A 72,089-nucleotide genomic window follows, 5' to 3' on the forward strand; every position below is an offset into this window, starting at 1 on the left:
TCTGCAGAGGCTGGTATGGGTCCGTGAGGTGAAAAGGGGTGCCGTGCTGGACAAATGGACAGACTGCTGTGGGAGGCTTGTTGATGGGTGGGGCCTGCTGCAATGCCTCTGCGCGCCCCACCTCGGCAACGTGCCAGAACACGGTGTGGCCTAGCTGAAGCAGGAGTGCTCGTCGGGCCTACTAGGGCCACTGGACGCCAGAGGATGGGGTGGGAAAACTGCTACCTGGGCACCGGAGGCACCAGAATTCAGGGCAGTGCTGTTCCACGGGCAGCTGCTGCTGGTCAGGGCCCGATGGGGCCCACTCTGACCAGTAGAATAGCCTGGATGGGGCTCTAGATTTGTTGAGACCCGGCCTCCATGCACTGAAGAGTGACAACAAACCCATGGGCCTGCACCTCCCCTTAGGATATGATACTGCTTAAAAAGACCTGCGGCTAGACAGGTATTGTTGATCCTTATTCCCTGGGGGGGGGGGACTAACGCACTGCCACAGTCCCGCACTAAGCTTGATGTCAGGCACGCTCCGGTGCCCCTGGCCACTTGAATGTTAGATCTCCCCCAGGCCATACCCGCTGTGCTCGTTGGAGATGACACAGGAAGACTGCAGAGTTGACCCGACTCCAGAGTGGGACTTAAAAACAGATGACCAGAAGCGCCCTCCTGGTCCTTCACTTGAGAAATACGAAAGACAGTGTTAAGGGTCGCCTACAGAACATCGAGGGCCCATCTAAGTTTCCTGCTCTCACCTGGCACACTAGACCTTGGCTGCTTCCTTCTCTTTGCGGTGTCACTTGTGGTGTTGGAGGACCAGATCGTGTGGGTGCTGTGCACTGCACTGCACCGCTAGGGATCATGAGATGGCGACCGCCCTGATTCTGTTTTGTGTATAGTATGGATCTCCTAGCATGCCATGCAACAAACCCACAAAGGAGACACCCATCTCCTCTCTATAGAACAGGCCTCCCAAGGTAGACCTGGAGAAAACAGAGGGGGCTTTAGACTCCCGAGATGACCCTCCTGCACCAATGAATATCACACAGGATATCCTAACACGCTTCCTCCAAGAAATTCGCAGAGAAATAGGTTTGCTTAAGGACGACCTCAAATCCTGCATAAAAGTTGTGCGCCAAGAAGTAACAGAGATCGGGAGCCGAGTCGACAATCTTGAACAAACAGTAGACACTAGATCAGAGGACCAGGAGCTCATGTGGAGACGTATGACTACATTGGAACAACAGAACATAGAACTGCAATCCAAACAAGAAGATCTTGAGAATGGAAGCCGGCAAAATAACCTTCGCATCAGATGTATACTGAGAGAGACAGAGGGAGCTGACATCATTGCCTTCATGGCAGCCCTCCTCCACTCAATTCATGGAGACACTGGGGCCCGGCTCTCGGCCCTGGATCATGCCCACATGGTGGCTCCCACACCTAGGGGACCCAATGCACTACCCAACAACATAGTGAGGGTCCACTGTTTCACCAAAAAAGAATCAATACTCTTGGTGGCATGCAAGTCGCCCAACCAGACTTTTCAGGGCCTTAACTTTCAACTGCGGGGGACCTCTCTCCCCTTACCCTTCGCCTACGAAAAGACTTTAAACCAATCAGAGATCATCTATGTAGCAGGAAAATCCACTACTAATGGGGATCCCCGTTCGCCCTCATCTTTGACGGGGAGGGGAAGAAACAATATCTGAGATCCCTCACGGAAGCAAAGAAACTCCTCAATCCTGCAGGCACAGAATCTGACGCTGCCCTGGGTGGGGAGGCCTCACCTCCTAGGAAACAACCAAAATCAGCTTGGGAGACCGCGGGGCCCTCACTGCAAAACAAATAGGGCAGATGTGGCATGCCAGAGGACAGCAAAAATCAATATAATCCAACACCTGCAACACATGGACCACACTCCATCACCCCCTTCATCAACTGTGGGCACTGCTTAATCCCTGCTATTTGAGTCTTACGGGGAGAGTTGCCTACCTCACACTCCCTTCTTGCACCCCAAACTTGTGCATTATGGCCGTGGGACAGACAAGGAGTCCGGGGAGCTCTTGCGTCCACGATTCTCTGACACAAGGATTCTGGACTGATGAGGTCTAGCCCTCCTGCTCAACCTTCCCTTGGCAGCGTCAACACCCGGACTCCTGCAATTATTTCTTCTATTCTCATGTACTTGCCACCTACTCTCGTATTGACTATGTCTTCATCACCCCTGCTCTCCTTCCTCTTTTAGATAGCACTGAAATATCTGACATATCAATCTCGGCTCATGCACATGTGGCCCTGTTATGGTAATGCTCCCTTAACCAACCATGTTGCACAATCTAGTTAATGTCAACAACATCTGCACAGGCATAAAATACTATTTTACATGCAACCGAAAATGACCCTCATTGCACACATTATGGGACGGGTTCAAAGGGACCTTAAGAGGGGTAATTACGACAATAGCTTTAGCAGCACAAAGGGAAGCCCGCCTAGTGGAGGACGCCCTGGCACCAGACAGTCACACCATGGAACAACAAGATAAGACATACCCTAAACATCGCAACAAACGCCAGCTAGCCTTATCAAGAGGGCAACTCAGGAAACATAGAACAAATAGAGTAGAACATGCCCTTCTTATGCTTAAGCAGCACTTTTATGAGGGAGACAATAAAACGGGCTCTCTTAGCACGCCAACTCAGCCTATCACAACTTAAAGACCGTATCGACTGAAAACGACATGTGGATGGAGGGTGGATACACGGTAAGGTAAGGTAAACGCCAGGCCTTTCACACTTTTTTCAACAGCTATACGCCAGGGAGGACATCCCCCATGCAGCAACTGACCAATACTGAGCGGCCTGCAACTGGGAATCTCTAACCCCCCCCCAAAGCAGGCGATTGAGATCAATGCCCCTATCACACAGGAAAGGGTCACAAAGGCCTTACAGGCACTACCACTAGATAAATCCCCTGGACCGGATGGTCTCCCGGTCACCTTTTTTAGACTATTCTTGCCTAAACTGGGGGGCTTTCTCTTCTGGCTTTTAATTCTTTTACCCATGACACACGCCTTACACCATTCATGACAATGGCTGCGATTGCTCTAATTCCCAAGCAGCGCAAAGACTCCTCCTATTGCCAATAGTATTGTCGAGTTGCCCTTCTTAAATTAAAACTGATGCAAAGCTCTTCACCAAAATACTGCCCATGTGGTTGGAGAGACTCTTGCCTGGTCTCACAGACCCTGATCAAGTGGGATTTATACGGGATAGACAGGGTGCAGACAATGTACTACATGTCGCTCACCTTATAGAGAAGGCACATAGATACCAACTATCGGCCCTTCTGCTGTCCCTGGATGCAGAAAAGGCCTTTGACAGGGTCATTTGGTATAGGAGGTTGGCATGGTGTGTGGTGGGTAACTATGGTAGCAGGTCCATGTATCCCGTATTAATGTAGTGTAGACAGTGTCTAGACATCAAGCTCTCTAGAGGTAGCTGTGGATGAGTAGCCAAGGCTTATCTAGAAGACATGCAAAGCTCATGCAATACCACTGTAGACACACTTAGTACTTACACACATGAAAAAAACACTCACTGTTACAAAAATAAAGGTACTTTATTTTGGTTACACAAATACCAAAATACCATAGAGGCTATACTCCCCTAGGAGGTAGGTAATTCACAAATTATATACACTAGTATGCAGAAATAGGCATAAAACTGTTAGAAAACAGTACAATTAGTGAAAATCACAATAAAGAGAAATAACCCTAGGGGGAGCACAAACCATTTACTAACAAAAGTAGAATGCGAGAGTCGGTCTCCCACCTAGGTAAGTGGAGTGTGTAGAGGGGATCTGGGAGTACTAGGAAAGCCTAAAGGTAAGTACCACAACTCACCCCAGCGACCAGGAAAGCAGGAGGAAATCACTGTAAATTCCCCAGAACACCCACTTAGAAGAAAAGAAGAAGAATGCAAAGCCCAGAAGAGACTGCAAGACAGCAACAGTGGATTCCTGGACAAGAGGACCTGTGGAAAAAGGGGACCAAGTCCAAGAAGCACAGCAAAGTCCAGGAAGGGCAGGAGCCCCTACCCACCAGACTGAAGGTGCAAGAGGTGAGTCGACAGTGAAGAAGGAGAGTCAGCACTGCACCCAAGAAGACAAAGTCGAGTTCCTGGAGGATGCATTTAATTTCCCACACAGGAAGGAGGATTGCAGTTGGGTTTGCGTCTTCGGATTCCCCCAACAAGCACTGGCACGTGCAAAACTCGAGGTTTGCAGAAAGTGGAGCTGCGGGGACCAGGAAGGACCAGGTGGACTCTCCCAGGAGGGAGAGCCAGAGGGGGCCCGCAGCAACAAAGAGAGCCCACAGAAGCCCAGGCAGCACCCACAGGAGTCCCACAGGACGGGGGCACGACAGTCAAGGAAGAGGCCCACCCAGCACTACGAAAGAGGCTCCCACGTCGCCGGTGAACCACTCAGGGAGCTGTGCGTCACAGCATGGAGTGCTGGGAGCTGGAGCTTCAGGATGCCTCAAGATATCATGGAAAAGATGACAACAAGCCTTGGAAGCTGCAAAGGATGCAGTGCACGGGGGTACTGTCCTGCGTGGGCAGGCAAGAGCTTACCCAGGTTGTACACCTGGAAGAGAGGACCGTCAGGATCACTTCAGCCCACCACCCATGATACAGGATCCAAGCAGCTCAGCAGGTCGTCGTTGCAGTTGGTGCCTGCAAAAGCAGAGGAGTGACTCCTTCACTCCAAGGGAGATTCCTTCTTCCTTCTGATGCAGGTTGAAGTCTTCAGAGTATGAACGACCTGGGAAATTTTGCAGTTGTTGGAAGAAGCCGTGGATACAAAGTTGCAGGAGGCATCTTGCTTTGTTGTTGCAGCTTGTCGGCTCCTGGAGCGTCCAGATGCAGTTTCTTAAGTCAAAAGTTAAACTGAAGGTTTCAGAGGAATCCTGCTGGAGTCTTGCAATCCGAATCTGAGGAACCACCCAAGAGAGAAAACACAAATAGCCCTGAAAAGGAGATTGGTCACTTAGCTGGGTGACCACCTATCAGGAGGGGGCTCTGATGTCACCTGCTGGCACTGGCCACTCAGATACTCCCAGAGTTCCATGCCAATCCTTAATCCAAGATGGAAAACCCAGAGAACCTCTGGAGGACCTCTGAGCACCACCCGGGGGTGGTGATGGACTGGGGAATGATCACTCCCCTTTACTTTGTCCAGTTTTGCACCAGAGCAGGGCCTGGGGATCCCTGAACTGGTCTAGACTGCTTTATGCAAGGAAAGCACCAAATGTGCCCTTCAAAGCATTGTCAGTGGCTTGCGGTGGTTACCCCTCCCAAGCCTGTAACACCTATTTCCAAAGGGAGAGGGTGTAACACCCCTCTCCCAAAGGAAATCCTTTGTTCTGCCTTCCTGGACTTGAGCTTCTCAAGCAGCAGGGGGGCATAAACCTGTCTGAGAGGTGGCAGCAGCTTGGGCTGCCTGGAAACCCTAAGAAGGCTGTAATGGCAATACTGGGGGTCCTCTAAGGAGCCCCCAGAGTGCATAGAATCATACAACCAATGCTTGCAAAAGCATTGGGGTATGATTCCAACATGTTTGATACCAAACATGCCTATGTTCGGAGGTACCATTATGTAGCTGGACATAGGTAATGACCTATGTCAGTACACGCATAAAATGGGGTCCCCGCACTCACGAAGTACAGGAAAATGGGCCTGGAGGTAATGGGGGCACCTCTGCTAATGGAGGGGTGCCCTCACAGACAGGTACTCTGCACCCTGCCCTCTGGGCTATAAGGTCTACCATAGGGGTGACGTATAAGTTACCTGGTGCAGTGAAAAGTGGCAGTTAAAGGGGGCTTGCACCTTTTCACCCAGGCTGCAATGGCAGGTCTGCAGGACACTTTGCTTGGGCTCCCTATGAGAGGCAAAATATATGCTGCAGCCCATAGGGATCCCCTGGAACCTCAATGCCCTGGGTACCTGGGTACCATTTACTAGGGACTTCTAATGGGGCACCAGTATGCCAATTGTGGGATGAAATACAGAGATTTGGGAGAGAGAGCATAATCACTGGGGTCCTGGTTAGCAGGATCCCAGTCAACACAGTCAAACACACTGACATCAGGCAGAAATAGGGGGCAACCATACCAAGAAAGAGGGTACTTTCCTTCAATTGGACTTTCCTTAAATTGGTCCTTCTGAAGATAGGAATGGGTCCTAAACTACTCCCCAACAGCCACAGTCCAAATCAATGGCACCTGCACAGCTCCAATCCAAATAGTAAGGGGCACTAGACAGGGGTGTCTACTATCACCCCTACTCTTTGCTTTAGTGGTGGAACCGCTCAACATTACAGTATGGAAGGCCAAAACAATAGCACAAATACCCTTTGGCGGTAGGAAACACAAAGTCAGCCTCTTTGCAGACCATCTGCTACTAACTCTTACACAGCTACCCACTTCTCTTTCGGCGGTTGTCCAGGCTCTCAACACTTTTGCGACTGTGTCTGTCTTTCAAGTTAATCTCTCCAAATCGTCTGTCTTGAATCTCACTGTCCCAAAGTCAGACGCCTCTCATTTGGAAAGCCTGGCATCCTTCAAGTGTGAAACACATTCAATTTGTTACTTGGGACTCAACCTCATGCCCACCCTTGGTACATGAACAGCAGCGAACTGGCCTCTATTGCGGAGGGGCATATTAGAGGACCTCTGCTGATGGCGACCTCTGTATAGTTCTTGGCTAGGACGCAACAATGTCATAAAAATGAACGTTCTGCTGAGAGTCCTATATGTGTTTTAAACTCTACCCACCCCAGTGCTGCAGGACGATATACTTAGGCTTCAGCAAGACATTAGGACTTTTATTTAGAACAACAAGAAACCCAGAATCTTGAACGGACTTTTGATGCAGCCATGTGATCGAGGAGGTCTAGCGTGCCTCAACCTTCTAGAGTACTAATGGGTGATACACTTACGGTACATATCAGCCTGGACAGCATGAGAAACTGAATGCCACAGGTTCCACATGGACCAATCAGTGGCCTGTAGATCCCTGTGGGATCTAGCTTGGCTTCTGAAAGCTGTAGGCCCCACAGTGCATATTTAGCGATATCCTTAAGAACAGTACTTGATATTTAGGGTAGAATAGCAGTGAGACGAGGTCTCACATCTTTCCCCACCCCAAACACTCCAATTGCCTATAATCCAGCATTCCAGTAGGCCCTCTCCCCACAAGCATTCAGGGCTTGACTGACAAGGACTGTTGGACGCTACGAGACCTTTTATGGGTACCACTATCAAAACCTTTGCCTAATGTAAAGCAGAATATGCCCTACTCAAATCACAGCCACTACAATACTTGCAATTGAGACATTGGGCCCGCCATCCCTCAACATACCAGGCAGCTATTCGCCCACTCACCTTATTTGAAAAAATGGTATGCTCCTACGCAGGGACGAAAGGGCTGATCTCCAACAGAATACTCCAAAGCTCTGTACCGGCGCAAGTGCACCCTTACCAGTCCACATGGTCCACAGAGGTAGCTGAAGAGATACCCTTGCACACAACATCCCCAAATTGTTCTGCAGCCTCTCCCTCTGGGGAATATATACTATGTTGGCGATGCAAAAATGTCCGAGGTGACTTCTGTCACATCTGGTGGTCTTGCTCCTTAATCACCACATTTTGGAAAGAAGTCCTAAGCCATATTAAAAGAGTGATAGGATACCCTCTCCTATATACATACAGTCTGGCGATACTGAGTCTCCGCCCGACTACACTAGCGGCTCTGACACACTTGGACTGAACGCTTATTAGTTACATGCTCCACACAGTAAGACAACTAATTGCTTTAACATGGAAACAGACAACTCCCCTAGCTATCGCACAATGATTCATACGTGTATGGCACACCCTGGCAATGGAGCAAATGTCACATGCTTTAACCCACACTGTGCGAAAATTCCAGAGATTCTGGAGTCCAATACCTTTCCAAACTGGAATGCTGCTGCTTCAATCCACACAGGTAGCAGGCCCTACAATTGTTTGGACCCATACACTAACCTTGCCACAATTCATGGACCAGTTGCCCCCTGGCTCTCGGCCTCTCCACAGGAGTACTATTCACTGTAGACACACACACACCATTTTCTAGAAACCTTCCCTTAAGATCATTCAAAGAAGCACACAAGAGCAGGTACACCATCAGTGCCCCTCCCCCTCACAATCCCCTTTCTCCCTTTCTTCTTCTTGTTTATACCTAGCTATCATGCGAGAGCGACATTAGCATTGTCATGCGATGTGGGTTGCTTTCCTTGCCTGATAGGCCCTGCTTTTTCCTCCAACGTTTAGTATTGTGATCATGCTTGAGAGTTTCTAATGGGAGGCCTGTTTCTTTGACATGATACAAATATGTTATGTCTAAAACTTCACTGTTGCATTGTGATTGTTGTTTAGCCTATTGTGCGAAGTATCAATCGTAAGCTGTTAAATTCTATTAACACTGTTGGGAAACCTAATAAAGAGATGTTTGTAGAAAAAGTACATCTTCCTTAAGACACTGGAACAAAATACTTAAAAGGTACTCAGAATCGCTTTCAGCATAAGGGCGGAAGAATACACACAGAATTAAGGATGATAACAACATTAAATGTTTTTGGTTTAGGGAAAACAATGGAACTGTGTTTAGCCTGGAAGGCCAGGTGTCACTATAATAGAAACAGCATTAGGGAACTATTTAATGCCTGAACTGGTGCATATGCAACTGAAGAAACTGAAACTGCATTCTTAAATTTTCACAAGCATCATAGGAGAAGAGCATAACACCTGTACTCAAAAGGATAAAAAAGGCTAAAACAAATACATTTTCCAAAGGTTAAGGAGGAACAACCAGGGAGTTAGCCCAATTTTGAAAGAGGGGATTTATTGCTCATCTTTCTCACAATATACTCAATATTTGGCAGAGTAAGGATTTCTTGGAGAAAACAAGGAAGGTAAGGTTTTAAATAAGGGAAGTTAGTCCTGCCAGTTTTTCTACTATGTTGCTGGGCATTTCAATTAAAAATACTATAAAATTCTAGAACTTTATTTGAATACACAGACAATACAAAGTAGAAAAATACACCAAGAAATTAAGGGATGAATTTATATATAAATGTCCAGCCACAAAATGGTTTTGAAAAGTTACATTAAAAAATATTACAAGCAGTTGCACAAGTGGGTGTGGTTTGACTTTGGGAGTCTCTTGAAAACACAGATTTATAGCAATATAGGTCTGATGTGGGTCTCCTCAGGGATTCCAGAGCTACTTAAACATCAACTGAGTTCTCTAAGTTAGGAATAGTCATTTGAGGACAACGGAATTAAAAAACTCACACTTAAAAGGACAGCAATATCCTGGACCACTGGAATTATGGAATTGTGCAGCCACACAGATTTTTTCACACTTATGTATTTGCCACATACTCTATCATCTGCTGCATAATCTGGAAATGTTAACAACAAAAAAAAGATTTTGTTTCTAACTCAAATGGTTCAAAAGTTACTAAAAGTGAAACAACATGTCTTGCTGCGCAGCAGAACTCCCTTTGCAAAAATTTACTGGTCACTTTTTTCTTGCTATTTACTATATTTAGGTCTTAAACCAGTGCTAGTGAGGTGCAATTTAAACCCAATGGTTTTACCAAATGTAAAAATCTGAAAAAAATGAAGTAATACTATCATAAAATAGGCCACATTAAGCTGCATAATTTGCCTTTTCTTGCCGCATAATTTAATCAAACCTGCTAAATAGTTTGGCCATTCACTGGAGCATAATTACAGTGGTCCTGCCAATATTCAATGACATCATGAATTAGGTGAAACAGATGAAGCTAACTCAAGTGTACTCTACAAGATATGGGAACAAGGCTTGCCATCAAGGGGGGGACCACACCACCTACATTATATTATCAGGAGTATAGTACAACCCCCTTATTAAGACAAACATCTCTGCATCTTAGTTGCATACTCAGTGGTAATCAGCTCTTTGCAATTGGGGGAAGGTCCTTGGCCATGCAGAGCAATCAAATACCTCCCTCTTCTCCCCTCCAGAACCGTGCTGTACTCACCTCTCTCCTACTCCATTCTTTGTACTGCACTGGGGCTCTTGGACAACTGTCTTATCAAGTGAGGGCACCATGCAGAGCAGCACTCTATCCCTCATATGCGTTGGGTGCACCAGCCATGCCCACAGTGACCACCTTTCATCACCAGGTGGCCTCCTGCAGCCAGAGATAGCCCAACGCCAGAACATAGGGCAACTCATGTGAGTCACCATCTTCTTCCCTGTCCTCACAGGACGCCCAGGACATATTATTTGGGGTCAAGGTCAACAGGTTTTCAGGTCCATTTTGTCCTTGGGACAAGTAGGCATAACCCCCTGCAGCACAAACCCTTTGGCTGACAGTTTAGTGTGCATCATGGATCAGGGTAGGGCATTATAAGCACTTAAGGTAATATTTGTGTTCATAGGTTAATGCTTTTCAAAATTGTATTCATGGTTCATTAATGCAAAACCTTTATTATTAGGGTGAGTGCTCTAAGGAAGTGCCATAAACCTTGGACTGCACCACAGACAGGGATTCCAGTATAAGCAGTGCTTTAAATGGGCCGGTACTGTCCGGTACTGAGTACCAGCACTTTTTTATTTTGAGAGGGTGAGTACCGGCACATCTCAGGAAAAACGTAATACTTTTAATTGGAGAGTACCGGCACTTCTCCGAAACAAGCAGGTACTCTGGCACAGAGTACCGGCACTTTATTTGTTCCATTTCAAGCACTGAGTATAAGAATGTATAGTCACGTTTGCAAAGTTCAACAATATGAGGCTATGCATAATGCTCCCATAATGCTCTCAGATTAGATAAAAATATTTGCAGAATCTTATAAGCAAGACTGATGATTCTTTGCTTTTAAAATAGTCACAAAAATGCAAGTAAAAAATGTTTTGCTAAAGTACTGTGAAATTTTAAATACCATTTATGTGAAGCATCATTTAGTAAAATGTGTTGATGCAAGCCAGTACTTCTAAAAATATTGGGGTAACAAGTTTCAACAGGATTATGGAAAACCTGATAATAAGCGAGCATTGACAAAGCTAAAAGGTCTTACATTGGTGGTCAGACTTTTGCTTTTATCAATGAGTGTCATGTTTTGACATGGTTTTTGTACAGCTTCATAGTTGTGGGAGCTGCTGAGCCCTCACCATTATAACAAACATTAGCAAAAATTTAAATATTTTTATCCTCAAAAAGCACACATTGACACAACATTCCTGTCACTGAATAAAACTACTTTGTGTGTCAATATGCTCCCTGTGAAAGAGTATAATGCTGTCACTCACGGTGAAGCCAGTCAATAGATAAAGAAGGAGATATAATTTTAATTAAAAAAAGCTCTTGGTTAACACCAGACCTAATCGGGGGTCCAATTCTTAAAGAATGTCAGAAAAGTGCATCCATGGTATATGTCCTTGTATTAGTGCAGATTCATGGCTTTCATTAATTCACAAGAATTTACAGAAGTAGGTCAGGAAATCGTACTCCTATAAAATATTTGTGAACTGCATTTTAGCTCATGCGAAAATCTGCTGAGAATTTACAAGTTCACTTTCCCTACAACCATTTTTTTCCCAACCCTGGAAGAAATTTTACTTCTGCCCTTGTCAGGAGTAAATTTCCAACCTGTCTCAGTATTGGAAAAGATTAGAGAGGAGCTGGTGAAAACCCCTGAAATATTCAAGTTAATAGATATGCACATACTCAAAAGGTTAATCCACCTCTGGAACTATTAGTTAATGCTACCTTCAGCCCCAGTATGTAGATCTGCGGAAAGGTGCGAATATAAGGGAACTGCAAGTATTCAAACCGTACTATAGTGTGAGTCCTCGCATAGTCAGAGAGACTATAATCAGAGCGCCTATATAATTAAATTGTTGTCATAATTTGTTGTTACGTGGCACCAAAAGGGACAAGTGAGTTTTTTTACAGGGTGAGTAGATTTATGAAGCAACCTGTCCCACAGACAAGTAGATATTGTATTAATTCCACACCCCTGCATTTCCTCCCAAGCTCGTCCCTAAGTCTCCTTCCCTAGTGTACCTCTCATAGCAGTGTGCCCCTTTCCCAGCCAGCTCACCAAACCAGGTCAGCTCTCTAGCATTCTACTCCAATGTCATCAGCAGGGTCCTGGAGCTCGACAACTTATGCCAAGTATCTTTATACCTTCTTCAAACTACAGTAACATCTTCATCATTAAGGAGAAATCATGTTTTCCCTACACAGAATATATTGGAGTCTGCAAAAGATTGCCAAGATATCAGATTGGTCAGATCAATATAGATGTAAGAAGTGCATTCATATGTTTGTTAGTCGTCCAAGCTAAACTCCTTTCCATTACAGCGTGTGTAGGATCAAACCAACCATACAACACTTAAAAATTAAGGTAAACTGTGCCCTTCTTCTCTTTGGGATATCAGACAATGAATATGTGGGTATAAATCAGGAGCCTTCAATCTTTCCCATAAAGAGAACTACCTCTGATGACTGAACACCATCCCAAGCTACTACCTAATATAGGGATTAAATAAGGGTAGAAAAAGGTGAAGTAACTTAAACACTACCACTAAATAAACCCAATCCGGTCCCAGTAAACAAGCAAAATTCATCCAAAAGAGCTGTATTGCAGAAGGTTTACCTCTAGAATACCCAAGGACACGTTTTGTCCCATTGCTCTTCAGAGAGAAAAAGGAAGGGAGAGAAAAAGAGAAAGCAGAAATAGAGACAAAGAAAGAGAGGAAAAGAAGGACAGAAACCAGAGAGCAATAAGAGAATGAGAGAAGGAGGGAAAAATACAGTGAAGAAAGGGAGGAGAAAGGAAGCAGGAATATTAGACCTATGAGCCTTAGAATGGTCTTCCCCCAAACTTTGTGCCTCATTTCTATTTGTGCTGCATTTATTTTAGTTGGTCTTAGGACTCTGTGCACTTTACTACTGCTAACCAGTGCTAATGTGCTTGTGCTCCTTCCCTAAAACATGGTTAATTGCCTTGTGCCCAATAGGCATATTTAATTTACTTGTAAGTCTCTTGTAGAGTGGTACACCATATACCCAGGGCCTGTAAATTATATGCTACAAGTGGGCCTGCAGCACTTCTTGTGTCACCCACTTAAGTTGCACTTCTAAATCACAAACCCACAAATTGACTTCCGATTTGTGTATACTGCAATGACTGAAAGTAAAAAATGCTCTGTTTTTCAACAGATATGTTTATTTTACTTAAGTGTGCACTTGAATTCTCTTCAGATCCTTGTAATTTAAAACATCTTTAAAAAATACCTAACAGGTTAACAACACGCTGCATACAGAATTTATTATGATTAGAGTTCTGGCATCTCATAAAGTTTACTGTAATTCTGTTGAGCAGGTTTTGCTAGATGCAGCGGAGATTAAATGTTCCTATAAGAATAAAACTGGAAAAGAAAATAGGACAAAGAAAATGTGTTTTTTTTATCCATCTGTGTAGACTTTATTGATCCAGTGAATGTATAAATTTATAAAAAATTATAACATTTTATAGTGGTAGCAGTTTTATCGGTCTCACCTTTGGGACTTATTAGCTTTGCCATTGCTTTTTGGCAATGGTGTATAGCATCAGTGAAAAACAAAATTATTTTTGGCAATGTTGTGCAGCATTGGCAAAAATAAAGAAAAAGAAAAAATTTATCATAACACCACATGCGTATAGCGAATATGCCTCATGACGCTGCTGGTGCCCATGTTTTTCAGTAAGCATGCTAATGCTTCAGCATAAGTGTATGCCTAGTGAATAATGTGGGCTCCATTTTTTTTTTTTTACAGGTCAAAGATGGTGGATGTCACTTGGCACAGTGAATTAAAAATACATTTTGAATTGCTCTAAAGTGCATTCCAGAAAGCGGAGTGGCCTGGAAGCAAATGGAAGTTACTGGTACCCCTAAGGCAGAAGTTCCCAACCTTTTGACTTCTGTGGACCCCCACTTTATCATTACTGGAACCCGGGACCCCCACTGAATTATTACTGGAATCCAGGGACCCCCCCACTGAGTGATTATTGTAAGCTGGGGGCCTCACCCTAAACATTGTCAATGATTTGAACTGCAAAGCAATACACAAAAAATACAGAAACAAGCATTCATCAAACACACACACAAATGATAACACTGTTTATTTAATTTACAAACAAATATAAATTAAACAATAATTTTAATAGGTTGGAGCTTTTCTAACTTCAACTGAAGCCACACATTGCCTACCCTATACTCTGTTTGATGCACCTGCACTGCTTCTACAAATCAATCTGAGGGTATTAATTTAATTTTTAGACTCCAGTTTCAAATTCCTTGACATTTACAGTAAGTTTTAAAATTTTCAAAATGTATGTTTAGCCACTTTATTTGTACAGATGTTATTAATCTGTTAATATTATTTGGTTTTCTAAGCAGTCACAGACACCCTGAGTAGGCTTCTCGGACCCCAGAAGTCCCTGGACCACAAGTTGGGAACCACTGCTCTAAAGAATTTTAAAGAAGTAGAAAAAATAAAAGGAGAGCGAGGAGTGGGCTCACAATGATGAGTGGGGTTAGTGATGCAATAGGCAGTGGGTGAGAGGATAAAATAAAAATAAAGCCAAGGGGAATTAGGGATAAACGAAGGGAAAAGCAGTACACAACTGAGAGAGCACAGAGCACGGGCCAGGAGAGAAGCATGTGAGAGAGACTAGTGCATGAGCGAGAGATAGCAAGACAGCAGTACAAGAGGGACCGGGCAGCACAGAGTGTAGAATGGTGGATATTTGGCAGGAGAGAGGCACACAAAGGAACGAGCTAGAAAAAACATGCACTCTCATGAAATGCATAACGAAAAATAAAAAAGGAATTCTCTAAAAGTGAGCAGTGGAAAGATACAAGTCAGCCAATTAAAAAGATGGTAATGCAGCAATTATCCAGAATAGGGGCAAACACAACAAGAGAATAGAAGAGGAAGGAGAGCTATTGAAGAAGAAGCAAGCCAATGGAAGTGACACTGAAGACGACCAGTGGAATAAATGGACGTGCTCTAAGCCTACTGTAAATTCTTAGTACAGTCCACAAAATGCCTTTCACACCCAGGCAGCTAAAACCTGTCTGGTAACGGAGACACAAAAATTGAGGTAATCATTGTGATTAGTGATATCCTTGATTACCTAGAGCTGTACCTGTGGAATCGAATATTTTATGAATTAGAAAAATACATGTTCAAATGTGATTTAAAAAGATTGTTTAACTTAGAAACCATGATGCAAGGGAGTATGTAAAGAACTAAGGGAACTGTTGATATAGTTTTATGTATGTCCACGATTGAATAATCCTTTTTTTTAGACTTCTCTCACGGGCTCTACTGTGCTCCAGAGATGAGAGTACCAGTTTTTTAGAATGGCGAAGATGCCAATGATGCCATCCCCTGAACGAATTTTTAATCCAATTTACCGAAGGGCCTTTTTTAACATAATAATGTGGTAAAGGACTGGGTTGAACTTCTGAAAGATGTCCAAAGTAGGACAACAGATCCTACGCCCAAGAAAGTAAACAAAAGCATTTAATAATAGTCGGCCATGTGCTCCAGTGTTTAAAACATTGCGAATGACGTCAAATCAACAAAAGAACCGGAATATTATCAGGTCATTCCAAGCTAAACGTAAACATTATTCATGTGCACATCAAGTTGTTATGAAAAAATGTAGGGTTGTGACAGAGGTGTGGGTACATGTATGCACTGATTTTTCTGGAGTTACTTTGGATGAAAACGTGCAACTATGCACGGTCCTAAAGCCGAAAATTGTACATTTTCAGGACAGCTATTGAAAGGTTAAAAATAAATAAATGATTAAAACACGTATCTTGTGGGCTTCCCAACGGCTCAAGGTTCCAGTAGAAGAGGAAGTTCCCGTAATAGGTTGCCAGTCCATAAATCTATGAATTAATGTAGCTGGTCAATGGTCTTGCTCTAGTTAGCCTCGAGGAAACTCAGTAACTAATTCGTATGTAATAACGTACTAATAACGTTCAAAAATAATGTTTTCATACAAGGTAACGTGCAGTATTATTCATCCGAAACTCGAAATGTAGTAAAACAATTTTTGAAAAGGTGTAGAAGCAGGACGGGCACTTTAATCGGAAATTAGTCAAACAAAAATAATTTGAGTTCACAGCAAAAAAAAAACAGCCGACATACAAAATACAGGTGCGATGCGAAACATAAAAAAAAGCACAAAACAAACTACAAGGAAAACATGTTACCAATGATCGTGTGAGCTCTCCGTGTAGCAGAAATAAAAAAAACGGCTTCATTGTAGCTACTCAATAACGGCGCGCTATTAACAACAATAAACACTGATAACTGGAAGCCACCATGAGGCTAGCAGAAAAAAATAATAGTGAAAAAACACATATTTTACAATTGCTGTAATGACTAAATTTAGTATGCAGATGGCTAACGAAATAGGCATGGTTTTACTAAAACGTATATCACAATATGCTATTATGTTATGTATTATCAAGCGCTGCTGGCAACCTAACGCGATACAGAGCACTTTAATTTGAAGTAGTGGTTTTATTATATATACAATACGTGAGCGACTGTGCTCTTGATCGGAGTAATTGTTTACTTGGAAAAACAAATAGCTAAAGGAGCGGGATGGGATATGAATAAATCAGTCGATGTGGCGTGAACAATTACAGAAATACCTTGCGTTGATCAAATACGACACTAGAGGGCACTGCACATTTACAAACACAGGGAGACCCTAAGGCAACGTTTCAACAGTCTCGAGCAACAATAATCTGAATACGAATCACTAGAATGTGTCCCCTCCGAAGTTGCTGCTATCCAGTACTATCACGGCGGTATATAAGCACATTTGTAGCGCAGTGAAGAGATATAATGTATTAACTGGCTGCGTTTAAGAATGATGGCAGAATATAACCGCTGTTTGGTGTAAAGCGTGGGGGGCAGGAGTGAAAAAAATCCCTCGCAGGACTGAGGAATATGGTAGGCTGTCCGCTCTCTTGTCGGCTGGCGCCAGCACCACGCTGCAATTCCCACCTCTTGGCAGAAGAGTTGGTGCCTCCCACTTCTACTGGGACTGCCTCTCATTGTTCCTCTGAGCTCTGAGTCATTGTGCAGACGAGCCGCCCTCAGCCCACGCAGCTCTCGTGTGCAGCCCTTGGGCTGAAAGAGTGTGCCGTGTGTCTCCGGGGAGCTGCGAGAGAAACGAACAAGTGCAGCGCGTGTTCCTGAGCAGATGCACCGTTTTCAAGCTGTGTGCCTCCATGATCGAATTAAATGTGTTACCGGCAGAGGCTAAAGGAGGCGATTACGTTCTCTGAGGGTGTTTGAGGGAAAAATAGTATTTTCTTCCACAAAGAACTCAAGGAGAGGTAAATGTGGGGTGCCGCAAGACGTATCGTCGTGTTTGTTCCTTAGTTTAGTGCGTAGAACGTGATTACTTTGAAGGATATAGGCAAGTGCATTGTGAGGGTGCAGTGAAAGTGTGTCTATATACCAAGAGATCATTCACGTGTATGCCCAAAGCGCAGTGAGTGTGAACAATCCTGGACATAGGGGTGGTGCGTGTGTGTGTGTGCCTACCTCACCAGACAAGATACAACGTTCGTGTGCCACCGGAGCACAGTTTTTGAACATGCTGAGAGACAATGTGTTCTTTGTGGTCTGTGGTACTTTGTATAAACCACTCCAGACGGCCCATTCCCGCAATGATACACAACATTTTTTGTTAATTGTTGGAAAAAACTTTTGGCTGCAGTTTATTGAGGGATTGTTTACAGCATGTCTTTCTTTTATGAGGGCCATAAATCATTAATACGTGTTGTTGTTAAGGGCATGATAATTATCTTGTTACATGCCGTTTGCTCTTTGCTTTAAATCAATCTCCCATGTTGTTCTTCTGCCGTTATTCCTTTTTAAGTAGGAGGGTACTCGTTTTCCCTTTAGGCTTAGCTCGCTACCTTGTTTTAGTCCTTGTGTCCCGCTCGCCGGCTGACCCGGGCTGCGAGTGCTGTGTTTCCGAGTGCCTCCCCTGACTGCCTTACCCTGCCGTGAGGCATTCCAAGGTAAGTAGCCCTGCCACCCCACTGCGTTGGGTGTGGCCTCTGTAGTTCTTTATCCTTCCTTTCTGCCAGGCCGCCCTTTGGGTTACCGCTCACGGGCGGCTCCCCCTTCTGTCTGAGTTACTCGCAGCTGGCGAGCCATAAGGCTGCCCACAGGTTACTCCAAAAAACCTCTGTCCCCTGGCGGGACAGGTGTACCCCATCTGATGCGAAGTATTCCGGCCTCTGCAGGTTGATCAGCCCATGTCTGACGCTCTCCCAGCCATTTTGGATGCAGAATGTTTTGGCTGCTACGTTCAGTTTTTTCCGTGACCTGTCCAATGCGCCTGCTGATATGGCCCCCCTCCAATTCTGCCTGGGAATGATTTCTGACCAGATCAATGTAGCCTTGCCCAATCGTCTAGCTGCTGATGTGAGATTTGCCCTCATGCTTTCCATCAGAACCTTTCTGTCCAGCTGTGCAAGCTCGTTTCCCACCAGGTGAATTACCAGAACGTCAGGGTCAGGATGCTGAGAGGCCAAGAGCTCCTTGAGTCTGTCCATGAAATGTTCCCATCTCATGCCTGGGAAGCTGACCCATTTTATGTTTGTCCGCCGGGGGCGTTGCGTGTTTGTGGGGGCTACCGACCCCCACCAAGACTGGGCTCTATGGATGAAAGAATGTCCGACCACCCATACTGTTCTATGTTCACCTGTGGGTGGAAAAGGACAATGAGGGCATGACTGTTGGGGTTTAGGGCAGGTCTCCTCTATGTTGCTTCCTAATGTAGCCTTTGTAGGCGTTGGAGCTCCATCTCCCGATTGCTTTTATGCCTGGCTCTGGCATGCCGTGGCATGCTGCCGTTGTTGCTGCCCCTATCCTGAAGGAGTGGGTACCAAATTTGTTGCCGTGGAGCCCCACCCTGGTCAGTGCCCTCCTGAGTACTGTTTTGAATTGAAATAAACTCAAGGATTCCCCATTCTCCTGTTTTAGGAGCGCCCCCTGTGTTTCGGGACTGAGCTGTAAGAGCTCCTGTGTGTTGCAGACTGGGCACACTTCGCGGTCGTCCAGGCATTTCAGCTCTATTTTTGCCCCTTTTCCCAGTTGGTCAGTCTTAGTATAATTAGCATGTTTCCTTGGCCTATCCGTATGTCCTGCCTCTGTATTCCTGCATTTGTGTGCCCGGTCTTTGCCAGGGCCACAAGTTCGCTTATCCTGAAGGCCCCAAAAAAACCAGTGTGAAAGCTGCTTTGAAAAGGGTGCGCTCGAAATTGTTGCGGCATATGCCCCCGAGTGCTCCCACCAGTTGCTTTAGGGTGCTAAATTCTATCAGGTGCCTTTGGTCCAGCGCTGGGCCCTCCAACCTGCGCCACCCTTTCATTGCTGCTTTTATGTAATGGGAGTTTGAGGGCTCCCTGCCTGTTGCCAGTTTGCTGAAATGAGCTATTGCTGTCAGGTGTGCTTGCGCCCAGGACTTGGTTTTCTTTTGTGTGAAAGCCCATTGTATGAAACTCTCGACTGCTTTTTGTGACTCCTTGTGGTCTTGAAAGGACTGTAAACCCGTCACCGCTAGCACTCTGTTTGCGTATGTCGCATAACGCCTAGATGTTTTGGGCGCCAGGGTGTGTGCTATTAGGGCGGTTAGGTCCCCTCTACCAATCCCCACAGGCTGGGGGGGAATGGTGTCATCTCCTTCTCTGCTTCCGGGGCCAAGCTCCTGAAGTTCCCCATTTGGAAACGAGAGAGGGCATCTGCTTTAGAGTTCACTGCACCCTGCACATGTCTTGCTCTTATGTCTAAGTTGCTCTCCAGCTGCATAAACACCATGTATCTCAATAGTTTTAAAACGACTGTGCACTGGGATGCCCCTCTGTTAATGGCGTGTCCCACAGCCTGGTTGTCAGACCATAGTGTGAGCTTCATGTTTCTCAGCTGTTCTCTCCAGATTGTCAGGGACACCGTGATGGGGAATAACTCTAATAGTGTGATGTCTTTTGTGAGTCCGCGTGTTGTCCATGACTCAGGCCACTTCATGGCGCACCACTTATCCTTCAATAGTGCCCCGAAACCAATGCTGCCTGCTGCATCAGTGTACAGTTCAATTTGCCTGGCTGACACCCAGCCTTCTCTCCAAATCAGTGTACCATTGAAATCCGCTAAAAATGTCTGCCATGTATGTAGATCCTGTTTCACCCCTGGTGTCAACCTTACGTGGTGGTGTTTTCTCTCCAACCCCTTGGTCAGCTGGGTGAGCCGCCTGGAAAATAACTTGCCCGTGGCAAAATTCAGTTTCCCTATTAACTCTTGTAGTTCCCTGAGGGTGGCCTTCTGCTTCCACAGCAACCCCTTGATGGTGTTCTGTAGGTCTTTGACTTTGTCTAGTGGCATGCTGGATGTGCCTGCTTTGGAATCCAGCTCTATTCCCAGGAACACTAGTTTGGTGGTTGGGCCTGTGGTTTTGTCCTCTGCCAGAGGCACGCCTGGTGACGCGGATAGGGATTGAAACGCGACTAGTAGATCTTGACATTCCGGGCCACTAGGCTGGTCTATGAATAGGAAATCGTCCAGGTAGTGCAGCTTGCCACCCCTTGGGTGTTGTTTGTGTAATGCCCATTCGAGGAAGGTGCTGAATTTCTCAAAGTATGCACAAGAAATGGAGCATCCCATTGGCAGTGCTTTGTCAAAGTAAGTTTTACCCTCGAAATTGAAACCCAGTAGGTGATAACTCTCAGGGTGCACCGGTAACAGCCTAAAGGCTGCCTCGATGTCTGCTTTCGCCATTAGTGCGCCCCTCCCTTTTGTGCACAATAAATCCACTGCATCGTCTACTGATGCGTAACCTACTGCGCAGTGTACTGGGTCGATGCCATCGTTCACTGACTTGCCTTCTGGGTAGGACAGGTGGTGAATGAGCCTAAATTTGCCTGCCTCCTTTTTGGGGACCACTCCTAGTGGAGATATTAGCAGTTCCTGTGGGATGGGGGTGGGAAGCGGGCCCTCTACTCTCCCCAGCTCTATCTCTTTTTCAAATTTTTCTTTTACTACCTCTGGTTACTCGCTTGCTTAGCGTAGGTTCTTTGGTTTTGAGTTGTGTGATTCTAGCATGGATGGTATCTTAAAACCTTGTTCAAATCCTTCACATATTAGTTTTGCATCTTGTTGGTTGCTGTATTCGTTTGCCAGCTGCCTTAACCTGACTGTGTTAATGGGGGATGCTGCCAATTCCACCTCTTCCCCTAGCCAGGCTACAGCGTTGGCGTGCCTATTTCTTCTTATCTTGTTCCCGTTTGAGGCTGCCCCCTCCCCCTCTTTTGCTCTGTGCTGCGGGGTGCCCCCCGCATGCCAAGCATACATGTCTGAATTTGCAGGCTGCACCCCACGTGCACTCGTCCTTCTCGAACTTGTAGCATATTGCCGCAGCTGTCCTCACTGTCTGGGGCCCTTTCCACTGTGTGTATTGCTGCCTCTTTTGGTAGGGCTTTCCCTTATCGTGCCTGCTTTTTTGGAAGCTCCCGCGAAAGGGCTGCTCGCTTTTGTGGGCCCAATTCCTGGCTTCTCTTGCTACCATCCTTTTGAGCATATACCCCGCTACGTCCTCCTCGTCCCATTCCATGTCCGGGTGTGCTTGCATTTTTAACCTGAAACCCTTATCATAGTCTAGCCATGCTTCCCCCGAGAATTGCCTCTGTGCCTCGTGAATTTTTGATTCATAGAGCCACAGATCCTTTGCGCAATGTGGGAATTTCTCAACTATTATACAGGCCATGATTCTAAAAGCATCCAGCCAGTTGTCAAAATTCCTCTCCTTCCTCACTCTTACGTTCTCTCCTCTCCTCTTCCTTTTTGTCCACTGTGGTTAAGTCTAGGCCTTCTACTTGAATTTCTAGCAGAGTGAAAATATCAATGAATTCTCTACGCCATATCCTCTCTTTTACCGCTAGTGGGATAAGACTTGCTAGCCCCGGCGCCCTTGCCACCATGTATGGTCTCCCCAGGGTCCCTCTTTTGTAAGACTCGGGGGCCTGCCCGTCTGCTGATGGGTGGCGCCGCCTGTGTGCATACTTAACGGGCTCTATGTCCCATACTTGGGTTGGCCGTACTGCGGTGCCTGTGGGGGCCGTCTCCTCCCCCCCTGCTGTCAGGTGATAGGCTTCGCTCACTGTTGCTTCTGCCCTAGTTGCCCTTGACTTTTTCCCCTTTGACCCGCTGGGGGGATGGGTCCTCCCTGCCTCCTGTGTCCCCAGGCCCTTTTGCCTCTTGCCCCCCCCCCCTGGTTTTACAAACAATAGAGGTGCCATAGATTTCAGACATTCTTGGACAATTATACTGATTTGCTCACCATTAGTCGTCTTCGCTTTCTTGCTTGGTCCTGGGGTTGCAGCTTCTGTGAGCTCGCCCGCCTCTCTTTTGTCCCCTTTTTTTACACCTCTGCTCATATTTCTCTGTCGCTTTTTTGCCTCGTTAGGTGGTTTTTCGCTTTCTTGTGCCGGGCCGGTTGCTCTGATGTCGTCGCGCTCATCCCGTGTTTTCTTTTCGTCCGATCCCGCACCTCTTATTTGTTTCAGGATCCAGTCCTTACTGCGGGTTGTTGCCGCCTCTCTTGCTGCTTTGATGATTTCTTCTATGTCAAGCTCCACGTTGGCCTCGGTGTTCTCCATGTTGCCTTGTTCCAAAGCCAGCGCACAGGGTCGCGTCGCCCCGACTGGGCTGTCCCCTGATGTCACCTGGTCCTCAACTCGGGTCCCGTCGCCCAGAGGGCTGTCCCCGGTTAGGTCTGTGGGTGTGCTTGCAGCCAGGTCGCGTCGCCTTGCAGGCTGTCCCTGGCTGTCGTCTGCTCCTTGGCTGGCCGGTCTCTTGTGTCTGCTTTGGTCCGGGCAGCCCCTTATAACCCCACTTGTTGCCCTCCGGGTGTTCGCCGTTTAAAAAAAATGCAATTCCCCCATTGGGCCCTTTGCCCTGTTGCTGCCCCCCTTCCTTTCCGCTTCCGCCTAACGTTTAACTTACGATGCGGCCGGAAGGTGGGGGGGGTGTTTGCTTGTCTAGGGGCACTTCCGCCCCCTTGACCCTTTGTTTCTTGCACGCCAAACCCGGCGCGTTTTTTTGCTTGGGGCCACGGTGTGGTTTCCGCTCCGGCCTCCTCGAGCTCCTGGTGGTCGCGGGCCTTCGCCCCGAATGAACTGAAAGACATCAGTATATTCTCGGGAATCGGGCCCCAGCTTCCGGGGTTTGGGGGGGAGGCGAGTCTAGTACTTCAAGCAGCAGTGGTTGAGCTACCATGTCACAATGTGGGTAGAAACGTCCTCAGAGCCAGTATGAGAGCACACATTGCCAATATATCTGAGTTTAATGTGCTAACGTATGCAAACAACATTTTTACTTGTTTGTATCTTAATGCATCAGCACATTATAGCCAGATTTATTTCCTTTGCCAATAATGTCCACTCAGACACTAACCACTGCTGGACCTTTAAGAGTATTCACCACACTTGTGAGCATCACATATCTGCAAGATGGTTGGTACCGAGAGAGTCATGTGCATGTGTACATGTCTGATACTCAGAAAAGTAAGCACTGAAGTCTTATTGGAAACGTCTCTTCTATTACCAAAAACAAGACACATAGCTCCTCATTATGACATTGGCGGTAAGTACCGCTTACCGCCATGCTGACTGCCGCCAACATACTGCTGCCATGGAGGATCACCGCTACCCATATTATGACACACACATAGCAATCCGTCACTATACACCACACACACAAGTCCACCAGCCCAAAGGTCGGTGATAAACTGGCAGTAGCAAAACCCACACCGTTATGCCAACAGAACTACGCCCACAAAATTATGACCCACGAATCACCACGGCATACCATTGGTGCTACATACCGCCACCCTCAAAATACACACACACAAAACTACACCACATTGGACAATTCAGACTACACACACCTGACACCCATTCACACACCACACCTACACCACTATAAAACACACACACATTACCCACAACCCTTTACGAATACAAACAAGTGCCACAAGACAGATAGCAAGACCACAGACAAGACCACAGCCACACATCACCATCACCTATACACCATCCACGCACCTAACATCACACACCCCAACACATCACCCTACACACCCTCACCCACACCACTCACACTGCACACATGGCACCACAGCAACACCCCAGGTTCTAAGAGGAGGAGCTAAGGGTCATGGTGGAGGAAATCATCCGGGTAGAGCCACAGCTATTCAGATCACAGGTGCAGAAGAAATCCATTGCAAGGAAGATGGAGCTATGGCAGAGAATCGTGGACAGGGTCAACGCCTTGGGACAGCACCCAAGAACAAGGGATGACATCAGGAAGAGGTGGAATGACCTATGGGGGAAGGTGCATTCCACAGCAGCAAGACACCAACTAGTTGTACAGAGGACTGGGGGTGGACCCCCACCTCCTTCCCCACAACTAACAACATGGGAGGAGCAAGTCTTGGCAATCATGCATCCTGAGGGCCTGGCAGGAGTAGGAAGAGGACTGGACTCTGGTAAGTCAAATCTTTATTACTATCACCCCCCTACTTGCATGCCATCACATACCCCAACCCTTACCCTCACTCCCATCACTCCACCACCTCCCACACACCAAACCATCACAACTCACACATCCCAATACCAAGCCCTGCATGCAACACCAATGCTTGGGCACCTATCACAGACCTGCATGGATACCTGTCACCACTGTATGCACACTAGAGGGAAACAGATAGCCCACCAAATAACAACTCACACAAGGCAAAGCTGTCAGGGCAAAAACAACCTTAGAGGGCAACACACCCATGCGCAAGATGTCACATGCAGAAACAATAACACTGCATTTACATCCCCACAGGTCCCCCACCCAACGTCACCGGAGAAGAGGTGCCAGTGACATCCATCTCCCCCCCCAGAAGAGGCCCACAGTGTTGACAGCAGCTCTAGATGCCTGGATCTGGATGACCAACCTGGCCCATCAGGGATCTCTTGACAGTTGGTTACCCAGGCACAGTCCCTTACCACAACAGAGCCTCCCCCCTCAGGAAACACCAGCACAGTACCCACCCAGCGGGCCCATACCTCTGTCCCAAGGGCACGTCAATCAGCAGTGTGTCCACCACTACAGGGACCCCAGGCCACCCCACAAACACAGGATGATCAGGGACTTGGGGTCAGCAGGCACACGGTTCAGGGGACAGAGGCACAGGACAACAGGGAAGCTGGGAGGACTGCTGTTCGACAGGTGGAGGACAGGCCCAGGGAACCGACTCTCTAGGAGGCACTCACCAAGATCCTGGGAGCATACCACCATTCTGAGGAGACGATGGGCCAGATACTGGACAAAATGCAGGAGAACCAGCGGCTGCAGGGGGGACAGTACCTGGGGATCAGGGAGGACTTGAAGGACATAAACACCACCCTGGTCACCATTGCAGGGGTGCTGGCAGACGTGGCCAACACTATGAGGGAGGCAGTGGCACACCACCGGGGCCCTAGCACTTGCCAAACCGATGAACAGCCCTCCACCTCTGCTGCCGCTAGTGGACAGGAGGCCCTGCCACAGGACCAACAGGCCACCAGCACCCCTCCCCCTGCAGAAGGAGAACCACTCTGCAAACAGTCCCTGCGATCAAGGCAGAAGCCAGAGACTATTGCCAAGACCCCCGCCACGAATGTCACCCTTGTGTCCCACCCTGTCCACCTTGAACTGCCATTGCTCCCCTTCCTAAGCCCCCTTGGACAATGCACCTGTGATCCACATAGACTGATCTCTATCCTGGACTTTCCTACACCATCAACCGAGCCCATTGCACTTCCCCTCTACTTAATCGCATTTAAATAAACATCCTTTGAAAAAAATACAAGTATGGAGTATGTCCAAAAATGTAACTATGTATTTGTTTAACAAGGTATAAACACTGCAATACAACTGTACAGTAATGCATACATAGGAATGGCCTGTAGTTGGCTGCAGTCAACACACCAGGAGCGATAGTGGGGCACAAATATCTGCAAATAGAGGTTCCAAAGGGTACAGTGAGTGGGCAGAGAAGTTGGAAAATCAGCCTGCCAGTGACAATGTGAAACACAAAACTGTCAATTAAAAGTGAAGTTACACTGTCTTACCTGTGTGTCATTGGAAGTATTGACGAATTATTGCACTTCGGTTGTCCTCATCCTCTGCCTCCTCATCTTCACTGTCCACAGGGTCCACTGCTGCCACACGGCCATCTCCAGCCCCATTCTCTGCAGAAAAGGCTCCTGGCGACATAAGGCAAGGTTGTGCAACATACAGCATGCCACGATGATCTGGCAGACCTTCTTGGGTGAGTTGCACAGGGAACCACCTGTGAGATAGAGGCAACGGAACCTAACCTTTAGGAGGCTGAATGTCCTCTCTATAATTCTTCTTGTTCACCCTTGTGCCTCATTGTAACGGTCCTATGCCCTTGTCCTGGGATTCCTTACAGGGGTCAATAGCCATGAGAGGTTGGGGTAACCAGAGTCACCTGCAAATATCAAGGGACAACTGTTAGCCACACTCTAACCTTAGGGCCCACACCATACCCCAACATCCACTGGCTGGGAACCAGGGCTCGCCTATTAGCCACACCCGGTGCCTCTGGAGTTGAGCAATCACATATGGGATGCTGCTATTCCTCAGGATAAAGGCATCATGCACAGACCCAGGATACTTTGCATTGACATGGGAGATGTACTGGTCCGCCAGGCACACTATCTGCACATTCATGGAGTGAAAGCTCTTTCGATTTCTGAATACCTGTCCATTTCTATCGGGGGGGGAATGCAATATGTGTATCATCAATTGCCCCAATTATGTTGGGGTTATGTCCCATTGCATAGAAATCAGCCTTCACTGTGGCCAAATCGTCCACCTGGGGAAAACGATATAGTTGCATGTGTTTAATCAGGGCAGACATCACTCTGGTCAGCACTATTGAGAACATTGGCTGTGACGTTCCTGCTGCCAAGCCCACTGTCACTTGGAAGGAGCCAGTTGCCAGGAAATGAAGCATTGATAGTACTTGCACAAGAGGGGGGATCCCAGTGGGGTGATGGATAGCAGATATCAGGTCAGGCTCCACTTGGGCGCACACCTCTGTGATTGTGGCCCTGTTCAGTCCATAGGTTAGGATAATGTGCCTATCCTCCATTGTTGCCAAGTCCACCAGGGATCTGTACATGGGGGAAAGTCTTCATCTCCTATTCATCCACAACAGTTGCAATCTATGATGCAAAACGGTGAGCAGCTGGTCAGTATCTCATATTTCCAAACACTACACTTAATTGCATGTTGTGATTGTAACAGTATATTGTTGGATAGGTCCAAATGGTGCTTATGTGTACTGTGACGCAGTTAGGTGCCATGACCTACCCCTACCTGAAATGGAGTCCGCCTGTCCTGAATGGAGGGACATGTGGAAATGTGGTAATTCCGCTGACGTTGTGCGCAGTTGCTTGAGGCGGTCGAGAACCACCGTGCAACTCCTCATTGGTTATCATTGGGCCCTATGGGTTACAGTAGCCAATGGTGATGTACGCCGGCAGTGACGGTACGCACCGCGTGGACCTGACCTCCATTTTCTATCTGGTCACTCACTTGCTACCTGACCTTTAACAGGAGATGACCTACACTGCATGTGCTGCTGTGACCTGTGTCTGGAATCGACCATGGCTTGTGTCACTCGGGAAAGGGCCCCTGCCTTCACCGCAGCAGAGTTGGAGAGACTGGTGGATGGGGTCCTACCCCAGTACCGAATGCTGTATGGGCCTCCAGACCGACAGGTGAGTACACTCTGAGCCCGATGCATGGGGCATGAATGCATGGAGTGCTGCATGTAAAGGCCTTGTGTGGGGGGTTTGTGGAAGGGCCCTGGGCAGCGTGCTGCATGTATGTGTGGCCATGTCTGTGCGTAAGGGGTTGTGAAGGGCTATGGTGGACCATGAGGGTAACAGGCAGGACGGTAGGACTAATATCTTTCCCTGTGTCCATTTCCCTACAGGTCAGCGCCCATCAGAAAAAGGGTATATGGCGTGCCATCGCCAAGGATGTGCGGACCATGGGGGTCTACGGCAGGTGGAATGCCGACTGTCGGAAACGGTGGGAGGACCGGAGACGCTGGGCACGGAAGACGGTGGAGGCCCAGCTGGGGATGGCCTCCTAACGAAGAAGGGGTGCCCGTCGAACCCTGACCCCGATGGCCCACACACTGTCTCTGGCCTATCCGGAGCTGGATGGGCGCTTGGGGGCATCATAGCAGCCACAAGGGAGTGAGTGCAGTGCCCCAATATATTACTTGCGCCTGGTGAGGTGGTATCCAGGTGGGGGATGTGGGCCTATGAGTGCCCCTAGCCCAGGCTGGACATTGCAGGGTAGGTCCCATGTTGGGCAGGATCTGATGTAAACTTCCTCCAACCAAGCTAGTAGGCATCCACTACTGGGCAGGGGTCCGTGGGTCTCAGGTATGCTGCAATTGGCGTTAGGTGGCTGGTGACTAGCATTGTGACTGGTAGTGCATTGCCTAGTGCGTAGGACTGTTCCCTGTGTGTGTGTCGTGTATGCCAACAGTGGTAGTGTTGGCACCATTGACCAAGTGTCCCCTTTGTCTCTTCCCCCCCCCTTTATGTTTTGTCACCCTGTCCTTATGTGCATTAGCATTATCTGGCGGAGGAGCAAAGCACTGGCGATGGAGGGAGCTGCATCCCACAGGGCTCAGGAGGCTGAATCCATCAACAGTGAGGGCACTAGTGGGACGGAGGGCAAGGGGAGCACCACAGCAGAGACTGGAGTGGACAGTTCAGACAGTGATACCTCCTCCGATGGAAGCTTCCTTGTGGTGGCGGACACCTCTGTGCCCACCACAACTACAGGTACAACCGCCACCCCGTACCAGCACCGCCCTCCCAGCAGCACTCAGCAAGTTTCCTGTGCCCGCTCACCCAGGAGGGTAGGCATCTCCTTTGTGCCAGGCACCTCAGGCCCTGCCCCAGTTAGCCCTGCTGCCCTGAGTGAGGAGGCTATTGACCTCCTTCGATCCATCTCTATTGGGCAGTCAGCCATTGTGAATGTCATCCAGGGGCTGGCAGCATAAATGCAACAGAAAAATGCATTCCTGGAGGGCATTCACACTGGCATGGAGGCCCAACACAGATCAATCCAGGCTCTGGCCTCCTCACTGATGGCAGCCATTGTCCCTGTTTCTAGCCTTCCCCCCAACTCTACCCAATCCTATTCCCCTCAACTCCAACCTATCCCATACACACAGGTAGACCAGCATGCACATACGACAACACACAGGAGTGGTTCAGGCAAACACAAGCACCACACATCATCCCACAGGCACTCACACAAACACCATCCAGAATCTGACATACCAACATCCACTGCCTCCACTGTGTCCCCCTCCTCCTCATTGTCCACCTCCCTCCCAGATGTTCTATACTCACACCTGCATGCAGTACATCCTCACCCACTCCCACCATCAGCCACATGCCTATCACTACACGCCCCTCACTGGCAGTCACAACCCCCACATCCATGCACACGTCCCCTGTGTCCTCTCCCATTGTGTCTGTTCCCCCTCCCAAAGTACACAAACGCAAGCACTCAGACACCCAGCAGCCATCCACCTCACAACAACATCCAGCGCATGCACCCAAACAGCAGAATGACACCACCTACAACCACTTCCACATCCTCCACTCCCAAACCTTCACCCTCTTCCCACCCCAGTGTCCCTAAGAAGCTTTTCCTCTCCACTGTTGACCTCTTCTCTACCACTCCCCCCGTCCTTCACATCGGGCCAGGGTGGTCCTGGTGCTGGGAGTCATTTGGAGCCACCACCACCAACCATGGTGGTTCAGCCGTCCGAGGCTGCTGGGGAAGGGCTGCAGCCTCCCCCCCCACCACTGCCAGCGCTGCCACCAGCACCTTCACAAGCACTACCACCAGCATCACTGCCAGCACTGCCACAAGCACTGCCACCAGCACTACTGCCAGCAGCAGCAGCCCCAGTGGGCAGCTGTCCGAGGCTGCAGGGGAAGGGCTGGAGCCTCCCCCCACCACTGCCAGCACTGCCACCAGCACCACTGCCAGCAGCAGCAGCCCCAGTGGGTAGCCATCCAAGGCTGCAGGGGATGGGCTGGAGCCTCCCCCCAACACAGGCAGCACTGCCACCAGCACATCCAACAGCACCACTGCCAGCAGCAGCCGCCCCAGTGGGCAGCCATGCGAGGCTGCAGGGGAAGGGCTGGAGCCTCTCCCCACCACTGCCAGCACCACCACCAGCACAACTTCCACCACTGAGCAGCCATCACCGCCGGCAGGCAGTATGTTGTCCTGCATCCATGGGCTGTTGTGTGGCCTGGCCTCTGCAAATCCTATGGGTGTGACACCCAGGTGAGAGACTGTCACCTTGCACTCCCCAAGATCTGCATCACAGGGCACCATGCCCCCTCCAGAACCAGTGGAAGAAGCCATCCACTCTGCCTATCCTCCCCAGGATGAAGCTCACTGGGCACAGTACCCCCTCCAGAACTAGTGGAGAAGTCATCCACTCACCTCATCCTCCACAGGAAGAAGCACACTAGGCACAATGCCCCCTCCAGAACCAGTGGAAGAAGCCATCCCCTCACCCCATCCTCCACAGGGTGAAGCTTACTGGGCACAATGCCCCGTCCAGAACCAGTGGAAGTAGCCACCCACTTGAGAGACTGTGGCCTTGCACTCCCCAGGACCAAGCAGTGGCCAAATTACCCACTTGAGAGACTGTGGCCTTGCACTCCCCACGACCAAGCAGAGGGCAAACCACCCACTTGAAAGACTGTGACCTTCACTCTCCAGGACCAAGCAGTGGGCAAACCACCCACTTGAGAGGCTGTGGCCTTGCACTCCCCAGGACCAAGCAGTGGGCAAACCACCCACTTGAGAGACTGTGGCCTTGCACTCCCCAGTACAGTGCACAGGGCATGTTGCCCCCTCCAGGACCAGTGGTGTTGTACCATCTTCCGGCTGAGGTGCCCCCCCATTCCCCGTCCCCCTCAGGTGCCTGTGTATTTTCGACCTGATGCCCCTGCAGTGTTCTCTCTGTGTTGTTGCAGGAGTGAGGTGGGGCCTTGGCCTATGTGTTGTGGCCTTGTGGCACACGGACATGGAGGATTGGGCAGTGTCCCTACATTGGTAAATATGTATATACGTTTGGATTTTGATGCATTTATTCATAGTATTTTATCGTATTACACTCACTTTCTTCAAATCATTTTGACCTTGCATTATTCTTGAGGGGTACGGGGTAGATATGTTAAGTTTGATGCTTCTGGTTGTATGTATGGTGTTGGGGGTGTGTGTGTTGCGTGTGTGTGTCACTCTCTTTTTCCTCCCCCTCCCTTGTGTGCTAGGCGGAAGTACTCACTGTGGTCCTCTTCGCCGGCGTTGGTGTTCATAATGTAGCAGAAGGTAGACGAGCATGAGAAAAATTTCAACTCGGGCTCCATGGCATTGTGGTTGTTCCCTAAGTCTCCACAGGTGAGTTCTTTTACTTCTGAGTTCTGTTTCCACCAGGCTTTTGATGTTGTTGGTACTGCCCCAGAAAAGGTGGCGGATAGGCCGCTCATAATAGAATGGGCGGTACATTGACTTCTGCCTGGCTGTTGGCCGTTACGGCCGTGGTGCTTGTTGACTCCGCCCTGGCGGTTGGTGTGTTAAAGTGGCTGTCTGTCTGAGCGGTTTCCGCCGTGGTCATGATTCAATTTTTGTTACAGCCGGCCTGTTGGCAGTATTACCGCCGCTTTATCACCATCCGCCAGGGTTGTAATGAGGGCAATAATAAACAAAAACGGCAATGGAACAAGAAGATGTGTATTGGTATCTCACAATAAAAACAAGAAAGTGCACCCACAGACATCAAGAAGTAGACTTACATGAACCCTCATAAAAGTTTGACACATGCACTAGGATAAAGAACATTATATGGGAATGCTCTCTGAATGTCACAAAATGAGGGGGCTCACAAAGAGTTGAAAAGTAAGGAGCACTCACAGAGAGGAGTAAATGAGATAACTTCACAATGTAAAACATACATGTGTTTATATTGTTATAGAACAGACTTAGCTGGGGAGCAACAGAGCGCTGTGTATTATGAAGAGTGGTGGAAGCTGAAGCAAGACTGCATACATCAAGTAAAGGCTTAAATCTTTGAACTGCACACAGTTACAGTCAATTAAGGTTTCATGAGATCATCAGAGATTAAGTGATTTTCTCAGAAACGCACAATTTTAGGTCATCTGTCAAGCTGGATTCAAAACCAGGTCCCCTTGATGACTTAGGGCCAGATGTAGTAAAGGGTTTTACCCATTCTGTCCTTATGGGAAAATGTGTTTGGACATATGGCCCTTAGTCACTACTCCACATCTTGTTCCTTAGTTGAGGTAATAAAAGATTAAGAAAGAGGGGGCATGGCTTTGGCCGTCAAGATGGCAGTCGCACTCTAAGAGCGCTCTGGACCCCTCCGTCATCCGCCACATTAATCCCTGCCAGCCCTGCACCCGATTTGTCCTCGTTTGGGAGTCAGCTGAGGCGGTGTGGGGGCCTGGGCTTGCTGCACATCCGCGACAGAGCCCGGCAGGGGAGCTCCATTGCGTGGAGCTGGCGCCAGGGGACTGCCCCTCGGCCCCGTTGGGTGGGGCGGGCCATTGGTGGTGGCCAAGGTGGCCTCCCGGAGCTGCACACTGTGCCAGTGGCCACACTCCCGGAGTGAAGTACCGCCTGATTCCTGCTGCGCAATAGCAGCGAAGATGGCAGGAGGTGCCCTGCCCCTGTGAGCTGCGGCCTGGGGCCTGCACAGCAGCCAGGGGTGCGGGCCGGTCAACGGCAGCAGCGGGAGAGGCCTGGGCAGCCCCTGCGCCACATTTGCTGTGAGGCCAGCACCACGTGGTGCGGCCTGATTTCTGTGGTGGGGGAGACCGGGGCCAGGAGGAGCAGAGGCGGGTCCTGCCTGGCAGCCGGGAGCCTGAATAGCTGGTGGTGCTGAGGCGTGTAGCCCGCCGGCATTGGTGCTGTGGTCGGTCGAGCGAGTCGGTCGTGACAAGCTCGGGCCACACTACGGACAAGCGACTTGGTGCATCCGAAGGGGAGTGCCAGCAGACTTTGTGAGGTGGGGGGGCAGTTGACCCCCACCTATGCTGAAGCCACAGAGAGAGCATGGCAGCCCGGAGGTGACCTGGGGCATGGAGGCCAGGCGCCGGTGTGCACGGGTCCCTGAATTGTGGAGCTGCACTTGGTGGGGCAGCCAGCCCTGAGGAGAGAAGCGGGGACAGAAGAGGGCGGAGAGGGAGTTCCGCTGGCCGCCGGCGAAACCCGAGTTGGTGGTATGACATGGGCGAATGGTGGGTGTAGTGCAGCTGCCCGGGAGGGCCTGAGTAGATCTGGATTTTGAAGAGGTTTTGCCACCTGCTACCCAGCCCTCCGCTTGCCCTCCGGAGTTTGGCCCTGTGGCGATCTGAGTGCTGGTGCTGCGTCCCCCCGCTTGCCTTCTGGCGCTTGGGTCCTTGGGCGAAGTCCCAGTTGTGTCTGCGACGCCCCGGACCTGGGTTGCTGCTACGGGGAAAGACAGAGCAAGTAAGCATCCGCCGGCGTCGCAGCAGCTCGCTAGGCACGCAGCCTCTCGTGGGGTGGGCGCCCCAGTGCCGGAGGCTACCGCTACGGAAAGGGTGAATACGATCCTTCAGGCCATTCAGTCCTCACAGCTGGCAGTTGAGACTAAGGTTGGTGAAGTGAAAGAGGATGTGGGCCTGCTGCAGCAGGATCTGCGGACAGCGGTCGCATTAAAGAGGTCGAAGACCGGGTCTCCCAGGCAGAGGATGAGATTGCAGACCTCAAGGCCAGAGTTGCCCAGCTGCAGACCTGCATGGGTGAACTCCACCATAGGGCCGAGGACGCCGAAAATCGCTCCAGGCGTAATAACCTGCACTTTGTGGGGTTCCCAGAGGGAGCGCAAGCGAGCCAAGTGATCGACTTCCTGGATCGCTGGATCAGATCGTGGGTCACGAGCAACGGCTTTCCCCCTGGTTCGCCAGATGTGCCAGCCCTTGATGTACCTAGAGTCAAGGGGTTGAGATACTCTCCCACGGGGGTCACGGACCACGCGCCACTCCTTGTTCGGCTAGATGATATTGACGTTGTCCAGCGTCCGGTATGGCGGTTTAATGCCTGGTACCTGCAGGATAGGGATTATACTCAGGCCCTGGGGGACCGTCTTACTGAATACTTTACTTATAGTCTTGGGTCTGTACTGTCTCTGGGTACAGTCTGGGCTGCTTGCAAAGGCACCCTTAGGGTGCATGCCAGACATCTCCTTTGTGTGCGGGAGCATGCGCGTCACCAAAAGGTGTCGGTGCTCGAGGCCAGGGCATTACGTCTGGAGGGCCAACTCACCGTCTCCATGCACGCATCCATTACGAGACAGTTAGCCTTAGTTAGGGAGGAGATTAGACACGCTACTCTTGAAACAGCGAAGCACATGTGGCGAACCTCAGCTGCCCACGTATACGGGTGGGGGGGCAAGAATGGCAAGCTCTTGCATTGGTTTGCAACTCGGCCGATGGCAAACAGTGTCGTTCCAAAAGTTGTTGATGACTCGGAAACCATCTCCCGGACGCCGTACAAAATAGGGCAGAGTTTCGCCACCTACTACACAAGACTCCAAGTGGAGAATGAGACCCCCTTGTTGGAGGAAACCCCGGGCCCTGATGGTTTCCCGGCGGAGCATTACAATACTTTTCACAATATCCTAGCTCCCCACCTACTCACCATGTTTGAAGAGGCGGAAAAGACGGGTGGTTTTCCCCCGGGCCTTGATCAGCCCACCATAGTGGTGATTCCCAAGACTAGCCCCCCCCCCCCACGGCACTGTTCTGCGTATCGTTCCATCTCACTCCTGAATACCGAAATTAAGATACTGTCCACGGTCTTAGCCACTAGACTGATGAGTGTTGTCCTCGTTGATCCACCTGGACCAATACGGCTTTATGCCTCTCCCCTGGCGCTCCTCCTCTTGGACTTCAAAAAGGCATTCGATACAGTGGACTGGTCCTACCTTTAGCGGGTGCTCTCAAGCGCTGTGTTTGGAACCCACCAGGAATGTCCCCTGCCCCCGCTTCTATTCGCATTGGCGATGGAGTTGTTTGCAAAGCTTATACAAGAAGATCCCTCGATGGACGGTTGGTCGTGGCCTACCGGGAAGGAGGACCGCATCGTGTTATACGCAGATGATGTACTCTTGTTTCTGGCCAATCCGGCCAGCAGTGGACCTAGGGTGATGCAACTGCTGGGGCTGTTTGCTGAGGCCTCAGGTTTGATAATTAACCCCAGTAAATCACTATTGGTTCCGCTATGCCCACAAGGGATTGTCTTGATTGGCATTCCTATCAGACGCAATAGCTTCCGGTACCTGGGAGTGAATATAGCTCTGCTACCCGAACTGGCATGGTCACTTAGGGGGTCATGGGCCAGGGTCGGCTGGAGCACCGCCGACAGACCGGCGGTGCCCCGCAGGGCATTCTGACCGCGGCGGTTCGGCCGCGGTCAGATGCGGGAAACCGGCGGTCTCCCGCCGGTTTACCGCTGCCCTGCAGAATCCTCCATGGCAGCGGAGCGCGCTCCGCCGCCATGGGGATTCTGACACCCCCTACCGCCATCCTGTTCCTGGCGGGTCTCCCGCCAGGAACAGGATGGCGGTAGGGGGTGCCACGGGGCCCCCGTAAGAGGGCCCCACAAAGTATTTCAGTGTCTGCTATGCAGACACTGAAATACGCGACTGGTGCCACTGCACCCGTCGCACCCCTGCAACTCCGCCGGCTCCATTCGGAGCCGGCATCCTCGTTGCAGGGGCATTTCCGCTGGGCCGGCGGGCGCTCTTTTGGAGAGCGCCTGCCGGCCCAGCGGAAATGTATGAATGGCCGCTGCGGTCTTTTGACCGCGGTGCGGTCATTTGTCGGCGGGACCTTGGCGGGCGGCCGAGGCCGCCCGCCAAGGTCTGAATCATGCCCTTAATGTCTTGCCACTTACCCAGAGAGTCAAGGAGGACCTCCAGAGATGGCAGTCTCTGCCCCTCAATATCCTGGGACGGATAGCGCTGTATAAAATGATGGTGCTTCCCCGGTTCCTCTATTTGCTTCAGAACTTCCCCTACCACATCCCTAGGTGATGGTTCAAAGAAATGGAAGCTGCTGTGTGTCAATTCTTATGGCATAATTCCCGCTCCCGGCTGGCGTTTCGCGCCTGCCAGGGCAATGTGTACGAGGGTGATCTGGGGATGTCCAACCTCTATCTTTATTACCTTGCGATGCCCCTACTGGTGGTTAATGATTGGTTGGGGAGAGGGTTGGTCGGATCCTGCATACCAGCTAGAACTTTTGACGATGGGCTTTCCCGGTCTGTTCAGGATGCTGTACAGTGACCCCTTGCCGCATAGGGTCCCTGATGTGACAAGGGTGGTACTGATGGGGTGGAGGGCAGCGCTGAAGGTGACGAGGTGGTGGTGCCATCTCATCCAGCAGACCCAGCTGTGGCATGGGTCGTGGCTGGGGAGGTCTCTGCACTAGAAGGGTTCCATAAATGGGACCTTATAGGCATTTTGCTGCTGGGTGACATCTGGGTGGGTTCCCACATGCGGTCCTTCAAGGAGGAGCTTCAGCAGAGGTTTTTGCTTGCTAGGACCCAGTTCCATAGATATCTACAACTTAGACATGTGTTAAACGTGCATGCTCAGGCAGGGATGGTCCTTCCCGAGTTTAGCTCTGTTGAGGCCAAGACACTGATGGGCGACTTGGGTAGAGGGTGAGTGTCAAGCATATATCACACCCTAGTCACCAATACACTACAGACACTTGACAAACTTCGAGAGCGGTGGGAGCAGTGGTTGGGTCCGATGGAGGACGAGGACAGGAGAGATGCTTTGATGGCCCCCAAAATACTGACCATGACCTCCCATCTCTGGGTGGTGCAGACCTACTACCTCCACATGGCTTACCTCACTCCTGGCAGGTTGCATAGAGCGGGTCTCCTACCCCGGGCTGATTGTCCCCACTGTGCAGGCCCTGATGCTGACTTCTACCATATGGTGTGGAGCTGCCCCCACATAGCAACCTATTGGCAAGCAGTGGTAATGGAGATCTCTAGAGTCCTGCTGGAGGAGGTCGAGGTTGCCCCGTTGACAATTGTATTCGGTGTCCTGGAGGGGGTGGGTTCCAGCAGAGCGGACCGGGCCTTTGTGGAAATGGCATGTTTAGTGGCCAAGAGGGACATTGCAGCAGGTTTGGGGGTGGAAACGGCACGTGCAATTGCAAAGTGGCGGCGAGGGGTAGACTGGTGCGCCCAGCAAGATAAACGTGTATATGAGGTAAGAGGCTGCCCTGCTAAATACGACAAAGTGTGGGGGAAATGGATGGGGACCTGGAGAGATTGTGCTGCAGACACGTCTTAGATGTAGCGGTGTTGTGTGCCCTGTCTTTGACTACTATGACTGTTCTCGATCATATGCCTCTGTTAATTGTTTGGGACTTGTGCAATGTTCAGTCCACAAAGTGTGGTTGTGACCTGTTGGGTTTTATGTTGCTATATAAAACTAATAAAATTGCTTATATAAAAAAAAAGATTCAGAAAAGGTTAAGAGTTGAAAATGCTCCGACAGTTCACCTTCACCAATCCTTGTGAGCCCTTATATTATTTTGATGTTTTCCCATAGGCATTATGCTATGTTCCTTGTGATGTCTAGTGAGTAGGCTAAATGTGGAATGTAGGTATTATAGAGGGATTACACCTTGATTACTTGTCTCTCATTTAAGGTTCCAGTTTATCAATGTACACATGCACTATAGGTTAAAGTATAACATGATATATAACATAAATATTTACGTAGCTCTAAAAAATTTAATGACATATTAATAGTGATGCATCTCCTTTCTACCCATCAGGGTGGATCAGAGTTCATGGTCCAGATGTTGAGTACCTTTTTTACTGGGGTATTTTATGTCATTTAAAATAGTATACCTAGGGGTGAGGAATCTTTTTTCAGTCTTTGGCATTACAATCCTTTGTGAAATAGCTATGCGCTGCTCTGACAGAAAGCACATATATTGCAAATTACAACTATAAATCCAGTTTCTCTTTGAAAGTTGCAGGTTAAATATCTTTCACAAAAATACAGGTACCTGCCAAGGTCAAATTTGCACCCAGTTTTCTTTTTCTCCAAATAAAAGAGGGTTGGTTAAAGATGCCAAAATTTGAATGTGCGTATGCTACACCAGAAATTAATTTTGGTAAATAATGTTGTCAGCCATGTTTTTGAAGAGGTGAAGCTGTGTAAAAATTAGATTAAATCTTGTTATGGTCAGCTTTACAAGCACAAGACACACTGCTGTAGCACCTGAATGAGTGATATGTGGATAACCAAACAGAGTTCTGGGCATAGACACATGCATGTTGGGAGGTGTGAGCATGCCTGTTAACCCCTTGCCCCTTCATACTGGAATGCTGTGGCTCCAGCTAGTTGGCACCACCAGCTAGTAAGGAGCTCATGGTTGTCCACCTGAACAGAGGCCAATGCGCTCTCACTAGCAGACTAGGGGAGTGCTTAGACCTTTTTTCTGGTGAGGGAACCATGATCAGAGCCTGAGGCTGCTGAAGGAAATCCCTTTTCCTGTATCCTTGAAGTTGACGACTCTCACAGGCTTTATGCTTCATACATCCATCCACTCAATTTGAGGTTTGCCTACTGCAATCAAGCCCAGGGAGGTGGTACAAGCAGGATTGACCGTGAATGACAGCATTGCGCATGACGTGCTGAAGAAGCAGGAGAATGGTACAAGTTATGTCATTTGGCAGAAGTACGCAGAGTGAAAATAGCACAAGCTGACAGTATATCAAATATACAGGAGCTTCACTCCCCACACAGTGCTTAGTTTGAGAAAAACGTGTCTTTTCTCTCCTCTTACCATTTTAGTCACATTCTCTTCTCATTTCTTTTTTCTCTCTTTCATCCCCCCTTATTGTCTTACATGTTCTCTATCTTCTTTGTTACTGTTCTCTATCTTGTCTCTGCTGCCCTTTTTTCACAGTTTCGTTCCTTGGTCCCATCCTTTTCACTCTCATCCTCCCTTCTCCTGACTCCCTTGCAGAGACAGGCTTATCAGACACTAACCACTCTCACAGATTAGGAGCTGGTGACTGGTATCTAAGTCCCCACAACAGTTCAGCTTTTACTTTGCAGAAATGAATGCTGAAAAAGCTGAACTCTGCCTGGAAACTGGCTCAACACAATGTATTAATCAACACAACTCTTAGTGTGCAGGGGCTCAGCTTTATGTATACAGGGACTCTGCTCTGGTTCAGTGCAAGAAATAAACTGTCTGTAAAGAAACACAACATTATGGGCCTGATTCTAACTTTGGAGGACGGTGTTAAACCGTCCCAAAAGTGGCGGATATACCACCTACCGTATTACGAGTTCCACCTACCGTATTACGAGTTCCATAGGATATAATGGACTCGTAATACGGTAGGTGGTATATCCGCCACTTTTGGGACGGTTTAACACCGTCCTCCAAAGTTAGAATCAGGCCCTATATCTGGAGAAGCTCAGCTCCATCAGTGCACAAACTCTGATGTATCTGTTCAGGGGTTCCAGACTATGCATGCAGAGACTCAGCTGTATAATTATGGCCAGAGCTGCCCAACTTTGGAACTGAGGAACAAGGATCAAGTCTCGTTGCCGGCTCAACATCCCCTGATTCTGGGAAAATCCCTTAATGTGGCAATGCCTAAAAATGAATGTGACCTTGTGTGATGTCACTGGTGCCCCTGTAAAGCTCCTGTGATGCATCCCATTACCTTCCAGTTGAGTTTGTGTTATATAAAACTGTGGAAAAAAGGTCAACTTTATCTGTGAATGTGCTCAATTCTTCAATAGGATGGGTTCTGATTATGACTGAGACCTACTCTCTCTGCATGTTCAGGAACTAATTTTATTTGTGCATGAACTCACCTGTATCTTCTAGGTATTCTGGCAAATCTCTAGCAGTGCAACCTACTTCAGTTTTGCATTCCTGGGAGCAGGAAAAAAAGGAAGTGGTATATGGAGAGCATGACTAAAGGGACAGAGAGTAGTATGAAAGTATAAACAGTGCTGAAGCCAAAGTGACTGCCTATGGATGATGTGGTAAAAGTAAAAATACACTTCAGTACATGGGAAGGAAAAAGTGGACCGGGGCAGTAAAGCAAAAGACAAAGAACTAATATTAGCAAAGGAGGCCACATGTGCCACTGGCATTTAGGCAGGGGCCAGTGGGAGGTGGGGGCCAATTGCAAATCTTGCCATTGTATCTGAAAATTCAAACTTTCAGCAGGAGCCAGAGATCGGGCAACGAAGCCTGTGAAAACAGGAGCCCAATAAGGTCAGATGAATTCTGTATTTGGCTACAATTATTACCCCATAGTGGGGTAGTGGATCAGCGGTCTGCAGTCAGCTTCATTTTGGGTGGTACAGTAACTATATTTTGGCTGCCAATAGGTGCTTCTTTAATAATGCATAGGGGTGATTTAAGAGATGATCTAGCACCAGGGGATCAATATATATATATGGCCAGTTACTGCGGTACATCTTCCAAAGGTGCCAGAGGTATCCCGTTTTGGGCTGCTGGCCAGTGATTTTAGGTCCAGCTTACTGATTGGGCCAAGTGTGCTTCCATGGTATTAGAAAGTGAATGAGTTCACCTTGTTGAGTACTAAGTAGGGGTCATAAAAGAAATTTTGGGGTACCAAATCATATTTTTTTGGGATGGAGCTTGAAGTGCCAGCCCAGTGGGTAGCCATGATTTTGAGTATTTCAAAAGAAAATTTTATGTCTACCCTTGTAGTGAAATGGATGTTCAATATACATGATATAAATATTTTGAAGTATGTCAATATCAAGAAATGCTATTTATGTATCTTAAGGAAAATAAATATTGCCAGAGAATGTTTAATTCTCAGAACCAAGTGCTGTGTCCTCATGCTACTTCATTGCTTTAATGGGGAATGGGGCAGGTTTAGTATATTCACCCAAGATGTCATTCTCACTCAACCCCGGAGAGTCCATCACTTGTGTTAATGTGAACTGTTGAATCTGGAACCCAGCTGGAGCTTTAAATAAAATCCTCATCAGGCACACATTCAAACAATGGGAAGGATCCGGACTGTGTCTCAGCAGAAGGCGCATTAACAAGCAGGACTAATTTTCCAGTTTGAAGTTGGCATAGGGTAGAAGAAGGCAAGGTGGGCACCAACTGCTGCAGGAGAAAGATTTGGTGGGCACAGTGCCAGGTGCTGTTCATGCACAGTGCAATGCAGATCCACTTGTCAGTCCATTACATGTTGAGCTAAAAAATACCTAGGGCAAGAGGTACACATTGCGTTCTTTAAGGTGGAGTGTGTGAGGTCAGCACCCAGCAGCCCTTGATAAGTCGCAGAGGACTATGGCAAGCCACATTTGTCCCTACTGTGGTGCACATGTTCCGCCATACCCAAACCGAGCTAGGCTGCAATCTTTAGGTAGAGAAGCACTGTGCAAGGCTGCTCCCCTCTGCTGCCTTTGTATGGAGTGATAGAGTAACTACATGACTGTTAAAGTAACGGAGTGACATGTTATTATCAGACCATCACCCTGACACCAGTACTGCCTGACAGACTCACAGGCAAAATCAATGCTTGGGCCATGGCTGGCCTTCCTTCTGGGCTGCAACAGGCAGCCAGGAGCATTTTGCTCAGAGACTGCCCAGAGGACCATCTTTTAAAAGTCCTAGACCCCACTAATAATTGCTATTGCCACTTACCATCAACCACCGAAACAAAGTAACTGCTGACCATACCCATATATCCCAATATCACTTTGCATGTTCTTACTTTTTAGCCAATACATGGAATTTTTAGAAGCAAAAACACAAGTGTCTTAGAATGCAAGATGCAGTTGGTAAGAAATCCTGGACTACCAGATGGACATTGAATCACTGCAATATCACTTTAAAAAAGAAAAACATGTTCGCCCCATTTACTGCATGTATATAGCGCTTACTCCCCCTTGTCAAGGGTAGTAAGCGCTATGTAAAATTACTTAAAATTAGGGCACTATAATTATGTGTCAGGGGAGGGCCAATTTTATCAGTAGCTCCCTGGTTGCTGGAGAAATGTTTTCATCTGTCTTCCCTGCATGCTTATCTGTTTGACAGGTCCCGCTGACAGAAAGAGGAGTGTTTGCTGTGACTTGGCTGCAGCTGTCAAAGCCGTAGCCAAGCCATAGCAAATAGCTATGTCCCAGGTGTGGGCACCCAGGGACATAGCAGGAACCGGCCCTGGGGAGTGGCGGTCCCCAGGGCCATCAGTGGCTCCTTGATGGGGGCCGCATGGCCCCCTCCAACAACAAGAGCCCCAGGGAGATATTGGTCCCTCGGGCTAAGGGAGTCTGAAACAGACCCCCTATGATTATTTTTAATATAGCCATGGGAGGTGGTGGTCCCCCAAGCTGCTGGAGGCCCGCAGCCCCCCCACACACAATATTATGAGTGCTCTGCTGAGGGGGTGGTCTCCGGGGTTATGGGGAGGCCGAGGGGCCTCCCGCTCAGAATTAAAACATTTTACCCCGGGGATGTGTTGGTCCCCAGGGCACATTTTGGGTCAGCATTGCCCTGGGGCAATGGGGGGGGGCAAGGTGCCCCCCATTACTTCAAAACAATGCACCCGGTACTTGGAGCACCCCAGGGCTTGAAACAAATGATGCACAGGAGCCTGCGCTTCCATTTTTTAACAAATTTTCAGCAGATCCACCGCAACTCCAGACATCTTTTGAAAAAAAAAATGCTTTTTAGCTTTAGGGGGGTCCCTTTGGGATGCCACCACAAGAGCTAAGAGGTCAGGGTGTCTGTACCCTGGTACCTTTCCTTTCTTTTCATTTTTTTTTACATTTTTGTCTAGGACTCGGCTCAAGCCCTTTCCCAGCATGGCTGCCAAAAGTTATTTGTTGAAGTGTTGACAGCCAATCAGACATCAACACGAGATTGGAAGGGGTCGTAAATCATTTGCATCCATATATACGCCAATTTGGATTTCCTTTAATTTCTCAAAAACTACTGAACAGATTTACACCAAATAACAAAAAGGGCTCTTTCTGGACCAGGAGCTACCTTTCTGCCAAATCTGGTGTAATTCCGTCCGGTGGTTTTGGCGATATCGCTGTTCTATTTTACTTATGGGAAATAACATTGGAAACACTCTAAATTTCACCTCCCCCTTATCTTGGCCCCTGCTTCACAGATCACCCCAAAACTTTCCAGACAGCAGCTCACGTGACTGTCAAATTTTCGGGGACATTTTCATGAAGCTTTGTCATGCAGCACCAAAGATACAGGCAATCAAAAAACAGCTTTTTCTATAGAAATTAGGTCCTAACTATAACTACTTAGTGACATTCGCCACCAGGTAATATATGCTTTCCCAAACATGTTAAGTGTGTGTTTGGATGCCCAGCGCCTTAAAAGTATGTGTACATCCGAAAGCAAAGCTTGAGAGTGTGTTTATGCCCCTGGCCACAGTGAGTATATTTGTATCCCTATAGTACAGTGAAACATACTTGTGCCTGGAAAACATAGTGAAAGCATGTTTTTTGCACTACAACACAGTGAGAGCACAAATGCCTCGCCAGTTCAAAGTGAATGAATATATTTGTATAGCACTGGCTTCTCCAACAAGTAGCTTGTGAGCCTTTGGTAGCTTTACATGTACCTGTGAGCACCTCTTCTGTGTCCAGTCCAATAGACTAAACTAAAAGCTTTTGCTTGGGTAATTATATGTATACACAAATTGAAAAGTGTTCATTAAGAGACGAAAATGTGTGTATCTTCAGAACTGATAAGCTATTGTTTGAATTTACAAAATCTATTTAATGCTGTTATTTGACTGAAGAATCATATGGCTTTGGCAATTAAGCTGTGGCCATTATGTGTTACCCACATAAGGGAATTCTAAATTTTGCGAAGACATTTTTTAATTACATTACTGCTGACAATCCTTTGTGATGCACAGAGGTGACTGCTGCAGGTAATTTTACATAGGGTGGCCACTAATATAATCTTGTCTGATGTGGTCACTATTACAACAGTCCTGAGTTGACTGTTGCTTTCTTAAGAAGCTTTCTTATAGAAGTGAGTACACAGATGCTTCATAAAAAGCACTTTTTTTTCCTGAAGGCAATGCAGTTAGCCTTGGTGTGAAAGGGTATTGGTCCTATTGGTCTATGAGCAGCAAGTTATCCGCTTTTCTTCAAGTTGCAATTTACTCACTGCTTTAGGAAAATGTTTTTGTTCTGTAAGTACAGGTACATGCAGGGAGGGGGGTTCAAGAAGTGCAGCACCATATTTTGTTTCAAAGTTTGAGGCCTACCCAGTAACGCATCTTTTTATGAGAGGGTCTTGAAGGTATTTCAGGGATTGATTGGAAGCCAGCATAGCCAATCTGTGACCTATGAACTGGAGTTCCAGGGCATCTTCCTATCAGTTGGTTTTGCTGCAGGGTCTTGAGGATTTGTTGTCTTGAAATTTGTTGTCTTAAGTAGGTCAATGAGTTGAGGTAATGAAGCCTGCAGCCGATGGTGGTTACTCTACAAAGGGGTGAACTTTAGGGGCTGGAGAAATAAAGAAGACCGTTGGGACTGTGCAGATGTAATGATGGGATTTTCTGATAACAGAACGAATATGAGCATCATATTTAATTTGAGGGTGACTCTTGGATTTTGTAGGTCTCACCTACACAGCTCATGTGCTGTTCTGCTAGATATTTCATTTACAATTCAGTGGGTTGACAACTCACCCCCAGCATACAGTTAGTTGTTTTCTTTGTCACTCTAATTTGCAATGTTTCGATTGCTTAGCTGCCGGAGGCTTCCCTTTATTTCTTGTGTCATCTCCTCCCTGGAGCATGGACCAAGTACACATGTTTTTCCTCATCTTTGTTCTTCCTTGTCCTTTTGAAACATATTTTTTTATTTTATAAGCATTTTGGTATTATTCTTGAACATGCAATGTGCGTTGCCACTTTTGATACAGGAATACAACTTCACATTTACGTTGCTTTCACCTATACCCTGTCTTTATTGATGCTTTAGTTACTCACACCCACAACTGTACTGTTATAACCCACTCTAGTCTATGCTTCTCCACCCTACTCCACTCCACTCTATGCCACTCTACTGTACACCACTCCACTGTACTTTCAGTCCACTCTACTCCACTCCACGCCATTCTACTCTACGCCACTGTACTTCATGCCACTCTACTCTGTTACTGTACTCAACATTACTCAAATCTACGCCACTCCAGTCTATGCCACTCTATGGCACTACGCTCTCCTCTACGCCACTCTACACCACTACACTCTATAACACTCTGCTCAGTCAATCTATGTCACCCTGCTCCACGCTTTTCCATTCCACTCTACGTCACTCCACTCTACTCCACGCCACTGTACTCAACACCACTCTGCTCTACAGCAATCTATCACTCCACTCTATACCACTCCACTCTACACCACTTTACTCTATATGCCACTCCACTGGACTCTGTGCCACTGTACTCTTCACTACTCCATGCCACTCTACTTTATGCCACTTCGCTCAATTCTACTTCACTCTATTCCATGCCACGCTAGACCACCATACTCTATACCACTCTACTCTCCACCTCTGCACTCTACATAACTGCACTGTATGCCACTCCACTCTGTGCCACTCTACTCCACACACCACCCCTCTACACCATTCCATGCCACTGTAATCTTCACCAGACTATTCTACTCCACTCCACTCTGCACATCTCTACTCTACACCACTCCGCTCTATGTCACTCTACTCCATGCTACTCCACACAACCCCACTAGATGCCACTCTACTACACTCCACTCTAGTCTACACCACTCTAATTTATGTCACGCCAGTCGATGCTACTCTACCACACTCCACTCTACACCTTAGGTTAATGCTATAAAGCGTGAGTGTTTTGAAGGTACATGGGCATGTGCATCCTAGGGTGCAGTAAAAGTGTGCATCTGTGTGTCACTGAGGCACACTGAGAACATACAGGTATGCATATTTCTAAGCACAGCAAGTGCTTTTACTCTTTGCATTAAAACTCTACTGTATGCCACTCCACTCCACATTATGCTGCTCTACACCACTCCACACCACTCTATACTCCTCCACTGTACACTACTCCGGTCTATGCCACTTCAGTCCACTCCACCCTACTCTACACCACTCCACTCTATTTCTGACTGCTCTATGCCACTACACTCTACTCTACACCACTCTGCTTTATGCTACTCCACTCTACACCACTCCACGCCATTCTACTCTACACCACTCTACTCTATTCCATGCCATTCTACTCAAAGTCACTCCACTCTACACCACTCCACTCCACACACTGCCACACAGCACTCTGACACTCCACTCTACACCACTCCACTCTACTCTAAGACACTCTACTCTATGCCACTTTAGACTACAACAGTCCACTCTACTCCATTCCACGCCACTCTCTGCCACTCCACTTTACACCACTCTACTTCACACCACTCCACACCACTCTGATCTACGCCCCTCCAGTCTATGGCACTCTAGATCATTCCCCTCCATTCTACACCACTCTACACTACATCACGTTAGTGTATGCCACTTTAGTCTACGCCAGTCCACTCTAGTCTTCTCCACTGTACGGCACACCATGCCACTCTACACCACTCAAAATTTATGATGAAACAACGAATGCTGGAACTACGCATGCCTGAACAACGTGGTGGAAACAACGACTGTGTTGTTACCACAAATGCCTTTACCACGCATGCCTTTACAATGATTTTTGGTTGCAAAAGCATGCCTAGTAAAGGCATGTGTGGGAACAGCATGTGTGGTTCTAGCATGCGACCCCCCCACCTGTCCTAAGGTCCAGAAGTACCCCATCCCCCATACTAAAACTACCTCGACCCTCTACCCCTAAAACAAAATTATCCTGGATACCTCCTACCCACCCTGAGCCCTGAACCCTGACCTCACCCACCCGCCCTAAAAACAACTGACCCCGCCCCTAAAAATAAAACTACCCCGATCCCCCACCTCCAAAAATCAAACTACCCTGACCCCCACCCCAAAAACCAAACTATCCCAACCCCCACTCTCAAAAAACAATCTACCCTGACCCCCACCCCCAAAAACCAAGCTACCCCCTCCCCCAAAAAACACTAACTGCCCCCACCCCCAAACACCAAACTACCTTGATCCACCACCACCACAAAACAAACTACCCTACCCCAACCCCAAAAAACAAACTACCCTGACCCCCCAAAAGAAAACTACTCCGACCCCCTACCCTGCCCCTAAAAACAGAACTACCCTGATCCCCCACCCCTGAAAACCAGAACTACCCTGATCCCCCCACTATGCCCTTAGAAAAACCTGACTCTGGCCTTTCCCCACCCCAAGCACTTAATCCTCCCCCTCACCCCTAAAAACTACCCCCCAACCATGCCCCAGCTCTACTTTCCTGACAGCATCCTCTATCAATGCGCTCTCCCTTTTTCTCTGCCTTAACCACACATGTACTTTGTTCAGCACATGTGTGGTTAAGGCAGAGAAAAAGAGATTCGTTGTTAACGCAAGCGTGTTTCTGCTTGCGTTAACAATGTAGGTCATTGTTCCGGAGTCATTGTTCCGGATGTTCCCCCACAACTCCACTCTACTCCACACCACTCTACTCTATGCCACTCCACTCTACAACACTCCAGGCCACACCACTCCCCTATACACCACTCTACTCACTCTATTCTATCCCACTCCACTCTCCTCCACCCCACTCTACTTCACACTATTCTACTTCACACCACTCTGCTCTATGCCACTCCACTCTATGCTACTTTAAGCCACTTTAGGCCACACCACTCCACTCTACTGAACTCTACTCCATGCCACTCTACTCGAAGTCACCCTGCCTCACTCTATTCTAAGCCAGCCCACACCACTCAACTCTACGTCACGCTTCTTTACACCACTTCATCCCACTCTAGGCTATGTCTCTCCACTCCACTCTGTGCCACTCTCCTCCATGCCACTCTATGCCACCCCATTCCAGGCCACTCTACTTTAAGCCACCTAATTCTGCTCAACTCCACGCCTCTTTGTTCTACTTTATGGCACCCCACACTATTCCACCCTATGCCACTCCACTCAGTGCCACTTTACTGTGTGCCACTCTCCTTTACACCACTGTAATTTTCGCCATTCTACTCCATGGTACTCCACACTATGCTATCCCACTCTGCTGCACTCTACTTTATGCCACTGCACTCCACATCACTCCACATCTCTCTACTCCATGCCACACTACTCCACCCTTCTCTACTCTGCAACACTCCACTTTATGCCACTCCTCTCTAATAACCCTCTAGTCTACACCACTCTACCCTATGCCAGTGCATTTTATGCCACTTTATTCTATATCTCATGTTAATGCCATTGAACACAGTGTTTTGATGGCACAATGGACACAGGCATCCTCTGAGTGTAGTTAAAGTGGAGGTCTGTGTGTCGCTAAGGCACACTGAGCACATATGGGTATATTCCTGAGCGCACTAAGTGCTTCTACTTAATGCCACTCTACTCTATACCCCCTCTACTGTACACCACTTTACCGTACGCCACTCCACTCACTGTACTCTATGCAGTCCACTCCACTGTATGCTGCTCTAGGCCACTCTATACCACTTCATTCTATGCCTCTTGGCTCTCCTATATGCCACTCTACTGTATGTCCATCACTAGCCTTTAGCCATGCTGAACAGCAGCCACGCTGCTGCACAACATGACTAAAAGACATTTGCAAAGCCAATAGCTCTCACATAGGCGAGACCTTTTGACTTGGGTTCAGCGTTTAATTGTCCGTCCTAGGACTAGAGGCAGGGGTTATATGGATGGCAGGTTAGTGGTGCACATGAAACCAAGGTGCATTAGTTAAGCTCTGCTTCCATTAACATTCTCCATGTCTTTGCAGTACAGGATGTAATGTTAGCCAGATAGATATTTTGGGTTTGGCATTAATTTTGTTTGTTGGTGACTTACAAGCAGAGTTGAATGCTGACAGCATGAGAATGATAACAAGGTGAGGTTGCCTATTTTCTCCAGGAGATGGCAGAGGCAAATGAGAAAACTACTGGCAACCAGTAATCCATCTGGGATTCCAGTTAAGACCTATATGGTCTGGAGGACTAAAGACTGCTTCTGAGTCTTTTGCAAAATCCATAGAGAGAGAAAGCAAACCAGGAAACACAGGAATCAGAAGTCTAGTCATGTATGAAAGATGACAGAGCAGGATTTTGTGGTCTATAGTTTTAAATGCAGCTCTAAATGTATTGGTAGTATGGGAAAACATTGCCAAAAAAAAACAAAACTAACATTTCATTATATGGACTCAAAACGTCTACTGCCAATTGAATCTAACCACTATTAAGCCGTTTCCCCAAACTGTGCTAGAATAGGAAATTACCAAAGACTTTAAGCCACATTTACATGTTGCTCTGCCCTCAGCTTATTTTTCCACCTGTGGATAATAAGGAATTCATCACTGGATAAAGAAAGGTATGTCTGCAACACAACACATCTTTAAGAAAGTGTCCGTCCACTATTAAAGTGGATGCATTGCAACTCCTTGTGGGTCAATTCAGATAAGATTGAGATTTTTACCTTGACAACCTAGCCAAGCTTCTGTCCTGTGAGTTTTGGCCTAAAGAGGTGCTCACTCTATTCTTTTTGTACCCCCACGCACTATTGTTGTCATTCCATTTTAGGCATTAAGACCTACATTAAGAAGTGTACTTACCCTTGTTTTCTCTTTCTAAAGGTATTAAGGACATTCTCCCCTGTCTCTTTCCTACTTGCTGTAAAACAGTTGGCTTGGTTAGTATCTCCTCCCAACTGGACAACTGCAACACCCTTTGCTGGGCAATGCTAAATACTTACTCTTGCAGCCTTGAGGTGTACAGAAACACCACATTTACAAATATTTTTTATTGACTTGATTTTTTCCAGGTGTGGAACCAAAAAACAATGTAAAGATAGAAAGAAATTGTGCATTGACTTTGTATCTATCTTACCTTACACTATCATAACGACCATGCTTTTGTTTGTAACATGGTACATGACATTTCTGTCTCATGATGGAGGAAAGGCACACTTTTAGGAAACCCTTTGCTTGGTCACCTTACTCTCCAGTTCCATGCGCCGGTTGATTTTAGCATACGAGGTGTCCATTGTGGGCATCTGGGGGCAGCCCCATGCTTTGCTGCGTGGCACCACCAGTCGCAGATTTACAAGCAATTTATTATATCTTGTGAGGATCTGTTCACCCCACATTCCCAAAAGGGTCTATTTTAAAAGGGGCATACATATGTTGTCCAGAACATTATTCCACACATCTCTAACCTCTTGTGAGAATACCTAAATCTGTGTACATTCCCACATGGTGTGGATGACCCTGTGTGGCTCTACCAATACTTTGAATGGGGCCCTTGTGTAGAAGTTAATCAAAACCCCTCAAGCCTTGATTCGTCCAATACTCTAATGCATAACCATAAGGGAACTCCTCCTGTGAGTCTGCCCTTCCACTCAGCATTCAATACTCTTACAACAGATCCCATAGTTTCAGGAAAGGACATTTGAAAATCAATACATAGGGCCTGATTCTAACTTTGGAGGACGGTGTTAAACCGTCCCAAAAGTGGCGGATATACCACCTACCGTATTACGAGTTCCATAGGATATAATGGACTCGTAATACGGTAGGTGGTATATCCGCCACTTTTGGGACGGTTTAACACCGTCCTCCAAAGTTAGAATCAGGCCCCCAGTCTTTCTCCAATCTGAAAGAGGAAAACTTTGTTTCTCTTAAACTTAAAAAGGTGCAGTAATATGTGGATTGAAACCACTGGGTGAGCTAAGCAGAGTAGAAGGCAGCCTGCATATAGGGATATCCTGGCATAGTATTCATTGGTCCATTTTAGTTCCATGATCAAATGATCCCCTGGATTCAGCATGCAATTTGTTTCAGGGACAAAGCAAAAAGTAGCAGAAAGGGCAGTTAACATTCTCTAGTGCCTTTTCTGAACTGGGCAGTACTCAGTCACTTCCCTCTCACTACTGATGTTATGTACAACTGCAACAACAACAAGGTGATTATTGCAGTGCTTGAATTAATCTCAGCAACTGACAGTTCCTCATGGCCACATACCAGTCGGTCTTATCTTCGCCCACTGTGCCACTTTAGAAAAAGATATGCCTTATGCAGATCAGTACTGACCCTGCTCCTCATGGGAACAATCCATTCTGTACTGCCAGGCAAGGTCCCCTCCAAGAGGGATTACAGGCAACCCAGGCAGATTTCGATTTACATAGGTCTCGTCAGTGAGACATAGCTTGAGTCCAATGGCATGGTGAGTGCAGGATGCACGTCTGGGCATACTCGTTGCACTTAGGATAAACTGTAACATCAAGGTGACAGATGGAATGCTTGGATTATTTTCAGCCACTGGCAATCACTCTGGCCACATCACAGTGCATCGTTATTAACCCATCGTACAACTCTAGACGAAGGCCTGCCTTTTTCAAATCAGTACCGACCCAGCTCCCACGGAAAAGTCTGTCCTGAACTGCCAGGCGAGACCACCTCCTGAGGTACCACAAGCAGCCCCAGATTGGGTTCGACCTGCGTAGGTCTAATCAAAGATGTATAGCTTGAGTCCAATGGTACAGTGAACTCGGAATCCATGCCTGATCATACTTGTTGCAATTAGAATGTAAACCGCAACAACAGCAAGGTGATGGATGCAATGCTTGAATTAATCTCAACCACTGGCAAGCACTCGTGCCACATCCCAGTCCATCCTTTTTCTCCAACTGTACTACTTTAGGCAAATCAGTACTGAACCTGCTTCTCATGGGGACAGTCTGTCCCAAAGACAACACCTCCTCTAGAGGAGACCACAAGCAACCCCAGTCCAGTTTTGGCCTGCTTATGTGTCATCAGTGAAGTATAGCTTGAGTCCTGTGGCACTGTGAAAACAAGCAAAACAGATGTTGGGTTGCCTGTTTACCAGTTCATAGTGGACTTGGCCTGGTAGTTTGGTCTGGACTTTTCCTTTTGGAGGGGGTCAAGACCGATTTGCATATGGCTGGGTCCTAACTAAGGTGCCATGGTGGGCTCAAGAACGATGGCTTGGAATGCCACCCCTAGCGATTGTGAGTAGTTGAACTTATTGCAGGCATTCCTCCCATCACCTTTTGTGTTTTTGATGTACCGCCCTATGTGGCAAGGGTTATGCCCTGACTGAGGCTTGTGCGAACTGTTGTACTTGAATCAAACTACACCCAATTGATGAGCACTAATCAGGGCAAACCAAGTCTTGGATTGCTTATGTTCAGGTTCAGTGAGGACTTGGCCTGGCAGTTTGGGGTGGACAGTTCCTACTGAAGCAGGGTCAAGACTGATTTGCACATCGTTGGGTCCAAACTAAGGTGTCATGGTGGGTAAAAGACATTGGGTTAGAATGGTACCACAAGTAATTGCCAGTGATTAGACTTATTGCATGCATTCCTCCTGTTACCTTTTGTTTTTTAAATCTTTTTTAAAACAGCATGATGGATTTTAGAAATCACAAGACCAAATCCACTTCGTCCATCAACTGAATATTAAAGGCTACTTGTCAGAATCTATAGGATCCTCACTGATTGGGCTATTATCTGAGAATAATATGTTCCTTTTTTTTAGTGCAGTTTCAGATTTCTTTTGTCGAGGACCTTTGGCAGCACCTTGACCCAAGTATTCAGTAAGGATATTGGGTGATATGATATGTACTACCCTTCAGCATTCAAGCAGCCTTGCATCTGAGTACCAATGTTGCATTCCTAAGGTCAGTTGAGAACAAACCCTCCACCCTGGCTTACTGAAACATTTTTTAGCATCTGTATGATATTTATATTGGACATTAAATAAAGACCACAGATGGGGATCTATACAGTCCCAGAGCTTTCCTTGATTACTATTGACCCAATGCTGTAAACACCTTTCTCCCTGATATCTTCCTACAATACCTAATTTCAGCAGGAAAAGGTCTGTCAGAAAATTCTCAGTTCTGCTTTGTTTTCCATCATTTATGGTTTATACATTGATTGAGGGTAATCTACAAAGGTTCACTGATGCTAAACATTCTTAAGCCAACGGAACATATTTATTCTCAACTGCCTTTACCCTTGCCCTTGTCCCATGTATCAGCCACAATGATAACTTCACTGCTTGGTTACCTGCTTCATACATCCATAACTTAGTTACAAGATGGTGTTCCTTATCATCTCATTCAGCTGTATATCAAAATTATTGTCTGATATAGTTATTTTGGCTTAGCTATTGTTTACAAAACTATAATTCCATTTGGTGTGCCTTTCTATTATTGACTCCAATTGAGTGATAATTTTGTAAACAAAATTTAGTATACATTATTTCTGTCACACAGTATTTAAGACTTGATATCTTGGTGTCAAGCCCATCACTTTCCGCTAATCTAAAGTCTAGTTGTTTTGTGCATCTTCCCATGAAATTTGACTTCTTTACATTTTCCGTCTCTAAAATTAAGCAGTCCTCTTAAATAGCACCTTCTTTCTGTGCTTTCTTCTAGTTTTGGAAATTTCAAGACTCCTAAGCATTGGTAAAGATGAAAGCTCTAATACCCACATAATTGCTGACATATGTTTCCATGACAGTGATTTGGTCAACCATCTTTTAATCACAACATTTCCACACCGTTAGTCTAAATTCTCCTGTCCATCTAATTGACTCTGTCTCTGTCATTATGTTCAAAGAGGAGTAGTCAGATATATGCTAGGCAAGATACACCACAGCATTAACCAAAGATAACAAACTATGTAAGGCATCCAAATCTCCCTTTCCATCTCATTTGGCAAAACCCTATTAACTCTGCCATCCATGATCAGACTTAAGTGTTCCCCAGTCACCAGGGTCTCTTCTGGAATCTCCATTACAAACCTACATAGTCCTTCTTAGCAACCCCTTGCCATTGCTATGTGAACGGTCCATAGATCTTCACAAACACTGTCATTTCTCTCTTACTCAGGGTATGACAGCATAGCAGTCTTGCCAGTCAAGCCACCATTTACCAACAACATGAGGAGGGTGTCTGTACCAAATCTTCCCTTTGAAATTACCGTTAATACCAGCTACATGAGCTTCTTATAGAAACATTAGTTCAGATGTGTACCTTTGTAGCAACTGTTTCGCCACCCACCCTTTTGATCTTATAAGAAAGTCATCCAGGCAATGTGTGGCATCTCTACTTGTAACAAAGAAAGGGCCTTTTGCTTCCAGTAGTCTCCATCATGTACAGTTTGGATAAAGACCAGGAGTGTACTTAGAAAGCAGATAGAATAAAACTTCAGTTTATTAAGAGCAAAGACAACTTAACAGAAAAAAAACTCTGGCGAATTCAGGCAGACCAACAGTCTCCAAAGAAGTGCCAGAAAATGTAAGTTCAGGAATCCAGGAAGCAGGGAGTCCAAAAGGAGTGAGCAACAAGCTTGAACATATGATGTAATGCAGTTGCTGGAAAAAAACTGCATGCTCTTATAGGGTCTAATGAAGAATAACCTGGAACAGGAAATACCTTAAACAGGAAGTAAAAGGAACCCATGTTGGACAGGGCTGAATTCTAACCAATAAGCTGAATCGTGAACTTATTCCAAAAGGAATTTATGGCATAGATTGTCGAATTATATAATATCTAGGCCTGGATTTCCTTTTCAAAACCCCAAAATTACCCTGCAAAGCAAATATTTATAGAGGAAACTGAAGCAAACCAATTCCTAGTGTGGACACAGACGTCTGCAATCATCAAAATACTAGTTGTGGAAAAAGTCAGCATAGAATGCTGACAGAAACTTTGAGAGAAGCCAAGCATTGTGCACAGTGAACCTTCTCCAACAGTCCCCCAAGTGAAGATGCCAGTTCTAAGGAGGCATCTCACTGTTCCCCCACACCCAAGAGGTTTCTAGGTCTGCATCTGGTAGAACACAGTAAGACGTCCCAGCGGCCCTGTCCGCAGAGCCTCAAGGGAGCTTGCCTAGAACGGTCAGGATAAAGTCTATGAAACTGTCTAATTAAAAGTGGAGAATGAATGGAAGATTCTGGTACTTAAGACTGAAGACATGGAGAATAAACTTTCCTATGTAAGACGAACTGCAAAACTCCTATAGGGATTATGGGATTGCAAATATAATTGATTTATTATTCTTTATTTCCATTGGATGGGTAAAGGAATAGGACTTCTTTCACTTTTCTGCTGTCAATAAATGGTTTCAGACCGCATACATGAAAATAAGGAAATATCCTTTAAGTAGGTGGTAATTTTAATCCTGAAAGGTCTACAACATTTTGGACTTAGCTTAAAAAATGAATCAAGAAAGCCAAACCAAATGACCAATCTTATAAGGAGGAGATTGACTCCTATGCTTATTGGTCTGCTCTGCTTTTGTCAATTCTTTTCCCGATTTCTTTTGAGTAGGCTCCTGGTTTCACTCAAAGTATGTAATAGCAGAAACAGATGTATGTTTAGTTAGAATTAATAGGATTTTGAATGCAAATGATAGCAAAAAATGAACTAAATCCAGATGAAGAATCAACTGGAGTATTATGGAAAACTCAGCAGCTGTAAAGAGTGGCTCCCTGTTGGATTTGCAGCATTAGTGTAAATCAAAGACATGTCTTTAGAGGCTCAGGCAGCCTTTCAATTTGCCCATTAGTTTGTGGATGAAATCCAGTGGAAAGAGCCCTTTAGATCTTTAACTAATAACACAAACAAGTTAAAACATTTAAAACCTAATTTTAGAAGGTAATTCGTATAATCTAAAAATATCTGAATGAAAACTGGTAACCATGTTGGCCACCAGAACTGGTGAAAAAAAAAAATCTTCAATAACTTTGGGCCCACAATGACAAGAAGATAGAGAGTAATAAAACACTTGCATAATTGTGAGTCTACTGTTTGAACTTATAGTTCGGTGGACGGATATCCCCGCTGCCTTATTACATTGCATTATATTCTATGGCATTTTTTATATCCGTCACGTTTGTGACAAAGTACCTATCTGCCAAACTGTAAATCAGGCCCTCATTAGTCTCTAGGTATTAAAAAAGAATCTTAAGAAAATAGTTCATGCTGATAATGACAGTCTCTTTAACCAGCTGAGAGCCACGGATAAGTGGGTGGTTTCTCTAGTCTGTTTGAGAAAACATGTTGTGTGACTGAAGTGAGAAATACAGATGCAGGAAGGATTTAATCTCTTGAGAGAGAAAAGGTACTTTCCGGATTCTGCGGTGGCAAGGCATTAGCTGCTGGAATATAAGGTATTTTGAAATAATAATATTATCGAAAATAAAAAGCTCATCTTGCTTGTTGGATATTTCTACACTCAAATTGTTGGAGGGTTTGAAGATTATGATTATCTGTTCTAACTGAGATTTGAAGTAAGGCTCCAAGAAGAAAATGTCTTAATTATTTAAGGGTTTCTTAGCAAAAACAAATGGATGCTCTTCGTCTCTATCACTGAGTTGTATTAAAATAGCACTTAGTGCTTGGTAGTAGGAAGTACCACTGGTCTAAGGGACCACAGAGGCTCACAAGTTTGTTGTGCTGCACTGTATGAGGGGAGATTGTTTGGTGTGCCACGTAGTTCCCAGGGAGCCGTTGGTCACATTCTGCCCTAATGCCATGTACTGTGCTGGAGTTGTCTTGCGCTACCCATGCTAGACTGCCTCAAGTAATGCAATCAGAATTAGAGATCAATGTGCTCATTGGTTCTGCTCAACAAGAGTGTTAGACCCGCAACATATTGTTTGTGAAAATAAAAAGGTTTCAAGGGATAAGGTTGTTGGAAAAGTGGTGATTCAGTTAATTTGTATCTTTAAACACTCAAATGCTTGTGAAGATTCTAATGTCGATTGCAATTTCATTTTTACAATACTTGCCAGTCCTGAATATTATTGATTTTATTTTACATGTACGGGTAAGCCGGTCCCGAACCTCAACCATATGATTAACTGGCCTCAAATAACTAAAAACACACCAGCATGCTTTGATATAGTCACCCACTGACTATAAGCCTTTAGGGCTTTCCATACAGTGGCCACTTTTGCAGTGGTGCCCAGATTAGCACGAAAGAACTTGCCTATTTTCTGCGCTAGTTCATTGCGAAATGCCGCATCAAGCAAGGAGTACTGTGTAAAGCGCCACACAAAGGCACGCGAAGGGACACCAGTCAAATCAAATTCCAGCAATGCAGGTAAGTGGTCATAATATGTGTGAGGTAAGTGCACACACCTGCGCACTATGGACAACAGTCCATGTGATATGAACCAATAGTCTATGCACATGTGTATGTTGTGTACAGTAGAGCAATGGGTGTAGCCCCTACTTCGCAAATGGCGATGACGCCACACATCCACCAAGCCACTGGTCATAGCTACAGCCGCTATGGCACGGGACGTCTGAGAAAGCCGTCTCAGATGGCCACGTGAGCGATCTAGATTCAGATCTTGTACACAATTGAAATCACCACCCCAAATCTGAAGGATACTACCATAGAGAGCTAATCTGGACTGCAGGACATAATAAAAGTGGGTGTCATCATAGTTAGGACTGTATATTCTTACCAGCAGGGCCGCAAAGGAACCTCTCCGACAATGGGCTACCACATAACCACCATTCAGATCTACACAGACCTCCTGTAGTTTGACTCCCGACCCTCAGTGCAACCATATCAGGCGCCCGAGCATGTGAAGTAAACCGCGTTGCACAGCACTCCCCCTGAATTCTTCACGCACTAAGCACCCCAGCATTGGGAGCTAGGTGGGTTTCCTGCAAAATAGTTATACGTCTGCCTGCTGTCGCTGCAAATATAGTACTACTTTGTGAATTTTCCATCTGTCATTCAAGCCTCTCACATTCCAAGACAGAAAACACAACCTGGATATCTGTGCTATTGCATCAATATTATCAACCATTGTGGTAATCAGCACAAACCATGGCACCCGCCTACCGATAACTGGCTCTTACCATGTGCATTATGCCAAACTGCAATGCATGCAAAACAAACAACCAAAAGCTTCAGATCTCACCCCCCACCCATGCCATGCCCCCCAACATTTGACACATCCATCTGTTCCCCCCTACATACCCTCCCAAACCCCGAACTACCAAACCTAAAGCATAACTCTGTGGAACACACATGTGGTTGGATAGTCCCCACCCAGAGTTCCAGTAACACACTGGGTTAGTCAGGTCGTATTGATCAAAGCTTCGCATCCCATCCAATTTGTAACTTACAGCAGCACTCTAACATTCGCCATGGGTAACCCAGGAATAGACTCTGCTCAGCCACCACATCCATAACATCCCACAAAAATGGCACCTCAGTACTAGTTTATAAACAAGTCCAATAGGCAGCTAACCAGGCACATAGTATTAATCACAAAAGTGCAGCATAGAAGGCCAAAGTCCCACAACCGCCTGTATGAACCTGTAAGGGTACAACTGAACTGGCAAGCATACATTCTGCAATATAATATCCATAAATAAGACTAATGCCTGAACCAAGTCACAGAGCCAAATAGACATATAGTTCAGGCTTGTTCACATGGGAAGATGCTTCTTCGTCATCTACATGCTGTGATGATCTGTGATGAGACTTGGAGGGAAATTCCCACCACGGCACTGCAGCGCACTCTTTGGGGTCTGCAAATATTCTTGCTTTGCCATCAATAGTGACCCGCGGGCAAGCCGGGTAGATCATTGCATAATCAAGTTTAAGGTCTTTCAACCTCCTCTTTACCAACAGGAACTGCCCCCTCACTTCCTGCACTTGTTGAGTAAAGTCTAGAAATAATGATATTGCCATGCCCTCATATTGAAGCAACTTTAGCTCCCTGGCATGCCGTAGAGCAGCAGCAGGGTCTCTATAATTCAAATGTCTTGCTATAATGGGGCGAGGGTGAGCCCCAGGCACAAGCCGCAGCACCAAGGAGCAGTGGGCCCGCTCCACCACAAATATGTCAGAAAAGATTTCTCGGCCCAGCAAGTCTATAAGGAGACGTTCCACAAAGGACTCCATATTGGTGATTTCAGTGGACTCTGCCAACCCAACTATGCGAAAGTTATTCCACCTAGAGCGGCCCTCCAACTCCTCAGCCTTTGCTTGTAGCAGTGATACAGACGTTTCTAATTGCTTCTGCACCTCATTGAGCGCCAAACGCCCATCCTTGATGTCCAACACCCATCACTCCGCCTCGTCTAGGCGCTCCACATGTTTGTATACTCCTTCAGACATCCTGTCCACATTGTAAGACAGTGAATTGATCTTTCCGTTGATCTTAGTGAGGCTGAGTTGCATTGTGGTAAAAATATGTTGCAATTTCGTGCCCATCTCAGGGCCCAAGTTGTCTTGCTCTGACGTTGCAAGTGTTGACATATCTTCCCGGGCCCTGGATACCTTACAATGTTCAAATTATAGTTTAGGCTGTGACTTATCAGTTTTCCCCATCGTGAGAGGATCAGTGCTGCCTGCGAATCCAGCAATCAATCTGCAATGTGAACTTTGCCAGATACAAGACAGGCAAAGATGTGGTGCATGAGGCTTCCCACTGTGTCATTCGGGATAGACCAGCCACACGGTCAGTATATATGAATCTAAGTGATCTACACACTGCAATATCTCCCCATGTATGAACAGAGATAATGGCGCTGTGAACCCAGCACAGCATTCCTCATGCTGCAGAGTGAGTCATCTCCGTAGCATTGCAAGTCTACTGGTTGTCAATGAAGGCTAGCCCCAATGCCCACTCCAGATAATGATGAGTAATGCAGGGGATGCTTACCGCAAAAGCACCCACCACAAAACTTTCATATGTGATCCAAAAGCAAAGTCAAATACTAATGACACTGTGTGCCCGGAGTTCCATTAAAGGATCTCGCTGACTCACCAGTCAGTCTCCACCGCTGGCACTGCCAATCCAGTAAGTGCAGTACGGGGCTTCCTGAAGGTAGAGGAGCGTCTCTCAAGCACAAGATCCATGCACGGCCGATCCACCCACGACTGTTCCCAGGCCACAGGGAAAGCCAACTACCACCAAACAGCATCCAGGCACCATCTCTGCGGACCACAGGCAGCAGGAGCTTGGCAGTCGCCTGACCACGGCCACCACTAGTGGGCCCCCAAGCGCTACCCGCTCCAAGCTCTGACACCTCACCGCCACCCAGAGGGGCACGACCAATGTCCACTCGTGCCCTGGGGCCACAGGGCCACCCCCTCTGCCATCCCAGCCAGCTGGTGCCAGAGCCCTCGGTCCTCCGTGTGTCGCAGGCCACACATGCCTCAGCAGTCCACCAGGTGTGCTCACCGTGCAAGTCTCAGGGGTCCAGCAGTAGGGCAGGCAGTGTCCAAATCTAAGCACCAGGTTTTGCAGTGCCTTAGTCCCAGAATGGTGCAGGATATTGTAGGATTTTGAAAATAGCCTAGGAGGTCGCCTAGCATGCGGCCATCTTTGGGCCAGGCAAACTCCGCTCCCCACATCATGCATTTTTATATTAAAATGGATTCCAAGAACTTCAATATAGCATCTTTGTGTATGCATGCACACACTGGAACTTTTGTACCGCATGCCAAACCATGAAGTGAAGTGCTGTGCATCATATCAGGGGAATGACTGAGGATTCTTTTTACAGTCCAGCCCAGCAACTGTATTCAGTAAGTTTCAAAACAATAGTGTAGGAGATGCCCCTTGAAGAAAAATAAATCAGCACCTTCCTAAAGTGTGAGAGAGAAAGAGCTTGTCAATCTGCTCTGTGGCAGGATATTTCAGATTCTAGGTGAATTTCCTGACATGGCTTTTCTTCTTTGTAGGTTTCACCTAGACAGTGCACTGTCTCTGCAAGACATGTTGTTTATATGCAGTGGGCTTACAGTCCACCCATAGTTTACCATTTGTTAGCTTCAGTGTCATTCTAATTTCCTTTGACCCTCTTTGTCATGGCATGTAGAGGTCATGTCCTATTCTTGTGTGTGTTTGGTCCTTCTCTGGAGCATTGACCAAGTACTTATGTCCATCCACTTTTCCCATTTTTGGAGCTACTTTTGGCTTTGTGTTCAAGCACTCCATATGAGTGTTTGTGTTTTCAGGCTGTCTCCCATATCCCCATCCAGGTAACTTTTATTCCCTGCCACCCGTTCCCCTTCCATGTTGCGTCTGCACCACTTTACTGTACTCTATGCCGTTGTACTGTACTCTGCACCACTCTACTCTTGGTCACTGCACTCTACACCCCTGCATTCTACACCACTCTGCTCTGAACCACTCCATGCCACTTCTCTTTATGACAATGCACTTTACGCCCCTTCACTTCATACCACTACACTTCAAAGCACTCACTCTACTCTGCACCACTGTACACCTCTGCACTCTACTCTGTCACTGCACTCTATGCCACTCTATGCTGCACCACTCTACATCACTGCACTCCGCTCTGCACCACTGCCCCCTAAGTCACTGTACTCTGCATCACTGCACTCTCTACCACTTTAATCTACTCTGCACCACTCTACTCTGTGCCCCTTCACTGTAAGCCACTCTACTCTGCGCCACTCTACTTTGACACTGAACTCTATGCCAGTGCACTCTGCACCACTGCAGTCTACTCTGCACCACTGTACGCTATTGCACTGCACTTTATGTCACTGCATTCTACAAAACTTGACTCTCCACCTCTTTACTCTGAGCCGCTGCACTCAACTCCTCTGCATTGTATTCTACACCATTCTACTCAAGGCCCCTGCCCTCTAAACCACTATAACTGACTGTCACTGTCTACTCTGCACCACTCTATGCCACTGCACTATTCCCATACCACTATACTCTAGGTCACTGCACTCTATGCCAATCCACACCACTCTGTGCCATTCCACTCAACTCCACTCTGCTCTACTCCACGCTGCTGTACAGCATGGCTAAACGACATTGGCAAAGCCAATAGCTCTCTCATCGGTGAAACCTCTTGGCTTTGACAATTTGTTTTTTATCTTCTTGTGCCGCTTGATTTCCACTGTTGTAGCTTCACATATTGCGTTGGCCTCTTGAGATGGAAATGTTTTGAACAGGCAGCGTGGTTTCATTTTTTTGGTACATCCTCGTAGATGAGGCAGCAAGTCTTGAATATAGAGCAAGTCAGAATTACATTTTATGGGTACTATGTATGATAAAGTACTTTTTTTGCTATTTTAACAAGGAAAAATAAATTTTTTCTTAACTAATGGAAGATTAATTAAATTTAATTGATAAAAACAGCATGAATATTCATTAGGGGAAAGAAGCTGCTAAACTACATTGTGTACGTTTGTCACCCCTACCTACCAGCTATGAAATAACGATATTGTTGGTGACCACCTGATTGTCGGTGACCTTTTGTGTGCCAAGGGAGAGTGGGATTGTTGGTTTCCCCAAGAATGTATTTGACTGCTTTTCTGATACCATACTTGAATATTGTGTTCACAAATACCAGTGTGTTACTGGGTCCCCAGCAAGGCCCCAGTGACTGCTTGAGATGCTCTCGCATACCCCATGATTAGGCAGCACCATGCATATTCATACAAAGAAGAGCAAAATGATACACTTCTAGGGAAAGCAACAAAACTGTATCTTGGTTGCAATTGTATAAAGCTTAGAAACTGCAAAGGATTACCTATACCTGGAACATCTGTGTTCTTGAAAACATTACATGAAAAAGAAAGCGGGGAAAGAGCACCCTTCTGTGCCTTAAGTGCTATATACACGCCCTGTACCGCTGTGGCACTTTGCCTGTCAACAGAGGAAAACTCAGTCAATGAACTAACAAAGGTTAGAACACCTTGATGGAAGCCATGTTAGGCACCCTATATCATAGCCAAACAAGCCTAACTGTCCTGATTATTGCAGGCACTGGGCAAATCCTTCAGGAAGGAGATAGGAGCAGCCGCCGATACACCAATATTTACCCTAAAAGTGAAGCCTGGACAGTCAAATGTACGAAGCTATTTTGCATTCACAAAGCCAGCGATTCAGTAAATCACATGGTTTGCACCACTGAAAGGCTTTTTTTAAATGTACTAAACTAATTTTGCGAATCCTTTAGTTTACCGAACTGCAAAATGTTTTTTTTTAAATGCACACCAAATTTCAATGTTGAAAGGGGTGTTTTAAGGTTATCTCTTGTAAATTGCAATTCAGAATACTGTGTGTCAGTGTTTTGCAGATCGAATTTAGATTACCCGTCGTTAAAAAGTTACTTTCTCCTCAAAGGAGGTAGTAACCTATTCCTAAACGGGAAGGATTTGTAACAGGATTCCTTCCCCCTTGTTAATGTAAAGATAAAAAGGCTTGGGAGTGGGCAGTAGCTCCTGGGGACCACTGCCAACATTTAAACAAACTTCAACAACAATTTTTTTTCTCTTAAATGCAGACCAATTACCTTTAAGGAAAATGAGCTCTATTTAAAAAAAAAAAAAGTATTTTATTTACAGATGCGCATTGTTTACATGCAATCACAGACACAGGGCCCGAATATGACTTCAGCGGATGGGCTTGTCCGACAGGGAGGTTGCCTCCAATGTGGCTGTCTCCCTGCTGGGGCCATTACCATTTTCCCGCTGGATCAGCTGGTGGAAATCCAGTTTCTGCCCGTTGGCCCAGTGGTAAACGACCTACATCATTGTCTCAGGCTCGTAAGAGAGCAGGATGGCAATGCTGTAGTGCGCAGGGTGCACCAGCATCCATCGCAAAGTTCACTGTCTGCTAAGCAGACAGTGAACATTGCGATAAGACTTTCCAGGGGGGCGCTTGCACTGCCCCTGACAATTTGCTAGCTACCTCATGAATATTGATGATATAGGTCTAATGGTGAACCACTCCAAATGGTGATTTTGCGAACTGACCTATTAGTACGTACGCTGGTTTGCAACATCACAATCAGTTTGCAGAAAGTCAGTTTATAATTTGCAAACACTTTTTTAAATCAATTATTTGTTCATATGACCTCAAATGTATACCAATAAGATATAAAGGAAAAACAGGATGCTTTCTCAATACCTACAACCAAAAACCTGTGGAATTGCGCAATGCTCAATCAAGTACAGAAGAGGCAAAAAAATCAAATCATGTTCTATATATTCAGGGTAAACAACTGCCAGTTGAGTTCGACCACATACCTGGCGCTTTCTAAAGCAGCGACTAGCAGAATGCTGAAAGGTGCACTGTTCACACTAAGCATATAGTAAAGCTGACCAAAGACATCCATGTACTCCTCGCTGAAACATTATACCTTACATGTACCACATTACAGTGTTGCAAACTATGTGTTGCATTGTGGAAAAACAAAGCTTTAGTCCCCTTACACAAGGCTCTGGCTTGTTCAGATTCCAGTAATTTCCATCGGAAGAGGTTTACAATTTCTAGAATGAAAAAATAAAACTTTCTTATGTGATAACGCCAGCAAAGACAATATACATGGAAAAAAAGCTGCCTACAGCATATAACAGTAGCTATATCTTACCTGTTGAGATGCATGAAAATTCGCTGTGCGTGTAAAAGCCAACTTTCTCTTGAAAGAGCCCGCTATCAAGTACGCCTTGAGAACAACTTTTGAAATAGCTGCTATAGGAAAATAGAAAATATATTCTCTTCTGCTGCAAGGGGTGGAGCACAGCAGTGAAATGTTAAGCTATGTTTAGGAAAAGACCTGTTTGCATGCGAGGTAGTAACTGACACGGAGAAAAGATAATATTTGGTTGATTGTGACGATTTATGAATCACTCCACAGTGAACTACAGAATCTACAGATGACTGGCTGTCCCACGTGGATGTGATTTTTCCATAGAGAGCGAAATGCTTCACTTTCATCCATACCCTCCCTTCCTCATTAAATTCAGGAAAAGTGATGTGTGGCAGGCACGGGTCTGCCAGTTCACACTGGTTGAAAAGTCACTTTGAATTTAACCTAGAGATTTTTGAGGTCGTTCATAGCACATCCCTACCGTTTGGCTAGACCATGGACTCAACTCCAGTACAGCCACGCTCACTACATAAGTCTTTGGGCCAAGCAAGGCATGGGTTGAGTGTAAGGACTGTTTTCAGCCCTCCTGTATTTCAAGAACCCTTTTCCACAAGGCAAAATAAGTTGCTACTCTGTATCACCTTACCCCTAACCCTGCAGTTGAAGAGCTGCACGATCCAAGCCATCCATCGTGATTTTACCAATGATGTCCATGGGGAGTTGATATGTGATGTCACCAGTGATGTTGTTATTGGGGACAAATATGACATAATGTGTGAGGTTATGAGCAGTACATTAGGGAGCAACTAACCATAACTGTCCATTTCGGTAAGTTTTTCCTGGATTTATTTTTAGGGGATGTCAATGTTTTTGTCTTATGCCTTATGAGCGAAAGAAACCATAACCTAACATAAAGCTTTGTCAGTCATTTTTTATTTAACATGATAGACTACATACAACTTCCATGATTTAAAATTCCACTACCATAACTTCCCTTACAGCCGAACCCAGCTTCACATGGCCAGCGGCACTCCAGAGGAGGGGTTGGCTTTAGGCCAGTCCCTGTGCTGAGCCTCGTGTTCACTGAGGAACACAAAATGTAAAGGATGGAAGGCTTGAAATAATCGTAGAAGCCAGCAATCGCTTGGGGCCACATCACAGTTGTTTTTTGCCCACCATGTCACTGTTACAGCAGATGTATTCATTTAAATTATAATGTTTATTTGTGTGTGTTTAAGTTGCATAACAAGGCTACAAATGAAGACAACATGGCCTTTTAAGTGCAATGGAAAGTTTTCTGCGTGTATATTTCTTCTCTTTACAGTGCCTTCTTTTTGCAAAATAGTCAAAATGGTATCTGTTCTGTGGTGCTATGTTGAGATGAAATGCATTTTCCTTTGTAACTTCCATTGAAATTGTTTTCTAACTTTACTTCATCTTCATTTGCAACAAGTCGAAGATCTTTCCTCTTCCTGCATCTGCCTTTGATTAGTCCATCATATTTAAAATGTGCAAATATGTTATTTTTTTATTAGGTTAAGGCTTAGTGATAATTCTGAATTCTGAATATGTCTCTAGTAATGTTGTACAGGCCTCAAAAAATCATAAAAATGTTTCTAGACCTGCATGTTGAGTAACTTGAATAATCTACTTGACCATAACTGTAATGTATAAAGAAGTGAGAATGGAGCACACATAAGATAGTATCACTCTGTTGTCAATTTTAAAGTGGTCATGACCCACTGAATTGTGTAAGAAAACCATAATATAAATTTGTGCAAAAGTGGTATCAGTGCAATATTTAATATTTAAAAAATTGGAGAACAAGGGAAAAAAAGTTTTAATTAATAAATCATAATCATTACGTTTAATATATAACAAGAGAAGTTTTGTTTTCAATCTTAACAATACAATTAAAGTTCCATACCAAATAACCTATCCATACATGAAAAAGTTCACCAGAAATTAGACAGATGTATATTCGAATCAACAAAAGAGTGGTTTGTCCCTTAACATGTTCATACAAAGTCCAACAGATTGGTTATAGAGGTGAAAATTATCCACTCTGATGATTTAGAAGCAGAAGGATTTAAAGGCCTACTTCACTTTCTGACCGAACAGAACACCTGTTCTTTGTCAACTGCCAGAAGGGTCCAGTAGGTCCTAATAATATCTCAACTTGATAAAATATGACTCGCCAAAGCAAGTGGGCAAGTAGAATTTTCTAGGCCCGTTGTAGGTTCTGAATGATGTGTTCATGAAAATCTTTTGGTTGTTGTCATTATAGTTATTGTTAGTTTAGTTTGTTTCAAATTCATAGATCCATCAAAAAAAGCGGAATCCACTCCACAAATCAATCAATATAAACAACATAATAAATCATGAAATAGCAGTAGATTACATGGCTATATAACTACAGACCAGCCAGAGGGGATTGCTAATACATAGTGATTACCAAAATTAACATCACATTAGGAAGTATTCGTTTTTCCTAAAATATCATAAAAACAACAATAATGTTGCACATGTATATTAAGGTGCAGCTGTCGCATAGGTTCTCATTATGCTAATGAGGGTACAGGATTTTGGAGACAGGATCACATGAATTGTGGCTTCTAAGTAGAATTCCACACCACATGATTCCTGTTGGCCTAATCCGGGCTCTCCGGCTAACTAGCAGCACCTCATCTCGGTCCGAGATGATTGTGGCAACCGGGTGCATGATAAAAGACTCCTCAGGGGAATCGTGGTCGATCAGATCCCATCCCTTTCTCTCAGTTACCAAAAAGTCTCATGCAGGCAAAGACAAAAGAGGCAGAATATAGTTCAATAAGCGTTTATTGAAGTAACTGCATAATAGATAAAAAGGCATGTATTGCAATAACTTGGACGATAAAACACAATAAAAGCAAGCAGGTGATTAACAAAGTAAAACCCAAGAATAGTCCTACCATACTGTCACTAAGGATGATATATGTGTTTATTTCTCCCAACTTCACTATGTCTGAGCACAGCGTAATCAGCCTTTTCCCCTGGGGGTACACCATCCTTTAAATCTGGAGGAAGTAGCCTGTAGTCTAGAGAGACACCATCCCCATGTGGATCAGTGGGCCCGCCGTCTAAGCAAGTAGCTGCAGCAAAGCAATCAGCACTCAGCATGCAGCCGTGGTCATCTGACTGGAATCTCCCTCTAATGGGTCAGGGACAAAGGAGTGTTTTTATAATATTACACCTGACATTCTAAGAAATAGTCCCCATGCATGAGTATATGTTTTCTGTGAATGTTGGAGACACAGCATACCACTTTTGTTGGCAACCATATCTGACTGTAGCCTTGGAGAAAGCACAAAGCAAAATAAAAGTCCTACTTAGAACGTAATGCTTTCTTAGGCAAAAGTACAATGAGATAAAGAAAATCAAACAACCCCAAAAATGTTGCTATTGCTAGAAAAATAAAGCAATGCTGAATAAAATGTAACACGGTAAAGTGCACAGCGGCAGGCCTAGTTAAGTTAAAACAACGTATCTAAAACATGGCTAAAATAGCAATACAGCACAGCGAGATAACATTCAATAAGGTGCAAGGTGCGGTTAAAATCCCAACCAGATATTGATTGTGTTAGGTAAATAGCCAACAGTAGACTCAGTGCAATTTCATACTGTCCTAGGAGAATACAGGCTGGCTTAATCCACTTCTTATGGGGAGTTGTGTATGCTTTGCAAAAAAAGAGAAAATGGTGCAAAGATTCAGACTACAATTAACATGATGGACAAAACGTGCTCAGTGAATGCAAAAACTATTAATCTGCAAAATATCATATTTGAACTTCATATATACAGTTGTTTAGATAAGGGGCATGAAATCTTATCAAGCAAGGATTCAAATAAAGGAACAGCTTTAAAATCTAAAAAGAAAACACCTTTAAAATCTAAAAAAAACTGTCCATCAAGCTGCCCAAGTTACAGCTATTTAATTTCTCATCCCATAACACATTCTTTAGTCTTTCTTTAATCACTGGTTTGAACACGAGGGCAGCATCTGCAGGAAATTCCCAAAGAACAGCAGGGTCAAGCATATATATATAATCCTTAAGGTACATTAGCATGGGAATTTTCAGGACATCTTTTGAGCACATATATTCCGTGAGGGGCAATCTGTAAGAGATTAGTTATTTTTTAGACAACACTCTACGCCAATACAATAATAGTCTAAGTTTATACACAGAGGGTCCTGGCCTACATCAAGTAGTTGTGTTAAAAGAGGGGCACTCTGTGGGAGATGTAATAGGGACCCAACACATTTGTTTTCTACCTTTCTTAATCCCCTGTCCTTTATGTAATCCCAAAGCTCTGAGCCATAAAGAGCAGACCCTTTAGCATTATATATTTCTGCTGCAGGGGAAAGAAACCTGGACTTGGTGTTCCTTACCAGCTTCAAAATAGACCTAGATTACTGCTGTAACTTTAGTGTGCCCTTATTGCTCTGTGAAGTCCATGATAACTTGTTGGTCAGTCTAACACCTAGGTAGTCAAAATCTTGAACTTTCTCAAGCCCTAATGCAGCTCATCACAGATTTGTAGCGATTGAAAGACATACATTTAGTCTTTCTAATATTCAGTTCTAGCCCCCTCTCAGTACAAAAATTTAAGAAGCAATCCAGTAGGGCTTGTAGGCCAACATGGGTTTTAGAAATAAGAAGCATGTCATCTGCAAACAATAGTGTTGGAATTTTGAAAGCCCCTACCTTATGGGCATCATTGCAACAAAAATCCAAATATTACACCATCCCATTTATATACAGTGTAACAAGAGTTGGGACCAATACACAACCCTGGTGTACACCTCTCTCAATTCTAAAAAAGTTAGACAGCTCGTCCCTTTCTCCGCACCTACCTCAAGCATAGTTGGACTCATGTAATCTTATCAAAATTGATAGTATATTGTCTGGAAACACCATATTTCCCCAAACACCCCAAAGCTTCTGCTGAGGAACTGAATAAAAAGTGGACTTTAAATCCACAAATTCCACATATTAATGCCCCTTCTGTAGTACTATTGTTTTTCAAAATATGGTATAAAAACAGAAAATGTGATCCATTGTACTGACCTTCTGCTGGAAGCCTGCATAGAGATCAGATGGGATGTTGTCCTCTATAATCCAATCAGTATGTCTCCCCAGAGTTTAGCGGCAGAAGAGCTTTTGAAGCCCATCAACCAAATTGATTAGACTGTAATTGCAGGGGTTATTCCAACTATCCTTCTTATGGATGGGAATAATCTCAGCATAGTGCCAGGAGTTAGGGAGAGGGCCACCTCCCCAAAATTGAATTTGGGAGCAAATTCAGGTAAGGGCCCCATAGTGTCAGTTCTGCAGCGAACAGGTTGCACAGGATACTATCCGAACTCGGGGCCTTCCCTGAAACAATGCCAGACTAAGGGCCTGATTCGCCGCCAGCCAAGCTACCGCCGCTGAATGATTGCACCGCGGTCAAAAGACCGAGGCGGCCATTTAGACATTTCCTCTGGGCCGGCGGGCGCTCTCCAAAAGAGCGCCCGCCGGCCCAGAGGAAATGCCCCTGCAACGAGGACGCCGGCTCAGAATTGAGCCGGCGGAGTTGCAGGGGTGCGACGGGTGCAGTTTGCACCCGTCGTGTATTTCAGTGTCTGCTTAGCAGACACTGAAATACTTTGCGGGGCCCTCTTACGGGGGCCCCGCGGCACCCCCTACCGCCATCCTGTTCCTGGCGGGCGAACCGCCAGGAACAGGATGGCGGTAGGGGGTGTCAGAATCCCCCATGGCGGCGCAGCAAGCTGCGCCGCCATGGGGGATTCAAAGGGCAGCGGTAAACCGGCGGGAGACCGCCGGTTTGCCTCTTCTGACCGCGGCCGAAGCGCCGCGGTCAGAATGCCCTGCGGGGCACCGCCGGCCTGTCGGCAGTGCTCCCGCCGACCCTGGCCCCGGCGGTCATAGACCGCCGGGGTCAGAATGACCCCCTAAGTGTTAGTAGATTCTTTCAGTGTTGTTTCCAGGGGGCATAAAGGAACTTTGGAACAAGGTAATCCTTGCTTTATTGGATCTCCTGGGTTATTTCTAGTATCGGAGTGTAGCCCCTCAAAATCCATACACTCCAGTCTACCACACATACTAACTCCTCCAGCTATCAAAGCAAACACACTCATTACTCTTATCCATCCCATCTCACACACCGCATACAATATTTTACAAAACACATCACCCCCTTTATTATTCAAATTCACCTCACCAACAGTACTTCACATAAAGACCCTTCTCAGAAAACCACTACATCAATATGTCCTCTCACTACCCCATAAAATCAAAACATAACACTCATACAAGCACATCAAAATCTCACACACACATAATTTCATTATAGACTCTGTCACAAATTAAAAACATACACCTACTCCCACCCTCCTGACTACACAAATAATATAGATCCTAAACCATCTTTACTCCCAAGTTTTCTCTCTTTATCCTCACCTAACATAAATACGCCAACAGAATTCTCATTCACCCAGCTCTCATCCACACTTAGGCCCTGATTTATACTTTTTTTGCACCACATTTGCGTAATTTGTTACGCAAAAGGGGTGCAAACTTACAAAATACAATGGTATTTTGAAGTTTGCGCATCTTTTGCATAAACATATGACACAAATGTTGCAAAAAAGTATAAATCAGGGCCTTAGAGCCTTTAAACATCACTCACATGCTCCACCACCACCCCTAACCCACATACGTTCCATCCTAAACAGGCGCAAACAAAATAAACAATATGCCAATCTTCACAGCTTTACATCCCTATGTCTTTTACACAACAAGGCTACTCTAAAAAAAAAAACACAGCTCACCAACTCAATCACAATCACTATGTCCACCACTTACACACGCAGACCCTTTAAAGTGCCTTCTAAGCCTGCAGGGTGAGGAATATGATATACTAAAGCAAAACCATTGCTTTTCTCATTCAGCTAATACCAGCATTAATGACACAACTGCTACTAGTTCAAACAATACTGCTCACTCTTCTGCAAAACAAAATCACAGCACCATCAAAACACAGTCTCTAAA

The sequence above is a fragment of the Pleurodeles waltl genome, chromosome 10 (genome assembly GCF_031143425.1).
Source record: "Pleurodeles waltl isolate 20211129_DDA chromosome 10, aPleWal1.hap1.20221129, whole genome shotgun sequence".
Classification (NCBI taxonomy): Eukaryota; Metazoa; Chordata; class Amphibia; order Caudata; family Salamandridae; genus Pleurodeles; species Pleurodeles waltl.